The 60,948-nt window shown below is 39.1% G+C and overlaps 1 protein-coding gene across 2 annotated transcripts; it reads right to left on the bottom strand.

The window, feature by feature from the left end:
- Positions 1-11,749: 11,749 nt before the first annotated feature.
- Positions 11,750-60,114, bottom strand: LOC126481245 (OCIA domain-containing protein 1). 2 transcript variants are annotated; one of them, XR_007587536.1, is made up of 7 exons: positions 59,956-60,114; positions 59,739-59,862; positions 51,359-51,539; positions 43,215-43,366; positions 37,620-37,737; positions 34,823-35,040; positions 11,750-12,221 (listed from the first exon to the last, which is right to left on the bottom strand). XR_007587536.1 is itself a non-coding variant. In XM_050104859.1 (7 exons), exons 1-6 carry the CDS (start codon positions 60,055-60,057, stop codon positions 34,902-34,904), a joined length of 816 nt encoding a protein of 271 aa, XP_049960816.1. In that variant the 5' UTR covers positions 60,058-60,114; the 3' UTR covers positions 11,750-12,221; positions 34,899-34,901. The 2 variants fall into 2 exon arrangements, 1 of the variants encoding a protein (XP_049960816.1); XM_050104859.1 differs by having other exon boundaries at positions 34,899-35,040.
- Positions 60,115-60,948: the final 834 nt, after the last annotated feature.

Consider the following 60,948-nt stretch of genomic DNA (forward strand, 5'->3'; position numbering starts at 1 on the left):
CTCAATGTTTTTCAGTGTCAAATTACTTTTTTTAAAAAAAATAGTATAGTGTACACTCCTGGAAATTGAAATAAGAACACCGTGAATTCATTGTCCCAGGAAGGGGAAACTTTATTGACACATTCCTGGGGTCAGATACATCACATGATCACACTGACAGAACCACAGGCACATAGACACAGGCAACAGAGCATGCACAATGTCGGCACTAGTACAGTGTATATCCACCTTTCGCAGCAATGCAGGCTGCTATTCTCCCATGGAGACGATCGTAGAGATGCTGGATGTAGTCCTGTGGAACGGCTTGCCATGCCATTTCCACCTGGCGCCTCAGTTGGACCAGCGTTCGTGCTGGACGTGCAGACCGCGTGAGACGACGCTTCATCCAGTCCCAAACATGCTCAATGGGGGACAGATCCCGAGATCTTGCTGGCCAGGGTAGTTGACTTACACCTTCTAGAGCACGTTGGGTGGTACGGGATACATGCGGACGTGCATTGTCCTGTTGGAACAGCAAGTTCCCTTGCCGGTCTAGGAATGGTAGAACGATGGGTTCGATGACGATTTGGATGTACCGTGCACTATTCAGTGTCCCCTCAACGATCACCAGTGGTGTACGGCCAGTGTAGGAGATCGCTCCCCACACCATGATGCCGGGTGTTGGCCCTGTGTGCCTCGGTCGTACGCAGTCCTGATTGTGGCGCTCACCTGCACGGCGCCAAACACGCATACGACCATCATTGGCACCAAGGCAGAAGCGACTCTCATCGCTGAAGACGACACGTCTCCATTCGTCCCTCCATTCACGCCTGTCGCGACACCGCTGGAGGCGGGCTGCACGATGTTGGGGCGTGAGCAGAAGACGGCCTAACGGTGTGCGGGACCGTAGCCCAGCTTCATGGAGACGGTTGCGAATGGTCCTCGCCGATACCCCAGGAGCAACAGTGTCCCTAATTTGCTGGGAAGTGGCGGTGCGGTCCCCTACGGCACTGCGTAGGATCCTACGGTCTTGGCGTGCATCCGTGCGTCGCTGCGGTCCGGTCCCAGGTCGACGGGCACGTGCACCTTCCGCCGACCACTGGCGACAACATCGATGTACTGTGGAGACCTCACACCCCACATGTTGAGCAATTCGGCGGTACGTCCACCCGGCCTCCCGCATGCCCACTATACGCCCTCGCTCAAAGTCCGTCAACTGCACATACGGTTCACGTCCACGCTGTCGCGGCATGCTACCAGTGTTAAAGACTGCGATGGAGCTCCGTATGCCACGGCAAACTGGCCGACACTGACGGCGGCGGTACACAAATGCTGCGCAGCTAGCGCCATTCGACGGCCAACACCGCGGTTCCTGGTGTGTCCGCTGTGCCGTGCGTGTGATCATTGCTTGTACAGCCCTCTCGCAGTGTCCGGAGCAAGTATGGTGGGTCTGACACACCGGTGTCAATGTGTTCTTTTTTCCATTTCCAGGAGTATATTTCCTTCTATGGAAATGGAAAGGGCACTCAATTTTGAGTATAAATGTTGTCGTATGTTTATCTGCTAGTGGTGTGATATTGGATAAATAAGACAGCAAATGTTTTTCACAAACTGTGACTTCTCTCTTCCTACTTTTATTTTGTTATTGATATTCAATGAGCAAAATTAATTTGTTTAAGTAAGCTGGTTTGTTGATCTTTTAGTTGTATTCTCATTACAATACTCATTTGTTTACATATTTGTTCACATCGGTAGGAGTGTATCCAAAGCCAGTTTAAACCTCATAAGAACTTTGTTTTGTAATCATGGATGCTCAATACATGATTAATGAGAGAATCGATACGATTTACATTTATGGTTAAGTTCGTAAGAACGTTAGATCGGCTGGCAAGTTACAAGGAGAACGGTACCCTGAAAGAATACAGCCACCTGTAAGAAATGTTCAACGACTTGTGAACTTATCCTCTGAATCTGGAGGTGTTGCAACAAGAGAACATTATCAAAGAACTGCTACTGGGGAAAATTTGGAAGTCACTGTATTTGCTGCATTTACTGTTAATCCACACATAAGTTCCCGTCAACTGGAACGTGATTCATGAATTTCGCAAAGGAGTGTTGTTCTAATAATTAAACATAATAAATTCAATCCATACCACATTAGTCTACACCTAGCCCTTCATGGGGATGATTTCCAGAAGCCTGTTGAATTTTAACAAGTGGCTCTAGTACAAATTGAAACTGAAACATTATCAAACATTTTATTTTCTGATGAGTCAACATTCACCAATCATGTTCAAGTGAACCAACATAATATGCATTATTGGTCAATGGAAAATCCAAGGTGGTCACAGGAAGTTGAGCATCAGAGGCAGTGGAACATGAATGGTTGGTGTGGAATTCTGGGATTACGCATCACTAGACCATACTTCATTGAAGGTAAACAGAAGGACCTGTCCATTTGCCTGCTTGCTCTCCAGATCTCATGCCCCCAGAGTTTTTCTTATGGGGATACATGAAGCACAAAGTTTATCAAGAAATGCCAACACAAAAATCTATGTCAACAAGTTAGGAACGTCTGTGCAGAAATCAGCAAAAAAATATTCAGGCGTGTTCCACTGTCTTTTGAAATGTGTTTTCAGAAATGCGTCAAAGTTAATAGTCAAAACTTGGAGCATTTACTAAACTGAAATTCTTTGTAATGTGATCATGAATTACGGGCATGCAGTGTACGAGTTCTGCTCAAAAAATTCCAGAACTTCGTCCACAATATTTTTCTAGGCACACCTTGTATTTACTGATTATGGTGTCCTTCGAATTACTCTCCTCCACAATTGATACACCTTTCCCAACACCGTTTCCATTTGCAGAAGCAGTCTCGGTACACTTCTTGCTGGATAGCGTGAAGTGTCATCTGTAAATTTTCTTTCGCCTGGTCTGTCATAAATCATCTTCCTTTCAATGGGGTTTTCAACTTTGGAAACAAAAGAAGTCCACAGCAGCCGAGTCTGGAGAGTCCGGAGGATGAGGCAGCACAGGGATTTCGTTTTTTGTGCTACAGATATGCACCAACAGGGATGAATGTCTGGGTGCATTATTGTGATGCAAGAGTCATGAATTGTCTCACCACATTTCAGGTGTTTCTTTCTTACAATTAACACATCCCATTTGTACCACTGATTAACAGTTTGTCCCCGTGGCACGAATTCATGATGAACTAATCGTTCTAGTCAAAGAGAACTATCAGCATGGTTCTCACATTTGACCTGACCTGACGAGCTTCTTATGGTCTTGGGGAATCTTTCCAAACTCATTGTGAATACTGAAAAAGCTATTCGCAAACTGCAAGGCAACTGGTCTTGACCCATTAGCTATGGGGCGAACTTGGCGGCAACACAAATGTATTTCAAGATATCATGTCAGGATTTCATGACATGATTCAACTGCAAGTTACATTCTCCTGCAGTCTCTCTAACAGACAGTTGCCGACTGGAATGCACAATTTCATTGATATTCCTGACATGAGCATCGTCAGTAGACGTCGAAGGGCATTCTTCAACTTCTATCCGGCCATATTTAAACCGTGTGAAGCATTCATTGCATTGAGTATGGCTGAAGCACTCATCACCATAGGCTTCCTGCATCATTTGAAGCAGCTTTCTTAAAGGCATCAATAGATGTCTCTGTTGTCAAGGTATCACCGTGACTGCTAAGTTATTCTAGCAGACGAATTAAAGAAGTTCTACATGTTCACCTGATTCACTCATTGCAAATCTGGAAGCCATTGCTGTCTTTTCTTTCCTTGAAAGTGAGGAACTGTCAACTAAATATTTGTTATTTACCCAGTTGTATGCATTACAAAAAGTACCACAGCAGTTCCTCACCCACTGGTAGATGAATGTGCTAGTTGTTCGAAATATGTTGTAATTTGCATGAAAAATTATAATTCACTGACAGGAAAGTAAACTTCTTTCTTTCTCTTGAAAGTAACTGAAATAATGAGAAAAATTCAGCAGGAATATGTGTGTACCACTCCTACAATATATATCGTCTGCATATGTGCAGTATTTTTCAGACAATGAAAGGTATTTTGTTTTTACTAAATAGTTCACATTTCCATGTATCATTCGTTTTTCGGAAATTATTGACAATGACAAGTCCCAGAAAGTGGAGATGAACAATAAAATTTTTGCTGGTAGCACAAAGCAAACCAGAATAGTTGTATTCGTTATTCCATCTGTTCATCCACCACTGCAAACATTACTCACACACCACAGTGCTGATGTAAAAATGATAACTACGTCCTGTGTCATATGCTTTGTGAAACTTTTAACACCAGTAACTCATAACCTGACATTTAATATCAATAAATTGTACCTTTTCAAGAGATCCTCAATGTGCTAGTGTTTCAGAGCAACATTTATTTAAAGCACATTAGTTAAAATGTGTTTATAATTTAGAAAAAAACACCAAATACAAGCACCCAGGTGCTTTAGACCATTTATGCCTTTGAAAGGAGCACAGCTACAGTACCTCTCGTAATGTATACGCAAATAAAGGCACATCCATCATTGAAAGAAACACCGCGATATCATTTCTTCCTCGAGTGCTGGTTCTACAAGTTTTGCAGGAGAGCTTCTGTTAAGTTTGGAAGGTAGGAGAGGATGTACTGGCAGAAGAAAGCTGTGAGGACGGGTCGTGAGTCACGCTTGGGTAGCTCTGTTGGTAGAGCACTTGCTCCCGAAAGGCAAAGGTCCCGAGTTCGAGTCTCAGTCCGGCACACAGTTTTAAACTGCCAGGAAGTTTCAGTTGGAGTATAGTCTCACAATTGAGGAAGTAACAACAATAAAGTTTAACAATGGCCAAAGCAAACTTCATAACATATGTTCTTCAATTTTGTGTGGTACAGTGCTGAGAAGCAAAACCTCTCAAAACATTGAAATTTATTTGCCAGTGAAACAAACAAACACCTCAAACAATATTTACAAGGGAATAAATAGAACCTGTTTACCATATCCATTATGTTTCTTTTGCTTACATGTCTAATGTAATTAACCACTGTATTTTTCTCATTCATTCGAGCTGGCTTTTTTACTTAAAATGATGTTTAATGAAAACTGCTTCAACTAATAATGTTCTTTATGCGCAATGTGGACATCAGTTATATTCTGTTTTTGTAAATCCTAAAAAAGTTTTTCGCTTTCAGATGTCTGTAAGGACACTTAAAAGTCGCCATGTAACATTTGAAATCTGTAATGAAAACAAAGCACAATAATATGATAGAAATTAACAAGACACAAAATTCACAACTATAACATAGTATATGCAATGATAGCAGGTTAACTACCAATTTTAGCAGACCATGACACCATCACAACTTTCTTCCCGAGAAACACTGACGTGACACGATAGTCACTTGAAGGAAAGAGTGAATGCCACCATTTGAAATGCACTCTGAAATTTTTTTGATGTGATGTGACCGCCAGTATGAATTTGCCTTAATGTGTTTGATTTGGTGTCTAAACAGCACGAATTTTTACTTCCAAAAACTTATTGCAATTTAATTATGTCAGCAATGTATGCTCTTTGTAGCTCATGAAAATAATAATTTTTGAGTACGTGCCTGACGACAACAATGTATCAGAATTGTGTGTGGTATTTCTTTCTTTTCCATCCTTTAAATTCAGTTCTCTATGATTACTTACTCTTGATGTTTTCAGTCTCATGTGATCTCGCCTTTATGCATCTCACACTGAATTACTTGTATAATAAAGTAGTAAAATAATGTGGTTATTTAGCTCACAACTGAAACTTACATACATAATAAACAATGGAATCTGCTTTCAGTAATTGTAAAGCCTTCTGACAGTGCTAAGACACACATGCGAGGTTGTGAAAACAACATCCACACCTCTCCAATGCATCCAGAAACTATCATTAAAATTCTCATGAAATATTACTTTATCCTCCAATTCCCAATCTAATTATCTGAAGACTGTTCATTAATCCTTTCTCCCTATTTAAACATTTTTGTCCGTAAGTGTAAGCATTCAGATCCCCTCTTCACTTTTGAGTTAATATTTAATACTTTTAGCAGCAAGATGCTTTGAGAGCTTGTGATTTTTTTAGAATACTGATACCAAGTGTTAGCATTCTCTTTTTGTTAGTGTATGGTTCCCCATTATTGTTACTGTGGTGTGCATACTGTAAGACCTTCGGTACACACACCATCAGATTATTTGACTTATCGCTCTAACGAAGTAGGTGAGTGTCAGCAATACGTCTCATAGTCTTATCGTGGCATGTTTATCTTCTGCCGTTAGGTCAGACGATAGAAATGCCACTTGAATGCTTAGAGTAGCAGATTGACAGTGACCAACTTTAAACAGAACTTTATTATTTTCACACACATTTATTAAAATAATAACAATCATAAATCTTACTTAACTTGATTCTGGATGCTATTTACAATTGGCAATCTGAAGTTCCTTTGGTCTTGGTACGTTAATCTTATTCTCACATATCTCTGATACTTGACAAAGGGTCTATACATTTCTCTTCATGGCTATGTACAGAAATATGATAATCTTATTAGGTGCAGACTGAAACTTGACTATAGACTGGTTCAGACTAATGCAGACTGGTACAGACTAATGCACACTGACTAATCGGAGGTCTGTACACTCCTTATAATACCTCACGCATTCATGTATCACTGCGTGAGTGTGATCCGCGAGGAGAAAAGGTTCTACGTTAGCAGCAATCTCATTGGCTCGTTACATATTAATACGCAGATCGGCGGAAGCAGAATTTGGTCTGTCTCTATAACAGTGCCATCTCTTAGTGCGGAGACAGACGAGCGCTGCGCCTGCGCTGTTGTGCTTAGCGGGGCGCGCTCTAGTGGGAAAGATGTGTATGCGCTGACTATGCGGAACTATGTACACAACAGTTATGCATTGTCCTTGATTCATATACATAGGTTTATGTGTCAATCTCACCATGGTTTGAGTTATGAATTATTCTTGTCTTGTACTGATTTCTTATTGTATTATAGGAACTGTATTCTTATTTAGTGCCAGCATCACAAATTATGACGTGTATAGAACCTTTTGATTAGTATTTTGATTAGCATTCTGTACCTTACTTTTGTACTTTAAATACAAAGTCACACCTAATGTTTCAACTTATGTTTTTCTAATTCTTTAGTTTTCTTCCAGTTACATCTTTCCATAACATGTAGCATAGAGACGGCATGATTTATTACTGAGTAAATTCTGTTTACATCAAGATTAGCGATTATTGGTGACAAAAGTTACGGGACACCACCTAATATCGTGTCAGACTTCCTTCTGCCTGGCACAATGCCCAGTGACATGGCTCATTGTCATCCACAAAAATTCCATCGTTGTTTGGGAACATGCAGTCCATGAATGGCTACAAGTACCCAAACATCTAGAGAATCCAGTTCATTCCATATAAATACAGCCCACAACATTATGGAGCCACTGTTAGGGGTCTGCACAACACTATAACCCCGCCATCAGCTCTTCCCAACAAACTAGGTCTCACCTGACAAAGTTAAGGTTTTCCTATAATCTAGGGACAAACAGATGCAGTCAAGTCCAGGAGAGGCCCTGGAGGAATGTAATGCTGTTAGCAAAGGCACTTGTGTCAGTCATCTGTTGCCATAGCCCATTAACACCAAATTTTGCCACACTGTCCTAAGGGATATGTTTTTTGTACGCCCCACAATGATTTCTGCAGTTATTTCGTGTAGTGTTGCGTGTCTGTTAGCAGTGACAACACTACGTAAACACAGCTGCTCTTGGCCGTTAAGTGAAGGCTGTTGGCCACTGTGTTATCTGTGGTGAGAGGTAATGCCTGAAATGTTGTATTATTGGCACACTCGTCACTGTGGATTGCAGGTTATTCGATTCCCTAATGATTTCCAAAATGGAATGTTCCATGCATATAATACCAACTACCATTCTGTGTTCAAAGTCAGTTAATCCTGTCACGTGGCCATAATCACAACAGAAACCTTTTCACATTAATCACCTCAGAACAAGTGACAGCTCCAACAGTGCACTGCCATTTTATAACTTGTGAAAGCAGGACTGCTGCCATCTGTATATTTGCACATCACTACCTCATGACTTGTCACCTCATTGTAATACACCAGTACAAATGTCAACAATATTTGTGTACCTTGTCAGCATCTTTGTATTATGTATTTTCCATTTACCAATTTCAAGCATTCATCATCAACTAGCATCCACCTCTTCTCCATTCAGTTCTTTATTATGTGAAGATTTGATCCTGATAATCATAGTCATCTGTAATGCCTACACTGATGGTCCAAAATGTCCGTACATGATTCCTTAATAGGGGCAGCGGCATTTACAGTAGTTGTAGGAGCAACAGTCTGGATGATTTTACTGACCTGACCTTGTAACAATAATCAACATGGCATGACTATGTCGGTACTGCCAACGGCTGAAAGGGGGAAACTACAGCCACTATATTTCCGAGGATATGCAACTCTACTGAATGCGTAAAATTTTCCTCCTTTAGAATATCTGGAATGGATTTATTGAAAACAATATAGTCATAAAAAATACTCCTCTAACATTCCATGAATCATGTGGAATGTCAGATCACACAATAGCATAATTGGGTAGGTAGATTACAGAATTTGGAAAGATAAGTAGATAAGAAGAAATACAGTGAGAATTGGTAAGATACAGTGACAGAATGGATTTCTGGCCAATTGAGAACAAGACTGTCAACACAAAATTAAATAGTCTTAATTTAAAAAAAAATTACGAATGTGATATTCAACTGTGATCAGTACAGTGAACGTATTTTTTGTAGCTCAGACAGATGCAAGGACAAGACCCATTGTATTTGTACAAGTATACTTAGTATACTTTACACGCCTACTAGTTCTGCAGAGGATCATGATGATGATGATATTACGAAACTCTGATGTAAAATATCTACTAAGCGAGATGAAAATTTAATTGTGATGGGGTCCTGCAATTCAGTATTAGGAAATTGAGGACAGCTAAGAAAACTGTACATTTCAACAGACATAAAAAGATGTTATGATATAACACTTAAATTATTATCTCTGAAATGTACTATTTTTGAGAAGACCACAGACAGTCTGACTTGTGAATGTATTTTCACGCCAACAGTCTTAGTGCACATGTAAAAAGCGTGTTAGAATATTGGTTTGTAGCGATTTATGTGCAAGATGTTCACAATGGTAACAGTTAACATAATTTACATCATTTCATGATGTACAGAGCGTCATATTTGTTTGATGTTACACACATTGTGCTTCATTTTTGTATTCTTTTAGCTTTTGCAGTGCCAGTTGACAATGGCCCAAAAGGACTGAAATTGCAATTGTAAAATAAATAATCATCATAAAATTGGAGCTTTATCTTTCATTTTTAACAACATCTTGGATGCCATTGGGAACACAACTAAAAACACTGGATTCATCATGCATATTAACATGATTTTTTTTTTCTTGCACAGACAGATGTTTGCAGTGTTCACTGCCTCACTGTGTGCAGTTTCCTGCTCTAAACTAGAACTTGAAATTAATATAAAACCTCCTGTATGGTCTCACTTGATGTTACTGCCTTCCATACTACACCAACACCCAGCAACACTAGAGCTATTTGAAGTCACTCTTGGGGCAAGCGAGCTTATAGGAAATTGCTTCCTACAGTTCACATGAAACTTGTCACAAGGAAATCAATTTCCAATTTCTGAAAAAAGTTTTGTACATCATCAATATATATGGGCACTTTCTACACCGGTAGCTGAGTGGATGACGCATTGCTGTTCCCAAGCAGGTCACCAATAGCTTTTGTACACTGCCTGATAAGGAAGGTGAAGTACCCAGGAGGGGGCGAGGAAACAAAATGAAACTTCACTTGTTGAAGGTTCTGTGATGATATTTCACTGATTACATAATCAAATCAAATTTACAAAGAAATTAGCAGTGTTAGTCCACTTATCAGTATGACACTGCACACCCTCTGGCCTGTATTCATGCACTGATTTGGTTGGGAAGGGTGCCATAAAGTAATTGTATCCCATCGTGAGGCAAGATGGCCCACAAATGTTGTAACTATCCTAGATACTGGCACTGGATAGATTGATGTCTGCATTGGTACACTTGTTCAGTCAGGGAACTTGCTGGCCATAGGAGTACCTTAACATCATGCAGACAGTTCATAGTAACATGTGCCACATGTACATGAGTGTTGTCCTGTGGAAAAATGGTACCACAATCCTGTCACATGAAAGGTGACCACGAGGATGCAGGGTATCAGTTACGTACCATTGCACCATCACAGTTCTCTCAATCACTAGCAGCCATGACAGAAGACATACCTGATGGCCACCCATAACAGGATGGATGAGTAATACTTCTGTGCCTTTCCAACATTGGATGAAAGCGATCTTTTTCTAGGCTGTCTCCATACTTGGCAATTTTGTTCACTGGGGTAGTGTACAAGCACAATTAATTACTGAACACAATATGACACCGTCCATCAACAGTTGCACTTCACTGTCACAGTACCAATCCAAATGCAGTCATTTGTGTTGTGGTGTAAACAGCAGCCTAAGCATGGGATGGTAATCTAGTCTGACTGCTCCTAGTCTCTGTCCAATGGTGCAGAAAGAACAGAATGTTGCAGAGTCCATTGATTTTTCTCATATGACAAACACAGATGTGAAGAGGTTAAGATGCACTTGGTGAAATGATTTACCCTTGTGCTGGTCAGACATGCTTGACTGGAGTCCGCCTGCTTAGCTGGGTGGTAACATGCTCGCCTCCCATACAAATGGGCCCAGGTTCAATTCCCAGCTGGGTTGGAGATTTTCTCCACTCGGGGACTGGGTGTTGTGTTTTGTCATCATCATTTCATCCTCATCACCAGTGCGCAAGTCACCCAACGTGGCGTCAACTGAAATAAGACTTGCACTTGGGGATGAACTTCCCCAGATGGGACCTCCTGGTCAACGATGCCATACGCTCATTCCATTTCATGCTTGACTGGATTCTTGTTGACAAATATGCCTGCCCTCATGTTCCCCTGTAGTCCAACACCAGGCCACTATCATAACCGATTGCTCTACAAATCTGGATATTGCACTATTCAATCAGCCAGCCAAATGGAGACCCATGAAGATGCTCTTTTCAAACACTGTCAGGTACTTTACAAAACTTTCACACATGATTATGCATCATCATCATCATGATCACTCAAGATCTGATGATGTTCCCACACTTTACATATCCTATGGGGCCAGGTAATAACACTAAACAAGAACAATACTAATGCAGTCTGATGTGCATTCTACCTGTCACTGAGAACTGCAATGTTAATCAGTTACATAATCGCCAATGGTGTGTACATGTACATTTACGAAGTTACATTGACATCTGACCATGTTTTCCAGGTGCTTCACCTTATGCCAGGCCTTGTATTAAGCAGTCTTTCTTGTACATCAATGAAAAATGAGTAATGTCACCATACTACGGCATCAAACCCAAAACTTGACAGTTTTTAAGAAAATGAAATCTCTGCAGCATGAAAACAATTTGAAAGGCATACAATAAGTTCACCACAATCTGAAGATTGCACTTTGGATAAAGCACAAAACAATATATTATATACAGCTTCCTGTAACTTCAGCTATTCTCTTCATCCAATCATGGAAGACAGATAAAAACAGCAATGTGTTAAATTTCACAAGATTTAATTATAGTTAACACACATTGGGAGGCAGGGTTTCCTGCTCTCAACTTCATTTTGAAACTTGCTTAACTGGTGTTAGTATTTGTTTTGACAGCAATAAGGATTCAAGTATAAAAATAAAAGTTTACAGCCAATAGACAATGGGAATTAAATCTGAAAACATCAAACAAAAAACTTCGTGTTTCAAAGGGTAAACCTTCTTGCTGAAACCATTCTTTTCTGTATCCTGGACAATAAACAAATACTGGAGTAAACAGAAGATAAAATTGTATCAATGTATTTGAAATAACTTTTTGGAAAATTAGCATATATGTTGGTCAATTGCAAATATTTATCATAATAACATAATCACTCAAAAATAATTTCTGCTAAAATAATAGCCAAACAATTTATTGCCGAATACCTCATAAAAGACAATCTAAAAAATCTGCACATGAAGACCGCAACGGAGCAAATCTGAAAATAAGGAAAACAAACATCTGAAATAAGCCAGATTACCTCATTTCTCACACTGTTTTGTAAACACTTGCACTCCCACAAGAACAATTAGATCTTAATACAGAAAATACTGCAATAAACATTTGTACATTTTGTCAAATAAGACAAGTACAGTTCACTTTAATACATAACAATGTATTATTGGAAATGAGATTTAATATCTTAAAATCAGTTACATGAATAAAAATGCTCTTAACACTGACTATGGAAAAATACTACTTTTTCTTTCTGCAATCACAAAGTGGTCTTCATAGTTATTCCCATTTCTTGAAACAGCAGAGAGGTTAGTGCATAAATTCCAGGAATGGGAAGGTGACCCACATACGGACCAATTTTGCCATTCTAAGTGTATAGAATGAAAGCACACTGGCTGATCTGGTTAGTAGGATGAATTTTTACATATATCTTATCTACGGTACTTCGATTCTAACTCTAGTTTGTGTACTTATTTAAAGCAATCTCAAAAAGTAACATCTGCGATAAATTAGTGCTTCAAAATAACCTAATACACGGTCCAGTTAGATTAATGTGACGACTGCCTATGTTCAATGTCAACATGCAAGAAGCACTTGTAGACTGCAGGGGACAACACCAGCAGTAGAGGGGATATAAAGTATGCCAGGAGGGCGTGGAAAACATTGCAGTCATTGTCAAAGCAGAAACGAAGCAATTTATCTGGCATCCAAGGGCATGATCACAGGTTTCCAGGCCAAAGGTGGAAGCATTTCTGAAATGGCTAAGTTTGTAAACTGTTCTTGTGTCACTTTGGTTAAAGTATACCATTCATGGCAAAACAGCACTGCCCAAAACCAGAGTTGAAGCAACTGTGGTGCAGCACAGGTACTGGTAAATACACATGTAAGTGGTGGGCAACTGATCACCCATATGGACAATGAGACTACTGACAATGCCTCCTAAACGACCATTCAGTGGACACTGTTGCAGTACACGGGCCTCCACAGCAGGCACCTGGTTCAAGCACCCATGCAGACTACTGTTTATCAGCAATGAAGACAGAAATCGGCATACCAATACTGCCACCTGTACATCTACATCTACATCTACATCCATACTCCGCAAGCCACCTGACGGTGTGTGGCGGAGGGTACCTTGAATACCTCTATCGGTTCTCCCTTCTATTCCCTCTCGTATTGTTCGTGGAAAGAAGGATTGTCGGTATGTTTCTGTGTGGGCTCTAATCTCTCTGATTTTATCCTCATGGTCTCTTCGCGAGATATACGTAGGAGGGAGAAATATACTGCTTGACTCTTCGGTGAAGTTATGTTCTCGAAACTTCAACAAAAGCCCGTACAGAGCTACTGAGCGTCTCTCCTGCTGAGTCTTCCACTGGAGTTTATCTATCATCTCCGTAATGCTTTCGCGATTACTAAATGATCCTGTAACGAAGCGCACTGCTCTCCATTGGATCTTCTCTATCTCTTCTATCAAAATCTGGTACGGATCCCACACTGCTGAGCAGTATTCAAGCAGTGGGCGAACAAGCGTACTGTAACCTACTTCCTTTGTTTTCGGATTGCATTTCCTTAGGGTTCTTCCAATGAATCTCTGTCTGTCATCTGCTTTACCAACGATCAACTTTATATGATCATTTCATTTTAAAAATCTGAGGGTGCAAGGTCACAAGAATAAGGTTGGTGCAAAATGACTTCTCAATCCAACTCCTGTATAATGTTTTTTGTCCGTCTAGCAGAATGAGGGTGGGTATTATTGTGAGCATCACTTCACGCAATCTTCCTGGTCATTTTTTTGGACCGTGTCCACAAGATGCCTCAACCATTGACAATAAATGTCAGCACCGATGGTTACACCTCAGGGAAGCAATTTGCAATATACCACACTGTCACTGTGCCGCCTGATGCATAACAATCTTCTGTGACTGTGCAAAGGTCTTTCTACGGAGAGTTGCCATTTTGTTTGGGCTCAACCACTCCTTTCTTTTCCTTACATTTGCATAACACCTGCAATGATATAGCATAGAAATGGTCGGTGTTGTTCACAAGCCAATTGATGATGAGCAAACAGAGATGCACACATGACCACATGCTGATTTTTGTGATTTTGGGTAAGAGCACTTGGCATCCACACACCCATTTTTGATCCTTCCACACTGCATGCAAATGTCACATGGTGATGGAATCATCACAGTTCATCATCTTTGCCAGTTCTCGAGTCCACTGACCAAGATCATTGCGGATTAATTCATTTAAACAACATTCATCAAACCCCGAAGGTGTTTCTGACCCTAGAGAATCAGTGTCAAAACGATCCTCCTCAAAACAAGAAAACCATTTTCCTGGCATGCTCTGTCCAATGGCACTAACTCCATACAGGGCACAATATTTCTGGCTGCTTCTGCTGCTGTTACCCCTCTACTGAAATCAAACAGAAGTGCATGTCGGACACGCATTGATTTCTCCACTTGGCATTCCATTTTATAGCATCCACAGCTCCAGTCACTATCTACAACAGTGAACTACATGTGAAACATAACAACCAATAGACAAACCCATAGCAACCACAATATTAACATGCAAAACAAAAATACTATAAACTTATGCACCAATCCCTAACACTAAACTGCTAGAAGCTAATCCAGTTACATTTGCAGATTGCCTATTTAATGACTTCCAAGGGCAACAAAATTTTGATTTTTAAGTATTTCATGAAATTACAGACTGAATTTAAAAATCTTAAGTTAAACCTTTAACACGATAAGACAAGTATTCAAGTTAGAAACTGTGTGTATGTATTGCAGCAGTATAATTTGCATTGCTTAAATTACCCAAACTATATTATTCCAGTACTCAAGAATGAGAGCACTTAGAAATGTCCAACAAATTTTACACTTAATTTCAAACCTTTCTGAAACTTTTTCTCATTGACAATCCCCGCAAAATAATGAAAGAAAAAAAGATTATTAAAATTATCCCTAGCTATATTTCCGCTATCATGCAGTAAAACTTCAGCATCAGGCAAAGACATTTTAATTTATTATTTCTTTCCTACCAGCTCTAGTCACAACAAATTTTGCAAACACTATCCACTGAAGGCACCTGCAAAATTATATCACTGTATGACCGCTTTCAGCTGAAGTTTGATTGTTAAGAATCACAGGTTTGGTGGAAGGGGGGGGGGGGGGGGGGGGAGGGGTGTAGTTACTGGTTTTATCACATCTGGCACATACCTATTCAGAAAGAGAAAGTGTTTAAGAATGCACTTGCAGCTATAAGTGATGCTATGGTGTTATGCCAACTGTCAGCTGGGTGAAGGGACTGTACAAGATATATTCCACAAATGGCAGTGAACCTCTCTGAAATGGGGGACCTACCATCATTGAATGAAGTAATGTGGATAGTTAAGTTTGGTTCTACAACCTCTGATAATAAAGTTCGGTGAATGAAGTCAGAACGTTTGATCGGGCAACAGTGGCGACCCACAATGCTGCACCTGCGCAGCAGCCGGTGTTGACAACCTGCCTCACCGTAGTTCCATTGAGCATAGTTTGTGTTCCGAGTTAGACCTGTTGGATGAATTGCTTGTTTAGTGTATTGGTTCTCAACTGAGAACAGGACAATGAACGAGCAAAGGATCAATTTAAAATTTTGTGCTAAGATTGGCAAGACACTGAAAGAAGTGCATGCAATGCTGGTACGTGTTTATGGCGATCAAGCACTGTCCATGATGTGTGTGAACGAGAGGTTTGGCCGTTTTCGACGAGGCCGGGAAAGGGTTTCCGACAATCCCCGTAGTGGATGACGGCAACCACCGTCAGCGACAAACACATTGAGAAAGTGAGGACATTAATCATGAACACCCATCGATTATCTGTGCACATGATAGTAGATGAACTGCAGATGAACCATGAATCCGTGTGACAAATCCTTATCCAGGAGTTAGGAAAGAGGAAAACATGTTGTCGTATTCTGCCCCATCGCTGGACTGATGACCAAAAGCAGGCACGTTCAGAGACTTCAGGGGATTTTGTCAAAGCAGTGGATGTGACAACCAATTTCTTGAACTGTATTGTCAATGAGGATGAAACCTGGTGTCTCCAGTACAACCCTGAAAAGAAACGGCAAAGCATGGAATGGTGTTCTCCAACATCACCTCATCGGAAAAAGGTCAGAGCCAAAACATCATGCATCAAAACGATGCTCATCACCTCTTTCAATAGTCACATCATTATCCAAAAGGAATTTTTACCTGAAGGAACAACAACGAATGCTGCACAGTATGTTGAAATTCTGAACCATTTCATGTAACATCTACACATGGTATGACCCCAGTACGCACAACAAGGTTCATGGTTTTTTGTTCATGACAACGTTCACCCACACACAGCCAATATCGTCAAACAGTTCCTGTAAAAAAGGGGGTGGTGCAACTTGAGCATCCACCATACTCACCAGATCTCAATCCTCCAGGCTTCCTAATATTCCCTCGACTCGAACTCGCTTTGAAAGGGAAGAGATTGACGATATTCCTGACACACAACAACACATGAGGCAGCTTTTGAACACTATCCCAAAGAAAGACTTCATGAAAAGTTTCCAGAACATGTATCACAGAGCTCAGTGGTGCATAGTTCTGGGAGGTGACTTTCAAAGGACAGTAAGGTAACTGTAGTTCATAGTTCATCTACGTTCATGTTACAGGACTATTCATTGAACTTTGTCAGAGGTTGTATTTATAGCATTACCTAGTGTGGTATCACATCGCTATTAATGCACATAAAAGAGCTGAGCAATTTCCTAGCTATGGTTTATATGCTATAGAAATAAGAATTGTGTTCTGCAGGTTTTGCCTTGGTCAAACTGGATAAGACAAGAAGATAATGTTGAAAAACACTGTGTTCGCATCTAAATATTGCTTCTTGCTTCCCAACAGCAGCCATCTTCAATCGTTGAAAACTTAAAAACTGTTAATAGAAAAAAGGAAAGATCATTTTGGAAAAAGGCCGACTGAGGTTCTTGAAAAAGCAAATATTCTATTTGTAAAGCTGAAAACGGTACATTATGGTTGTGCTCTGCTGAATTCCTGAATGAATATCTAATGTGTATAAGAACTTTGCATGAGAAAATTCGCCAGGTAAGTAACTGTTTTTTGAGACTGGAAATTGGACTGTGTGTTAGAAATAACTGAAAACAGCACCAAGACCTGGTATACCAATTCTTATACTGACCGAAGGACACAGCAATCACGTGCAAAAAATATAACTGATAGGTATGATTTAAATTTTCAACATTACACGGAAAACTATGGCATGAGGAAAAAATAGAGAACAAACTTGGAAAAATAAATCATTAAAAAATTACACCAAAACTGCCAAAAAAAAAAAGAAAAAACCACATCAAAAATGGCCATCAGATGGTATTGTTGTGTCCTGTCACTACTTTATAGTAAGTATTTCCAAGGAAAGTGTCGAGCAAGATACAAATTAAACAAAAATCATGATTAGTAGCAGCAAATATATTATTATATTTGAACTTCGATTTTATATTCTCCGATTTTATGTTCTTCACAATTCTGCACCATAAATTCATAGCCCCTGTGAATAATCTATAAGACCAATGCTAAAAATTTCGCAATTTCACATTTCTTCCTCGTAAGGTTTACATCAATTCTATGTTGCTTAACATCCCATGAGACTTCATTCCGTTGTCTTCCTACTGACTTTTGATGTGACTGAACAAGTTATATGTGTCACAAAAGAAAGGCAGTTTGCACCGCGGGTGCCAAAATTAAGGGAATGTTTTACGCCATTGCAGATTTAGGAGATGTCAGGGAGTAAATACTAACCTAATCCATGATCGGCATTGCCAACACAATTTGCAACATTTAGCTTCATCATCATGCAAATATAATAGAACTACTGCTAGGTTGCAGCAGCAGTGGAAAAACAGGCCAGTCGATGTTCTGGATCGATCCAATATGTGATGAATGGGCCCAGCCCCCCCCCCCCCCCCTTTTCTTGTGTCACTTACAATTCAGCCAAATCTTTTTGTGCCTATTTCTAATGTACTGTATTCAGCATAATATCAATCGTCAACCTTTTAAATTCAAACCCTGAGTCTTGAAGAAAATGTGCCGTCAGAATCAAGGAAACATTGGCCATTTCCAGACTGATATTGCTCTTATTAGCTGGCGACCTGTTACATCAGCCAACGCAGCCACCACGCCACACAACACACATAAAATGAGTGCTTAAAGTCTATATCAGGGCTACTGGCAGTCACAGTGGTGCTTATCTGATTGCTCATAGATTGGCAGTGCAACAATTTTGTATAGCCAATGAGAGGTGAGGGGAGGGGCAATGTAGTACCAAAATTGAAACCATTGACTTCTTTGCCATTTTTCAGTATATTAGTGAGTTTCTAGAAAAATGTTTTGTGATTATGGCAGCGAGTGTATAAAGTGGACTGATGTTGGTGCATGTCTCATGGATTAATTGCAGAAACACAAAAATGTATCAAATGTGGAGGTGGCACACAATCAATTTGTGTGAGTATACTGTAAGTGGATCAGTGTTTTTTAACTGTGTCATGGGAGAAGGAAGGTGGCTCAATGTTTATTCATAATAGTCGCGCATTTGATACATTAATAAACACTGATCCACTGACCTCCTCCCATGATTTAATTAAAAAACATTGATCCACTTACTGTCTCCAATGATTTAATTAAAAACATTGATCCACCTGCCTCCACCCATGATTCACTCAAAAAACATTGATCTGTTAACTCAGTGTTCAGATTGACTGTGTAGCAACACATTGCAGAGAAATAGTTCACCGGTTTTCTTTGAGGCTTGCAGAGAAATAGTTCACCGTGTCTTTCTTTATTTTTTATTTTTATATATATCAAGGCTTGCGACACGGCCCTCAGTTTAAAATAATAGCACAGTTTAAACAAATGTGGCTCACACAAGGAACAATTAAATTAATAACCCTCATTTACAGCTATGTTTGCCCTTCCTTCCAAATGTATTACTTTGAAACATGTCATCTTCCTGCTGCTCTCTCATTGGCTGCCCTACACAAACAGCTGACACACCTTTTGCTTCCATCACATCTCACAGCAGTGCTGACAACATTCCTGCACGAAACAAGTAAGTATGCCACTGGTGCTATTCTAGACTTTTTTTTAAATGAGCTCGCCTGCTGAATGTGTGCAGAGAAGTGGCTCTTCAACAATGGGATTGCAGATACAGATTAAAGAAGCTTGTGAAGTACTGATAATACACTTATGTGCAGATCATGTGCTATGGCAGAGGTGTCACACAGAAATAGAACAAGGGTTTTGCGATAGCACATTTTAAAATCTTTTGTGTTCAAATCTGACATTGTACAGGTGCAGCAACTATGTACCGTAATCACATACACAGTTTTCAACACACACTGTAGATCACAAATATTGGTAGCATAGATAGAAGGCATGAAATAGAACTGTAGCACTTTAGCTTTCTTTTACATTTACATTTTACAAAGTATACAGAAATTCACTGTGCTGACCCCTAAGAAGCTTGTAAAGTCAATTGGGGGAGTAGGCTCATTTTTTCATGTCTCCGTTTCTCTCATCGAGCCTAAAGTAGCACTTTAATGGTGGTAAGCATATGAAGTGTGGCTTGTAAGAAACAAGTTAAACAATAATAGCAATGGTGACGAAGTTTGTAATTAAGCAGATGTCCGCATTTTTGGTTATTGTTTAACAACTTGACTGCTGTGACATTTTCGGTTTAATTCACCATGTTCATCATTTTTTTGCTTTTTTCTGCATGAGCACAAAGGAAAACTCTCTCAAAACAGCATGTTTTCACATATAACTTGTGACAGTAGCATGTTGGAAAATAGCTCAATTACCTTTCCCCCAAATATAAATTTCAATTTTTTGATGAACTTTTGCTTGTTGTTACACATCTGCGATGAAATTCACTACCACAAATGATTGTATAAGCATCGTATTGTACGTTTAATTTCCTTCCTTATACAGATTTTTTACAATGTATTGGAGAGGATTACTATTTTTAATCAAATGCACTAATTAAATATTTTTTCTCGTATTTTGAGGTTTTAACATTTTCCTAAATTGTTAATTCTTCTCTGTTTAGCATGTTTAAGGTCTGTACAACACAAAAATGTAAAACTGGTGTTTCACTGTAGATTTATAAAAAAAAAAAATAAAAAAAAAGAAGAAGAAGAAGAAGAAGAAGAAGAAGAAGAAATTGTGTGATGAAATGACAGACAGAATGGTATGGTGTCTCTTCATCGTTCCACGTACAGTGAAACCTCTTTATTATATCCCCCCCCCCCCCATAATTCCTCTACATTTTGCCCATATTTTCCAGTCCTGAACAACAATCCATTCACACAATGCTAAATTTTTCTCTGTACTACATTTTCTCTAGACAATGATTGTGTCCATGTAATACTCCTATATTTGTCTTATTTCTGAAACCCTAATCAATTATTTCCCTAGTCAAAATATCCACAGGTGTGCTGCCGGTCTATAGTGTCCAACGGGCACAATATTTCGGCGATCATACATGTCGCCATCATCAGGTGAACTGACGGACTGAGCTCCTGTGAACGTGCCGGCACAGAGATCCGTACGCTATGGCTGCTCAGAGGGAACTGGGTTCGGTCGCGGCGGCGGCGGATTTAAATACCCTCCGCCCGCGGCGCGCTCCCTCCGCCGTCCGCGCCCCGCGCCACGGTCGCGCGGTGGAACAGATTGCGACGGCGTCTGAGATGACGTCGGAGTGATGGCTCTGTCCGCCGTGGTCGTCACAACTATACGTTTGCTCGATTTACTCTTGATTAACCCGATCGCTGGTTCCCAAGCCTTGCTAAGATTATAGCCACAGTCACGGTTTATGAGGTCGTCATTGGTGCGAATTTCGATGGCCTCTCTAACAACGCTGTCCCAGTATCTCGACGTCTGTACCAGAATCCTCGTGCGGTCATATTCCATGGCGTGATTTTCCGACAAACAATGTTCAGCGACCGCCGACTTGCTCGGATACATCAGGCGAGTGTGCCTCTGGTGTTCACGGCATCGATCCTCGACGGTACGCATCGTCTGACCAATATACGACTTGCCACATTGACACGGAATCTGGTACACGCCGGCCTTCCTCAAACCGAGGTCATTTTTGACGCTCCCCACCAGTGCACGAGTTTTATTTGGAGGACAAAACACAGTTCCGACCCGGTGTTTCTTCAGAATGCGAGCGATTTTCCCCGAGAGTGCGCCTGTGTATGGAATAAATGCAGTGCCTACCTCCTCCCTCGTGGCTTCATCCATCTCAAGAGGTTGTGCTGCAGTGGTTGGGCGGAGAGCACGTTGAATCTGCCACTCTGAATACCCATTTTTTCGAAATACAGTTCTCAGATGTTCCAATTCCTGGGGTAGACTCTCTGCGTCAGAGATAGTGCGCGCCCTATGTACTAGAGTTTTAAGTACCCCATTCCTCTGCGAAGGGTGGTGGCAGCTGTCTGCGTGCAAATACAGATCAGTGTGCGTAGTCTTCCGATACACCCCATGACCTAGGGTGCCGTCAGCCCTTCTCTTGACCAAGACGTCAAGGAAAGGTAATTTACCCTCCGTTTCAGTCTCCAACCACTGCAGCACAACCTCTTGAGATGGATGAAGCCACGAGGGAGGAGGTAGGCACTGCATTTATTCCATACACAGGCGCACTCTCGGGGAAAATCGCTCGCATTCTGAAGAAACACCGGGTCGGAACTGTGTTTTGTCCTCCAAATAAAACTCGTGCACTGGTGGGGAGCGTCAAAGATGACCTCGGTTTGAGGAAGGCCGGCGTGTACCAGATTCCGTGTCAATGTGGCAAGTCGTATATTGGTCAGACGATGCGTACCGTCGAGGATCGATGCCGTGAACACCAGAGGCACACTCGCCTGATGTATCCAAGAAAGTCGGCGGTCGCTGAACATTGTTTGTCGGAAAATCACGCCATGGAATATGACCGCACGAGGATTCTGGTACAGACGTCGAGATACTGGGACAGCGTTGTTAGAGAGGCCATCGAAATTCGCACCAATGACGACCTCATAAACCGCGACTGTGGCTATAATCTTAGCAAGGCTTGGGAACCAGCGATCGGGTTAATCAAGAGTAAATCGAGCAAACGTATAGTTGTGACGACCACGGCGGACAGAGCCATCACTCCGATGTCATCTCAGACGCCGTCGCAATCTGTTCCACCGCGCGACCGTGGCGCGGGGCGCGGACGGCGGAGGGAGCACGCCGCGGGCGGAGGGTATTTAAATCCGCCGCCGCCGCGACCGAACCCAGTTCCCTCTGAGCAGCCATAGCGTACGGATCTCCGTGCCGGCACGTTCACAGGAGCTCAGTCCGTCAGTTCACCTGATGATGGCGACATGTATGATCGCCGAAATATTGTGCCCGTTGGACACTATAGACCGGCAGCACACCCGTGGATATTTTGACTATCAAATACGCCGGGAGAAACTCAAGAATCACAATTATTTCCCTCTTTATAACATTTAAGGAAATGCATGTAGACACTTCATTTTCCCTTCTGTGGGTTTGCATGTGCTCCGAAAGGTCATGCTGGCTTGAGTCACATCACGTCAGGGTCAGCATTCGAGTCACCTGAGATGCAATGCACATTGTGTTTGCTATTTGTCTTGTTGGTGCCATTTTATTGTTTTTACCATAAGCAAATGTTGATGAGCTGTAGCGAAAACAACAATGGATATAGCAGACGGCAGTGAAATGTAGAGAAGTGTATGTCACCAGTATCAAGGTTTTGAAGACTTTTCAGTGAATGGCACAGAAGTGGAAAAAGATTTCTACTGAAGAAAAAGTTTTGATTATTAGAGTCCAATCCTCATATGAGTTGGACAGAGCTAGCTGAGGAACTGGAACTGGCCCCTTCTACTCACCACTGTACTGAAAAACTAATTATCCATAATAGAAGCTGCTGAAGCATGTGAAAATTGCTGATGAAACCTATAACGAAACAGAGCAGTTTTAATAATTGGGCTTCAACAAGCTCATGTCACAAATATCCTCAAACTGAACAACTTTACAGGAAATGGTTCTACAAGTAGCTTTGTGGTTAGGGGTTGAAACTTTCAAGGCTTTCAAAGTTGGAATGTCTGCAGCTCGTGGTCTAGAAGCTAGTGTTGCTGCCTCTGAATCACGGGGTCACGGGTTTGATTCCAAGCTGGGTTGGGGATTTTCTCTGCCTAGGGACTGGGTGTTTGTGTGGTCCTCATTATTTCATGATCATCATCGTCGTCATCATCATCAAGCACTGATGGCTGTGCAGCTGAGCACCCCACAAACCAATCACAACCACCACTCAATGCTTGAAATGATAAATTTTGAGAGTGGCACGGTGTTGTGTATAAAGCAGAATAAGGGGAGAGAAAGTGTAGACCAGCACACACTGTACCTCATCAATAGATGCAGACTCTCCCCAATCTCACAACCAGCTATGAATAACACAACATTTTTAATGCTGATGAAACAGGCATACTCTTTAATTTCATGCCAGACAAGATTTCTACTTTCGATGGTGAAAATTGATGTGACAGTAAAAAAAAGCAAGGAGCACCTTATCGTTTTATTGTGCATGAATGCCGATAGCTGCAAGATGCTAAAACCTTTGGCGATCAAAATGCCTAAAAACCCAAGGTGTTTCAAACATATTTCTACCCCTCCATGTAAGTACAGCCTATTGCATTCATTGTTGGGAGACGCATGGAAAACTGAAGTAAAAACGAATGTAATAGTGACACAGAATATGACCCTGTGCCCACATATACAGGCATCTAAAGAATTCAAAACACTCAGATGCTTGCTGATGAGCCCTAACTTGAGGACACACACTCATAATGAGGCATTCAGAGAGCTGGTTTTCCTTTGTGTGATTCGCATGGAACAGAGGGGAGGAAATATGACTTTGGCACGAATAGTGCCTTCCACCATAGCACTTGGTGGATAGTGGAGTATGTATGTATAAGAACGATAACACAACCTTCTCATTTGAAGCTAGAAATAATTCCAATAATATACAGGAAAAACAGGAAGCAAACTGCTTGCTTGAATACTTAAAAGAAAATACTAGGATTGCGATGCTCGAATTGCATAAATTCAAAGATTTTCATGATAACTTGACTACAGTTGTATTTTGCTGTAAGATGTCTTCAGTAAAATGTGATTATTGTCAACTGGAAGTCCTCTTTAGACAGTGAGGTGACAAAAATCATGGGATAGTGATTACAAAAATACAGAAGGCAGTAGTATTGCATACACAAGTTGGTTGTCATTTGTACTCAAATGATTCATGTGAGAGGATTTCCGACATGATTATGGCTGCACAACAGAAATTAACAGAATCTGAATGTGCAATGTAGTTGGAGCTAGCAACATGGGACGCTTCGTTTTGGAAATCGTTAGGGAATTCAATATTCTGAGACTCACAGCGTCAAGATTGAGCTGAGAACACCAAATTTCAGGCATTCCCTCTCACCACGGACAACGCAGTGGTTGATGCCCTTCACTTAGTGTTTGTGTAGAGTTATCAGCGCAAACAGACAGACAACACTGGGTGAAATAACAGCAGAAATCAATGTGGGATGTACAACAAACACATCCACTAGGACAGTGCGGTAAACTTTGGCACTAATGAGCTGTGGCAGCAGACAACTGACGTGAGTGCCTTTGCTAATAGCATACCATCACCTGCAGCATTTCTCCTGGACTTGTAAACATATACATTGGCTCCTAGATTACTGGAAATCTGTGGTCCGCTAAGATGAGCCCCAATTTCAGTTGGTAAGAGCTTATGGTAGAGCCATGAACCCAAACTTTCAACAAGACACTGCGCATACTAGTGGTGGCTCGATAGTGGTGTGAGCTGTGTTTAAAAGAAATGGAATGGATCCCTGGTCCAATTGAACCAATGTCTGACTGGAAATGGTTATGTTCGGCTGCTTAGAGATCATTTGCAGCCATTCATGGACTTCAAGTTCCCAACCACAATGGAATTTTTATGGATGATAATCCACCGTGTCACCAGGACACGACTGCTCATGATTGGTTTGAAGAACATTCTGGTCAACGCCAGTGAATGATTTGGCTCTGATCGCTTGACATGAAGCCTATCAGTCATTTATGGGTCATAACCGAGGTCATTTCTTGCACAAAAACCTACACAGGCAACATTTTCACAATTATGAACGGCTACACCAGCAGCGTGACTCATTATTTTTGCAGGGGCTTCCAATGATGTTGAGTAAATGCCATGTCAAGCTGCTACACTACGGCAGGCAAATGGAGGGCTGACACGATATTAGGAGGTATCTCAAGCATTCTGTCACCTCAGTGTAGCAGTTTCCCCTATACAGAATCTGTCGTCCCTCAAAAGTTTTATACAGAATTTTCACTGTACCAAGCTCATAAGAATGCAAGTTATTCGCTGCCTCAGTAAGCTTCCTCGAACTACAAAATGCAAGACAAACTGCTTCTGTATAATTAAACAATGGAAATTCAAGATGGAACAATGACAATATTGTGGAAAGGATAGATTGCTACTCACCACATAGCAGAGATGTTAAGTTGCAGATGGGCCATCTGCTACTCAACTTCTTTATGTGAGCAATCTATCCTTCCCATAATATTGTTCCTATATAATACTAGATACAACACATGAACATAATGTGGTCTATGATCCTGTGAATATGTCTGCAAAAGTGCTTTAAACATAACTATTGTTACGAAACTTTAAAAGTCATCACGGGATACATTCTGATCATTTTGCACTGTTGAACACATAAACACAACTTACTGGGTAAATGCTGCACAAGAACTATGTCTTACTCAAATGATGTAATCATTGTAAAGTAAAGTCAGCATTACTGACCACAAAAAAATGTAAATAAAAGAATACTCAATTTTTGTAATCAAGAAACGGCAATATAAAGAAGGTAAAACTTTCTTTCCATTACCTATAATTGCTAATAATTACTAACTGTTCCATTTGGAAAGTTGCTACCAAATACTGTAAGCATCTGTTTTAAATGCCATAAATACAGACTATTAACTCTACTAAAAGTTTCATACAAAGTTTAAAACAATGATGTTGTCATGGCTATAAAATTTTATTAATGCAAACAGTCACATAGCATTGAGGAAAGGAGACAAATTTTACTAAGAACAACACACAAGGCATGATATCACGTGGAAATCAGAGTGTGGGCCAGCACTCCAAATGAAATCACACTTGCTCACACCCTACTGAGAAGCAGTGAGTCCTTAATGGCTATGAGAAGACAGCACCCTCGAGCACCAGCAGGAATGTTCGAGAATCTTCTGGAAGAATTTTTATGAAGACCTTTGGAACATTTGGGGAACAGTGAACAGTCCGTGAGGGTGGGGGGAGGGGTGACATCTCTATGGGAAAAAGTCTCACAAGAGTATCTGAAAATGGTCAGTGCGAGAGCCAAGACAGTCTGGAAAACATTTTTGTGACTTATAAAAGGACTTTTCAGAGTTGACAGCAATGTTCTTTTGGCAGTCTGCTTTCGCTTCATTAGTTGAAAACAGCAAACCTGCAGAGTACATTTGTATCGGTGTGGAGTTTTGATGGACATGTGCAACAGAACACCATGCCTATCTACACAAATGTACTCTATGTGTTTGCTACTTTCAACTAACAACGTGAAGGAGACTGTCACAAGAACATTGCAACAAACTCCGAAAAGTCCTTTTATAAGTTAGGAAAATGTTCTCCTATACAACAGTTTCATGCATTATCAGATAAAAAAAATCATCAGTGGGGATTGAATGTAGGACCCTTGGTATGACAACCATATGCTCTACAAACACACCCATTAGAAATCTACAAAACACTGACTCAGAGATATGCTTTCCCTGTGCTACTTAGTTCCGTTGTTACTTTTAATTACCGTTTATGCACCTTCTACTACACGACAGCATATAGCACGAACTAAATTGGTGTTTCGGTTGATACTCTACTGACATACAATATTTGATACCGATCTGAGAGTCTTATCATCTGGAGGTTTGGGTGTCCGAGGAGATCTTCTCCCTCCCACTCTGTTAAAGTTAACTCAGCAGATCTCAGACCACACTGTAGTGACATCGTGATTACACCATGAAGGCCACACTTTCATCCAAAACCGGTGAGAGAACCTGTGTTGGGATGTGACGATGAAAATGGAATTTACACCCACATGGTTTTTGTGAAAGACTATGGTAGTCAGCTGGTGGAAATTTAATTTTCCTCAAGGTCTTCAACTATAAGACATTACACTTAAACTATACGCAAAACTTGGTAAAACTAGAAAGTTGATCAAGAATGTAACTAACAAATATCAGCAATTTGTTTTCATTTGTATTTTATTACAGAAAAACCTACAGATCTTAAACTACTTTTCAACAGATTCACATTGCAAATTAAGGCATCATATCCTGGCACTAACTGCAACATACCCCCTTCACCGAATTTGGACACCTGTGACTGAAACCAGTTTTGGATGTTTACCTTGATCTCATCATCACTAGCAAAGGCTGGCCAGCAAAAAATTTCCTGAGATGAGAAAACAAATGGAACAGAGGTTGAAAATACCGCTTCAGTTGCAAGTTACTTTACTTTCACATGACTAGTTTCGGACTGTTGTAAGCACATCCTCAGGTGTCGTACCAGAAATAGCAAAAGATGGGAAATAATTTTCAAACACTGCAACACACACAAAAAACAAAAAACTGTGTTTTACCACAGTTCTGGACCAACCTGTTCAATATGCTCCTTTACTACGCATAATGCACTTTTAACTTGTATCGTATATCTTTTATATAATTTTTTTTTTGTTTTTCCTTCATTTTAAACGTAAACGAATAAATTCAAATTTTGAACGTCCGGGCTAGTGGTCCTGCGTTCTTCTCTCCGTCAACAGATTGCAGCACTTTTGCCACTCCGGTTTACCAATTTGCCTCCTCGTTCGCATCCGCAACTCCCTGTTCTGAGCTCATAGGCAGCACACCACACCTGGTACACGTGGTGCTCAGGGACCGCAGCACAGCTCAAGAGTCATCATATCATTTGTATATATTACCTAGTACTGTCTGGTGCCACTTGCTCATTGACATCCGTTTCACAAAACCTAGCCCAACTGGCAGTTTCAAAATGATTTTTACAAGTTTTTAGGAAAAAAATTGTTTTTGTTTTTCATGTGTGTTGCGGCATGTGAAAATTATCTCCCGTCTTTTGCTATTTCTAGTATGACACCTGAGGATGGGCTTATAACAGTCCAAAACCGGTTGTGTGAAAATAAAGTAACTTACAACTGAAGCGGTATTTTAAACCTCTGCTATAATGCTCATGCTCAGTTGCGGATGTTCTTCCAACACGATTGTTTCAAACAAATGCAAATGTAAGTCGGATGCAACTAGAGCCAGACTGTAAGGAGGGTGACAGAAATGTTCCCAGTAAAATTAATCCAGCACAGCCTGAGATTGCACTCGTGTGTGTTAAGTTGCGTTTCCATTTGCGTGCGCGTGCGTGCGTGTGTTGTTGACAAAGGCCTTAATGGCCAAAATTGTGAGAATCTTTTTGTTGTGCGTATCTGCAACTCGGCATCTCCGCTATATGGTGAGTGACAACCTTCCTTCTCATAATATTGTTACAAGTACAATAGTTGTTACACGTGCAGTATGTGGCCACACATTGTCATGCAGGAAAACACCACCACAAATCAGTAATCACACCTTTTGTTCTGTATCATTCAATGTAAATTCTTCTATGTATTGTAGTGTTTCGGGATATTTGTAAACATCCCAACACACCATTGGAAAGCTGTCGACAAGATATGCTTGTGAGTAAACTGAGTAAGGATAAATGTAGTGGGAATGGGAAACTGTGTATTTTCCTTTCTTCTATGCAGTCAATTTGATGTAGTGGTGGAGCTGGAAAGAAGGGGACCAGCAGAAATGGTATTGTAACCACTGGTCGTCTGGGTGTCATTTGTGCCATGATGCAGCAAGTGCCTGAATCTGAGAGCCATTGAGTAAACGACGCACCATCAAGGGCTTAATGAACAATTGGAGAGTGGCAGTTGTTTTTCTGGTTTTCTCTCTGAGTTCCTACAGTATGCATGTATGGACGTTTGAATGTACTCAAGGGAGTGATATTACCGTAGCAATTGTTAGTTGCATAGTGGAAAGTAATAATGAAAATGTTGGGCAAAATGTACCCCTGTTTGTGAGAAATGTGGCTATTTATTTAGCAGTGCAATAGAGAGAACTTGTGGAAGCATTCCAGTTATCTTCAGCGCAGTTGTATCGACAGGAAGGTGTTACAGAATGATCTGGACCACCAAAAATGAAGAGAGGATAAGAATAATACTACCTTCATCTGGCGGTGTATTGGGGTAGGCAAAATATTGCCCTGTTATATCAGCCACGGACGCAACTTCCCGCTAGGGCTGGTATAAGACCCACCAAAAATCTTACAAAATGAACACCAACAGGAAAAGAAGGGAAAATACACCCCAGTCTCACATTCCCAATACATGGTGCACTTTATTTTTCTTGAAGAAAGAGGTGGCATTGCTTTCTTGGTTCAGGGAGCCATTCCAGTGACTGTCATTTTCTTTCAGGTGTCTTGTAACAAATCCGTGTCTCTTTGCCTGTGGCAATCCTTTTCAAAATATCATTTCCTTCTGTCACATAACCCTGCAAAAAAAAACCTCAAATGGCTGGTCCCAGCATTTTCCTTTTTTACTGTCAGTTACTGTCTGCAGTGCCCACCATGTGCACTGTCTTTTTGTAGTGCACATGTTCAGTAACAATTGTATGTAATAAAGATCATGAAGTGTTTTGAAAGTAGATTGACACATCATAAATTGTTATTCGCCAATTCATAAATGCAGCACACCAATTCTTCAGTGATCAAAGACAGTAGATGCACTCCTCATTGTGGACATTTTTCCTTCCTTCATTAAACATCTTAGTCCACTTTCACACCACACCTTCACTCATCATTCTCTTGGTAAGTTTCACTTATCTCATAAATTTCACACTGGCGGGTCAATCAATTATTTTGTTCGTTATTATGGACAAATAATGATTTCCGATGTTAACATAATGAAACAAAATGGCTAGGCTACTTTGTTCTCGATGAAGTTTGTAACTGTGCATGAGCAACCATCGTGCACTCGGTAGTGTGGGAGGTATGAGCAAACAGTACTTGTTTTCTGGAACAGCTCTGAAGAACTAAATTTTGGGATCACATAAGAAAGAAAAGATTCTGCAGCCATACAAAAATCACTTCATGCAATAGCTACTTTACAACAAGCTGCTTTCAAAGACATGATGCCAAAGCAGCTAATTCTGCAAAAAGAAAATTTACTCAATTGAGAACCAAAGACTTAAGCAGTTTTCTAAATCCTCAGAAAACTGTTACTTCAGTATTCCACCTACGGAACAGACACTCTGACTATAAACCAAAAGTTAAACTCTGCGGACAAACCCTGGAGTACTGCAGCACACTGAAGTACCTCGGAATAACACTCTGAGTCTCTACCTTCCCGACAACATCTCTCCAACATGGCCACAAAAGTGAAGACCCGTAATAATATCATTCAGAAAATTGCTGGTACCTCCTCGGGTTGCAGCACTCAAACCTTAAGATCAATTGCTTTAGCACTATCATGCTCTGTTGCTGAATACTGTTGTCCAACTTGGATGTAGCGTGCTCCCTGTAGCAAGACAGATGTGCAAGTCAACTGACAATGTGACTTATCACAGGCTGCATACATAGCACTCAAACTGCAAGACTACCAGTTTTAAGTAACATCCAACCTCCAGCTCTACGAAGATCAGATGCTCTCCTGAGGATCTGGAGAAACATTCAGAAGAACCCCCAGCTACCCCTACACAGTGATATACGAGGGTTATTCCAAAAGTAAGGTCCGGTTATAAAAAAAAAATCAAAACGAAAATGTTTTTTCAAAACAATTGTTTTATTTACATTCCTTACATCTTTATCTATTTTTCTACATAACTTCCATACTTATTCAACAAGCTTTTGAATGCCCATGTTATAGAAATCGGCCGCCTGTGACGATAACCAGTCCTAAACTGCTTCTTTCACTTCATCATCTGTGTCGAAGCGCTTGCCGCCGAGAAACTCCTTTAAGTAACGGAACAGGTGGAAATCACTTGGCGCCAGGTCCGGACTGTAAGGAGGATGGTCCATCTGTTCCCATCCAAATTTCTTGATCAGAGCTTGCGTTTCATTTGCAGTGTGGGGTCTGGCATTGTCATGCAACAACAAGATTCCAGACGACAAAAGACCACGTCGCTTATTCTGGATTGCACGTCGAAGTTTAGTCAGGGTAGCGCAGTAGGCGGCTTTATTAATCGTTGTTCCTCTCTCCATAAAGTCGACTAACAATACTCCACGTCTATCCCAGAACACAGTCGCCATAACCTTACGTGTTGAGATTGTCTGCTTTGCCTTGACCTTGACTGGCGATGACGTGTGACGCCATTGCATTGACTGACGTTTAGACTCTGGAGTGATGTGAGAAACCCATGTCTCATCCCCTGTGACAACATTGTCTAAAAGACTGTCACCTTCCTTATGATATTGCTCCAAAAAATCAAGAGCAAAAGCCATTCTTTTCATTCGTTGGGGCTCAGTAAGCAGCCTGGGAACCCAACGGGCACACAATTTGTGAAACTTCAAATGTTCAGACACAATTCTGTACAAAGTTGTTCTACTCACATTCGGAAAATGCATGTCTACGTCTGTAATAGTGAATCGGCGATCTTCACGAATTTTTTTGTCAACCGCATTGACCAAATCGTCTGAAATCACTGATGGTCGGCCACACCGTGGTTCATCGTGCACATTATCCCGTCCTTCATTAAAAGCTCGCACCCACTTGCGCACTTTACTGTCGCTCATTATGTTAGGACCGTACACTTCAGTAATCTGCCGATGGATTGTTTCTTGCAGACAAAAACCGTATCACTGCCCTTACTTCACAATCGGCGGGCTGATCAATTGTCTTAAACATTGTAAAGTGACACTGTGAACTACACTCAGCAACAGTAACAAAGCGAATGGCGGCGTTTGACGCGCAAGGCTTGCCGGGAGTTGGCGCCAAATTTCAATAGTTACGGCGAATCGGACCTTACTTTTGGAATAACCCTCGTATTAATAGCACAACATCAGAATCTGAACTCAAAAAACCAACTTGGTGGACTGCACAACATCTTGAAGCCTACGACTTTAACATCAACAAAGTACGGAGAAGTCAATGAGAAGAATCGTGAGTGTTCAACGGTCATCTGGTTGGAAAGCCTTTCGTGCTAGTTTCACACTCCCCAGATGCCAGTGTAGAACCATCAACCACATCCGAACAGGACAAGGAAACTGCAGATATCTAAAGCACAAACGGGGCAATGCAACATCTCCAGACTGTGACTGTGGAGCTGCCTCGCAAACAATAAATCACACTGTTGGTGACTGCCTGAAACGAGTCTTCGGGAGATCAATAAATGACATCCACCACGCATCACCTGAAGGGCTCAACTCTATCAACAGATTGGACTTAGAAGGCTAAGAACGTGTGTAATGTGTACATAATTTAGCATAATACTTTGGACATTTGATTCTGTAGCTGTATTTTGCTTGTCATTTCTTACACAGTATACTCTTAAAATTATGTATTTGATCCAAGCTCCGTATCATCATATGATAAATAAATAAATAAATAAGTAAGACTCAAATCCAAACAAGGTTTGAGTCTTTATCTTTGATATCTGAGCCAGTGGATGTGATTTTAAGTAATAGTAGTAAGAGAAACAAAAGCTGAGATTTTTTCTATTTTTGGGTATAACATGACATGCAGTTCCAGTGGCTATTGTCTTTTCAAGACTTGTTGAAATGCAGCTTATACAGAACAATAAAAATCATCTGATAAGTATCTTAACTGCTATTTGAACTTAGAATGGTGTAACTGACACACTTGGTCCGAGTTTATCGTGGACACTATCAAATAATAATGATGATGAATGGATTTTACCTCATTATAACATTATTTTTCAGTTGTCAAGTGTCAATTTTGTTTCTTTCTTCAAAGTTACTGAAGGAACAATAGTAGTTAATGAATCAACTAACAACTATTGATTGTAATACACTTTGATAACAGAGATAAATTCTTTGAACTTTCTACGTCTGTTTCCAAAATCTAGATGCTAATTTGATCAAACATAGGTGTTACATTTTTAGGTAACTAGTTTCTAATTTTCTTAGCAATAGTTATGAAATAAGATCTGATAAAGTAAATGCTACGTTGAACCCTACTGAAGGATACATGCATGTGCCAGGCAGGCATTACACTTTGGCCCAAGTCAGAAATACACTGCACATCGTTATAAGTTTAAAGGTGCTAGCCAGAAATAGATGACCTACAGAAACATTTTCAGACCAGCTATCATTTCTCAAATAAAACAAAAAGTCAGCTGCTAAACAGTAGCTGCTACTTTACAGGAATGCTTCCTTACAACCACATTGATTGAAGAAATCAGCACTTTGAAATTCCTTTTATTCAGCCACTCACTTCATGCAACAATCATATATGCTCCCATAAGATGAAACACTAAACAGTAACAACATTTTAATGACAACTGTGCAAATGCAGTGGCCAGATGTGACTAAAATGTTCTCTAATGTGTCAAAAATAACTGAGCAACTGTACACAAGTAGTAACATCAATTTTATTATGATCTCCAAGCACCATAGCAGCATGGTAATAGTCTCTCTCTCTCAAAACACATCTGTTTTTCCATTGGGAAGCAGAGTGCATTACATAAGCTCTCCAATTTGTCACTTCACTTGGACTGAACAAGAGCCTGATCATACGTACTATTATCACTCAACATCTCTAAATGGACCAGCAGCACCTGTGAAGAACAGGTACGTGATATTAATCCCAGATGAATCTTCGAATGACTGCTTTGTAAGATGTATGAAATATCAATCCACATGCTAGTCGTTAAAGTAATAACTTGTTCTTTGATTATCCTCTACAAATCTCCCCCCCCCCCCCCCACACACACACACACACCCTGGATTTAACACATTTTTTAGGAAAGAGGGTCATCTTTTGTACAGTTCAGAAAATTGATTCGGGAGAAAGTAGTATGTGCATAAATGATGAAATGTTGTGAGATCAATATGTCATACAGCAGACCTGAAAATTGGGTGGCATATGCAACAAATCTGCTTGGAAAGCCTGAAGGCCACGTAACACTGTTAGTCTGCAGCAGCCCTGGAGTTAACTGGTTGTTTGACTACAGCACTATACAAATGCTGCCATAAAAATGAGAGAGAGAGAGAGAGAGAGAGAGAGAGAGAGAGAGTGTGTTCATAAACAGAGAATTAACATTCAGATTCAACTTAATCTAATACTGTGTATTCAAGGAGACTTGGTATATTCTCTACCGATACTTACAATGTAAAATGGTTCTGTGCAGAATAGCTCAGCAGTAACACACGTAATAACATTCTTCAAAAAATTAACAACCTACATGTTATTCTTCCCACACATCTCCATATTTGTTTTTTGGTTTGTTCCATGAAGGTGGTGGTGTAGGTCTTTTAGGTGCCTGTTCCTCCAATGGTGTTTGTTGACGAATTACAGTAGGCACTTCATCAGTACCCGTTATACCTCTGAAATAAAATCAACAAATTACAGTGTTTGTGTGGTAAGAAGTAACAAGGGACTGTTCTTTTTACGACAGTTTGTTAAATGGGGACTGAGGAACAAAACTACAAGGTCATCAGTCCCTCATTTACAAACAAGTCTATGGAGAATGGCATGCTAACTAGAATTAAGAGCCATCCAAGCATGTTATCATACACATGGCTTCCAAAAGGCATTTGACTCCATACCAGATCAAAGCTTATTAATGAAAGAATGATCATATAGGGTATCGAAAGACATTTATGACTGGGTCAAGGATTTCTAGGTAGAAAGGGCATGTTATCTTGGCTACAGATAAACAAAAGATATAGAAGAAACTTTAATTGTGACACAGGGAAGTGTTTTAGGACCCTTATTGCTCATTTATATCTAACAGATTTATATCTGACAGACAATATCAATAGTATCCTTAGATTATATTTTGTCTCCAGGTGAAGCAGTTGTCTATAAAGAATTGAAAGGGGGAAAAAAACACAAACTTTTGCTGAGATCTTGATAAGGTATCAAAATCTGCAAAAACAGCTAACTTGCTTCAAATGTACACAAATGAAAAACTATGTACTTCACAAAATACAAAACCATAGTATTCTATGACTATAGTACCAAAGAGTTGCAACTAAAACCAATTAATTTAACAGGTATAAATGGGAGTAACAGTTTGAACATATATGAAATGGAATGACCACATAGGCTCAATTGGGGGGTGGCATACTTTGTTTAATTGGTAGGATACAAGGAAAATATATTCAATCTATAAATGAAAATGCTTAAATGAAACTTGTGCAACTCATCACTGAAGTGTGTGGGACCCATCTTAAATAGGAATTAACAGTGAATACTGAACATGTGCAAAGAAAAGTAACACGAATGTTCAAAGATTTGTTTGACTCACAGAAGCATTTCACTGAAAAGCTGAAAGAAACTGAACTGGCAGATGCTTTAAGGCAGATCCTACCATCCTGTGAAAGTACTTTATTCATAACTGTAATTTTTCAGCAACTGTAGTATATATTTTAGAATAAAATTCAGTTATCAGTTGCAAATTAATTTTTATTTCACTTTACTGGTTTTGATAAATTAATTTGTTATCTTCAGAAGACTAAAAAGTTAGGGATATTATAAATCTTCAGACCTTCGCTATACATTTATGTAAAATATAAGAAGTGTATTACAGAAACTTACTTGGTATTGGTTTAGTAGATGTCAGTATCTTCTTCACAGAAGCACAATGCCGTGATACGTCCAAATATGTATGTATGTGATTTAAAAACAGATTGATAATTCACAGTAACTGAATCACTCACTCAATAAAGAAAGTGAGAATTCACGTAAGTCAACTTTTGCAGAGTATCTCAAAATCTAGAAACACCTTCTTCCTCCTCCATCCTTGCACAACATGGAAATTTTGCGTATAGTTCGCGTGGGCTACAAAATGAACTTTTTAGAAAAATTTGAAACATATACACATTTCCACCTCAATTCACAAGATCTGTTGAATGATCAACTTGTATTAAAAATAGACACTATTTTGAGTGCACAGCATCTCTCATAAAATGTGAAAATTAGCGCATTCACTTTATATATAATAACTATGTGCTATGTTTTTTCCACAAGTATTATATAAATTTCCTTGTATACCTTAATTATACTTTTTACAAGCTTTTATAAAATGTTCCTTGCTGCTGGCACAACAGACTGACATGTACATAGATGATTTAGTTCTGTAAATCATCTATTTGTCAATTTGTGTTTAATATAATCACATATAATATACACATTTTTGGACATATCATGGCATCACGCTTCTACAAAGAAGATATCGATATCTACTAAATCAATACTGAGTAAGTTTCTGTAATACACTTTTTTTTGTACTTAGCATAAATGTATAACCAAGGTCTGAAGTTTCAAAACATTCCTTATTTTGTAGGCTTCTGAAGGTGACAATTTAATTTTTCAAAAGCAGTAAAGTGAAATAAAAATGTATTTGCAACTGAAAACTGAATTATATTCTGAAACATCCTGTGAAAACCTACTAACAAATCTCCATGGACCAATGCTAAGTGAAAAATCTAAGAATACACTAGAGTTCCCTATGAACCGTTCCCATAATTAGACTATAAAAGTGTACAAAGAGGCATTTAAGTGGTCATTTTTGTCATGTTCCATTTACAAATATAAAATGAAAGAAACCTTAACATGACATATAATATCAAGTACCATCTGAAATGGATTCAACAGTGATTAGCGAGTATTGACGTAGATGTGCTTTCAATTATCAACTAAAACTGAAGAAAATGATGGGTTGCCAAGAGAGAGAGGTGGCGGCTAAAAGAGTGAATTTATTTCTTGAGAATATTATACTCTTTGTTACCTCTTATTGTTAGTAAGATAAAAGAAAAAGAACAGAACTGAAACCCAATCTTTATGAAATGAGGGTTAACACGTTGATGCTTCGTCATCCAATACATAGCACAAAACATTTTAATCCACATTCTTTAAGTGGTTTTTGCAGGCAAAACTCTTGAAACATCTCTTGCTATACCTGTATGGTTTTGTTTTCTTTTGCTCATATTCTTCTCTGTTCTTCCTACGTAGTTCTTCATATGTTGTTGAACGCTGCTGTGCCTCAGGCAGAGGCATCTCTTCTTCAAATGCTGGTGCTAAAACACAAATGAAAATAAACGATAGAGAGGCTGGCTTTAATTTTTGCACATTTAATATATGACATGGTCACAATCTGTGACAATGTTGAAGGATAAGCAGATTATTTATTTACCGCTTATTTAGCTTGATGAGATTAAGGCCTTAAGAGCCCTCTCTTACATCTGCCGAGGAATAACACACACAAAATTTACATAATGATCAGCAAATTACAAATACTGGAACAAAATAATGTGCAATCAGAAGAAGAAGAAGAAGAAAATACAGTAATGGATTCAAACATCCCAGAGCAAACAAACTAAGGACAACACGCATCAATTAAAAAATCAGAGGAAAATGAAATCTTAAGACAGCCACCAGAACAAGTAAAATAGAACACGAAGTGAAGCACATGTTAGATATAGAAGAAAAATTTCAGCTGACATATATGGAATACAAAGACACAAATACAGACATTAGACCATTCTTGCATAGACCGCCAAATAACCCACAAGTCGAAACAACAATAAAAACTATCAACACAATCATACACAACAAAATAAATGAAACACAACTATGGAAGAGTTACAACTACTGGTTTATATAGGAGCACTCACAACACTAAATATACACACTAGGCAGAGATCAGAACCAACCAACACACAGAAGAAACCCACAAAACCAGCATGGCAACACAGGCTACAGATCAGAATAGGAAAACTGAGAAAAGACATCGGACAGCTAACACAATTTATAAGAAATGAAATGTCAGAAAAAAAACGAACAAGGTTAGATAAAATCTCACAACAAGAAGCGATAGAGCAATTAGATGAAAAGAAGCAGAAATTACAAGCATTGGCCAAACGACTTAGAAGATACAAAAAAAGTGAAAATAGAAGGAAACAAAACCAAACATTCAACACAAACCAAAAGAAATTTTACCAGACAATAGATAACACACACATTAAAGTAGACAATCCACCAAGCATAACAGACATGGAACACTTCTGGAGCAACATATGGTCAAACCCGGTACAACATAACAGGCATGCACGATGGATACAAGCAGAAACAGACACGTACAAGATGATACCACAAATGCCTGACGTGATAATTTTGCAACATGAAGTCACCCAAGCAATTAATTCTACTCACAACTGGAAAGCCCCTGGAAAAGATAAAATAGCAAATTTCTGGCTAAAGAAGTTCACCTCAACACATTCACATCTAACTAAATTATTTAACAATTACATTGCAGACCCATACACATTCCCTGATACACTTACACATGGAATAACTTATCTGAAACCTAAAGATCAAGCAGACACAGCAAACCCAGCTAAATATCGCCCATAACATGCCTACCAACAATATACAAAATATTAACTTCAGTCATTACACAGAAATTAATGACACATACAACACAGAACAAAATTATAAATGAAGAACAAAAAGGCTGTTGCAAAGGACATCGAGGATGTAAAGAGAAACTGATAACAGATGCAGAGGTGACATATCAAGCTAAAACTAAACAAAGGTCGCTACACTACGCATACATTGATTACCAAAAAGCTTTTGATAGTGTACCCCACTCATGGTTACTACAAATATTGGAAATATACAAAGTAGATCCTAAATTGATACAGTTCCTAAACATAGTAATGAAAAATTGGAAAACCACACTTAATATCCAAACAAATTCAAATAATATCACATCACAGCCAATACAGATTAAGCGTGGAATATACCAAGGAGACTCATTAAGTCCTTTCTGGTTCTGCCTTGCTCTGAACCCACTATCCAACATGCTAAATAATACGAATTATGGATACAATATTACTGGAACATACCCACACAAAATCACACATTTGCTATACATGGATGATCTAAAACTACTGGCAGCAACAAATCAACAACTCAACCAATTACTAAAGATAACAGAAGTATTCAGCAATGATATAAATATGGCTTTTGGAACAGACAAATGTAAGAAAAATAGCATTGTCAAGGGAAAACACACTAAACAAGAAGATTACATATTGGAGAACCACAGCGACTGCATAGAAGCGATGGAAAAAACAGATGCCTATAAATATCTAGTATACAGACAAAAAATAGGAATAGATAATACAAATATTAAAGAAGAACTAAAAGAAAAATATAGACAAAGACTAACAAAAATACTGAAAACAGAATTGACAGCAAGAAACAAGACAAAAGCTATAAATACTTATGCTATACCAATATTGACCTACTCATTCGGAGTAGTGAAATGGAGTAACACAGACCTAGAAGCACTCAATACACTTACACGATCACAATGCCACAAATATAGAATACATCACATACATTCAGCAACAGAAAGATTCACATTAAGCAGAAAGGAAGGAGGAAGGGGATTTATCGATATAAAAAACCTACATTATAGACAGGTAGACAATTTAAGAAAATTCTTTCTAGAATGAGCAGAAACTAGCAAAATACACAAAGCAATCACTCATATAAATACATCTGCTACACCACTGCAATTTCATAACCACTTCTACAACCCTTTAGATCACATAACATCAACAGATACGAAGAAAGTAAATTGGAAAAAGAAAACACTACATGGCAAGCACCCGTATCATCTAACACAGCCACACATCAATGACGACGCATCCAACACATGGCTAAGAAAAGGCAATATATACAGTGAGACGGAAGGATTCATTATTGCAATACAGGATCAAACAATAAACACCAGATATTACAGTAGGCATATTATTAAAGATCCCAATACCACAACAGATAAATGCAGACTTTGCAAACAACAAATAGAAACAGTAGATCACATCACAAGCGGATGTACAATACTAGCAAATACAGAATACCCCAGAAGACATGACAATGTAGCAAAAATAATACATCAACAGCTTGCCTTACAACATAAACTTATAAAACAACACTTTCCCACGTACAAGTATGCACCACAAAATGTACTGGAGAATGATGAATACAAATTATACTGGAACAGAACCATTATAACAGATAAAACAACAACTACAGGAGTCATACCACACAATATCCAGCAGTACATCAACGCAATACAGCTACACCCAAACGTATATATACAACTACAGAAATCTGTAATTATTGGTACATGTTCAATTACCCGGAAGTTTCTAAATGCAATGTAACATATACCGTACAGTTAAAAGGAAGTCACGCTTGATCAAGGTCCACGTCACTTTCCATTTTTAACCAGACATATTGTCTGAGAAAGGAAAGAAATAATAATAATAATAATAATAATAATGACAACAATAATAATTAATGGAGCCATTAAGAATGATACTGATGAATTATGCACTTTGGAAGCCTTGTTTGGTACTGAAAGAAATGGAAGAGAGAATGAAATAGGAGAAGAGTGAAATGAAATTGACAATGGCTGTTTCGAAAGAAGAGACTTTCAATAGAAAACTCTGTAGACAAGGGGAGGGGGAAATGTGGGGGAGGGAAGGCTGAACAAGAGTGAGCTGCAGACCAGAATATGAAAGAGAGAGCTAATGTGATAGGTGGGCCATTATCTATCTTCTGAAGTTTGAAAGGATTTTAATGTCACTAATATTTTGAAGAAGACTGTTCCAGAGTCAGGTTCTTGATACAGAAAATGATTAAAAAACATGGCAGTGTCGTGTTTAAGTACAGGAAGATTTTAACTTGTTGAAAATGGGTATTTCTGCTGTGTTTGCAATGACTGAGATACGATACTGGATATGATAATCTCTACATTTATTGCACACAGGCATGATAACTATTCATAGGCAAGAGCAATATGGTCAAAACAGCATACTTAACAAATGAATCGTGCAAATGCATTCATTACCAGTTACGACATATTGAAAATATGTACCTAAATAGGACCAACAGGCTGAATTATATTTTGTTTCTTTATCAGTATTTTATACTGTCCCACAATGGAAAATTTGGGATGGAACAACAACAACATTACGGAAAGGGTACATTGCTACTGACCATACAGAGCTGTTGAGCTGCAGAAAAGCACAACAAGAAGACTGCTATACATTTCAGCTTCCTGCCAAAAGGCCTTCTTCTGAAGTCGAGAACACACACATTCACACAACCACAACTCAAACACAACAACCACTGTCTCCGGACACTGAGGCCAGACTAGAAATTTCCACTTATGTAAACCTGTCAGTGGAAGCAACATTGCGCTTTAATATCCCACTGACTTTGAGGCCATTGAAGATGGAGTTTAAGCTCAGACTAGAGAAAAATGGGGTAAGAAATTGGGCACATCTTCGTAAAAAACCATATGAGCATTCATCTGAAATGACTTAAGGATACAATGAAAAATCTAAATCTGGATAGTGCGACAGGAATTTGAACTGTCCTGCCCATGAATGTGAGACCAGTGTCTTACAAAATTGCACAACCTTGCTCATGGGCATTTGTCTCCTCTTTTTCAGCAAGCAGCCTTCAATTGTTATCTCGTGTACCTGACGTTTTCTCAGGAACAGTCTTCTTTAAAACACAACTGCAGAGTTATTTGTTATACTGTTTTGTTCACTTGTTCTCAGATGTAATTGTTCTCATATACTTACTCATTCCTATTTGTTACTCCCCCCTCCCTCCCTCCCTCTACTGTTTATGATCAGTTTTCAGATTCTTACTTCATTTTGCCTATTCTCAATAAATCTACAATATTATTCCAGATCACACTACTTTTGATGGCGGTCTCTGTTCTTCTGTTCACATCAAACCCACCAGTCTAACTTCACTTTGACAGCTGCCTCTGTCATTAAATTTAGTATCTTGTACTTCATGGTAGGTGAACCTGTGATGGTGCAGTCCTTAAGTAACTTCATTCTTATGAATGATTTTACATTACACTACACCGCCTTCACCTAGAGCTCATTAGTTGGCTCTTACACTGAAGGAATGACAAACTGAACTGGGAGTGACTCATTTTCTTACCATATTTGAATACAAAATATTTTTCATTGAAGGTCAAATATTCTTTCTTTTTATGAAGCCTTTACCAGAAGATCCATTTTGGACATAAAGTAACCTCTGCAATTTACTGCAAAGCAAAATTTAATCACAAAATCAATGTAAACCTATTCTCTAGAGATATGCTTCAATACTTCATATTGTTTTCTATACACAACTGCAACTGATTATTACCAGTGTATGTTTTCCCAACAAATAACCTTATCATTGGCTCCTAAATCAGGACCCTATCACCAGATTGTGGGAGACTTTTTATACAGGAAATAACATGGTTATCAGGATCCAGCTGAAAACGTTAAAGTGAAACTGGTATTTAATTGGAAAAGCCGTTAAGGTGAAATCCACATGCTTGTAGTACATTCCATACATTGTACCGATTAAAAATGTTCTACTCCATTAAGAAAATTGAAGAAATCACAAAGGTAATGAACAGGCTTTTATGTATTGATTAATCCATGAAAATACGGAAACTACTTACAGTCAAGAGTTGGCCTGTATGTATCATCTAACCCTTCACTTGCTGGATATCCAGAATCCAAGTCATGTTGTGGCCCTACATCTGAGAATGTATCCAAACTTCCAAACGTTGGTAATGACACTCCAGCACCAAAACTTGGATCCATTGTTAGTCTGCAACACCAAAAAATGGTATCTTCAATCTTTCAAAAGGTTTACATGAAAGATATTTACTCAACGAGAATGAACTACTCGCCTCCTGAATCACAGTATTTTCTGAACCTCATTTCCTCAAAGGGTTGAAGCAGTAGTTTAGACCATGTCTCTTCAATAGATATCTCTTACTTCTAGGCAAGGACTTTATCATAACTCATATAAAGCCTTGTACTATGGTAAATAGTTTCAACTCCAGCAACTGTGACAAGTTGGTCACAGTGTTACATATGACATTGTTGACATTAAATAACTTATGTGAGGCATAATAACAATAATAATAATAATAATAATAATAATAATAATACTGATGATGATAAAGCCATCACCAGAGATAGCACAAAATGTTTAAAGATTTATTGTTTGCAATATTTTATTACTTCCTCCCATCAAGGAAGACACTTGTAGAGTAGAGAAGGCTATGAGCCCATTGACCACGTGATTGATTATGATTTACTATAGAAATGCATACATGATGGAACACGAAACCTCATTTGAAACAGACACCCTAAGAAAACATTTTGCTCAGCTACTGTTGCTAAAATTCCTCATATGATGCCTGTTTGGTGTTTGGTGATGGTGACACTGGAAGAATCGGGACTCTTGTAAGACTAGGATTTGATGCAGTTTGCTCCACTGAAAAAGACTGATGATGTGTGAAATGTCAGTGGAGGATACTGGCAAAAGGGCATGCCAGAAGGATCATACTAGAAGAAAAGAGCTGCACTGAAGACCAAAAAGATCAAATGTATGGTAACGGCCAACATTAAGGAACTTATTTCTGTCAGAAATGCTAATAAAATCTTTTTTCTGCGTTTCCCACAACTTTCAGTTTTACGTGTATAAGGATCATTTTCTGCAAAACCACTGCAGATAAAAAAGTGGGATTTGCTACAGACTTTGTACATACACAACTTCTTATTTATTATTATAAATATCTGAGAGCTGTGGAGCACCAAGCTGTCGAGATTTTTACAACTTCCCATGGCACAAAATGCCTATCGAGCAGAAAGCTAGAACTGAGACTTTAGGAAGTCATAGCATGTTGCACTGATTTGTATCACACAGCTTATTTGTTCTCCCTATAGAAGTAAATAACCATACCAAATTTTATCATTTTATTTCTATTTAAATTTTTTACAGCACTTCAACTTTTGGAAGTTTTGTCTTTTTTAACACTGTGGCTGTACAAAACAACACTTGCTACCACTTAGAAAGTAAGTTACCATTTCTTTATCATTTGAATTGTAAAATTTGGTGGTTATACTCTATAGTATAGAAAGAAAAAAAGCCTCATATCTGTGAATATAACCATCAATACAGGAAAGAAACGGTATATTTTCATCTATGCAGTTCACTTTTTGAAAAAACATGGTTTTTCAGTTACACTGAGTATCACATAAATGGACAGGGACAACCTCTAATCTCCTTTTCTGCAACAAAATCCTCAAAGCATGGTCTTTCTCTTAGGAAAATAATACTGATACGCTGTATGTTCCCTTTATTTTATTTTCCCAACAGATAAAATGGCTCTGAGCACTATGGGACTTAACATCTGAGGTCGTCAGTCCCCTAGAACTTAAGAACTACTTAAACCTAACTAACCTAAGGACATCACACACATCCACACCCGAGGCAGGATTCGAACCTGTGACCGTAGCGGTCAGTTCCAGACTGAAGCGCCTACAACCGCTCAGCCACAATGGCCGCCTCCAAAAGAAACTTTTTTAATTTCTTCTTGAGAACCTAAAATAAACCTTGAAATTTCAAAAGACATGAACAATACATTGGTGGTAAAACTGCAATTGTAAGTGACTGAACTTATAGAAACAGGCTCACAACCAACAATATTTAAAAGTAAGTCAGTCTTCCAGCTGATGTTTTAGATGGTTCAATGACCATGAACACATGAAGAGTTGGAACCAGAAAATATCACCTCACTTGGGCCAATAAAATGATGGTGAGAGATCTGAATGACATACAAACTGTACAGTAACATCACCTTCTGTTGTATTCAGTTTAATTATTATCCCAAATTACCAGAAAATTATATATTTAGAAGCTATGTACATTTTGTTATGGGATCAGTTTTATTCTCTACAAAGGATGCCAAATTATCTTTCAAGGTGAGTTCCCTGTCACTATTGATCTTCCTTGTTTCCAAGTTTCCTAAACAATGTTTCTGTTCAAAATTATGGATACCTCTGATTCCAGGCAGTGCATGAATTTTGTCAAGGGAGGAATGTATCGGACTTATGGACTCCTCAGACATAAAATAAAACTTAATTTGGTGATGTTAACACTAAAGTACTGAAAGAAATTTATCTAATGCAGACAATATTTGACTTCCTACAGGTTTTGTAAACTTTCCTCTATCCTAATATTAGTAGAGATTGAAGCCAGAAACATTACAGGAACAAAGGATATGTTGCAAAGATAATTCCCATGTATGCAGTTCAGGAAAGCTGGTGTTCGGCAAAGAGCAGAGTTGACCACCCAGAGGTGGAACATACTGCTGAGCACAACAGTTTGATTTCACTGGCTGCTTCACTACCCATGCTATCTGGACTACATAGATGGGAGTTATCCTTGCAACGCATCCTTTGTCCTTACAAATCCTCCTGGCTAAAAATGCCCAGCCCCTCACCCATCTCCAACTTGCTACAGGACCCTACCTTCACTCATCTTACATCCACACCTTCTCCCCCACAGCCTCCCCTTCCACCATTCTGTCATCCACTCCCAATGCACTTCCCCATGGTACTGGTAACTTTAAATAATTAGATTCTTTAGGAAACTTGGAAGAAAGGAGATCAGCAGTGATGTGGAGCCCATCTTCAAAGGTGATTTAAGGAATAAATTGTCAACCTTGGAAAAAATTGTAAGGTAAGGTCTTATGGGACCAAACTGCTGGGGTTATCGGCCCCTAAGCTTATGCATTACTTATTCTAACTTATGCTAAGGACAACATACACCAATTCACAAGGGAGCACTCAAACCTCTGAGGGAGGGGGAGGGGGGGGAAATAGCCATGTGGACCACGACAAGGTGCCTCAGACTGCGCGGCTGTCAACCGTCTGCATGAGAAGGAAACTTCATCGCATAAAGATATGTACATAGCTTGTAAATACTGTAATATGTGGTAATTTGGGATAAACATTCAACTAAATATGACAGAACATGATGCTGCTGTACAATTCACACATTCTTCAGATCTTTTATCGTCATTCCGTTGGCAGAAGTGAGGTAATATTTTCTAGTTCCAGTGCACGTGCTTATTGTTGTTGAACCACTTAAAACATCACTGGAAGAACTTATGAATTTTCAGAGGAGTATGTGTTCTCTATTGAGAAAACATTAAAAAGTTACTGAAACAAATTATGTTTACCACAAGCATTGCTATTTTAAAAAACTGAATCAACTTTAACTTTTTTTCAATATTGTTGGTTGAGCCTGTTCCTTTTATCAGTTCAGTCACTTACATTTTAAACCCCAGATCGTTTCGCACCTTTGAAATGTCAATAGTTTATGTTAAGTTCTCAAGCAAAAACTAAAAATATTTATCTGGTGCTAAAACAAAAAACAACAAATGAACAATCACTCCATTAATTTTATTTTTCTAAGTGAAAGACAATAGTTTGAGGGTTATTTTGCAAAAAAAGAATATTAGAGATTACCCTTTCCCATTCAAGTCATATTTAGTGTAATGTAAAAACCATGTCTTTTGCAATATAAATTACTTCGATAAAAATACATTTCTTTTCCTGTCTTAATTGTTCCATTTAAAGGTATGAGTATTTTTCCCCTTTTCTTTTACAATCCTTATACTACAGTGAATATTACCATCAAATTTTACAATCTGAATGGTAAATGAGGTAATATAATTTCCAAATGTTTGCAAGTGTCAATCTGTGTCACGGTAATGTTAAAACCAACGAAACTTATGCACTTTGTAGTGCTATAAAATGGAAATGGACAGACGAAAATAGCTAACAGGAGAACAAGTAAGTCCAGTCTCATCCAAATCTGAGATGGTAGGTGAGAATTTTTCTGTCTGAATTGACATGGAATGATCTGGCTTTGAGAGAGAGGGGGGGGGGGGGGGGGGGGGGGGGGGGAAAGAAAAGTGCTAAGACTAAAGAGATGGGCCCATTTTCAGAGCATATATCAATATGAGATCCAGTATGAACCAACAGGGCAACACCCTACCAAAACTTCCTAAGGACCCATATCTGGCTTTCTACTCCATAGATATAGTATCCTTTCATAACAGATTTATAGATGCACGAAAGTTTAGAGAATTTCTCAACTACATCAGAAGGTGTGGCTCTGGCACCATGGACGATAACGTTCTTTGACAGTTGACTTGAGAGTCTGGCAACCACATGGTTCCCAATAGGATATTATTTCTTGTTCTGCCACCTGCACATTATGGTAGACAGAAAATTCCTCCTTAGTACCAAAAGAGAGAAACTTTGATTTGTAATAGCTGATGTGCTGATACTCATTGTGAGTGGTCACTGGGGAATGACTTAGCATGAATTGTCCACCCAGTGATATATGTACCAATCAGGCATTAACAGACACACAAAATTTCTTATCTGCACATACGAGGAGTGATTAGAAATTATGGTAAATAATGTTATTAGAAACGAAGTACATGGAATTTGATTTAATCTCCTTTAAAGTACTGTCCTTGGCTGGTAATGCACTTATCCCAAACATTGACTGGAAACATTTCTGGAAGGATTCATTTGGAAGTGCATTCAGCTGCTCTGTCGTGGGCCCCTCAGTGTCAGGAATGGAGTCAAAACGTTATCCTGTAAGAACAGTTTTAATTTTTGGAAAGAGCCAGGTGCTAAACCTGGTCAGTAAGGCACATTTGTGGTAATCACTAAGGCAGTGGGTGAGTGCTAACACAAACAAATGCACGTTTCCTTCTTCGTTCCAACTATGCCCAATGGCGAAAATAAAACGTGCAAGCAATACCCTTTCGTGAAAATACAATAAAAAGATATTCATGTAAAGTACTGCTTCTTACTGATAATCATTATAAAACTACATTATACAGCATGTAAAGCAATACTGGTTAAAACACTAAAGTTAGCAGTCTCCGTGTTTTTCTGTATTTTACACTTTTTTGAGTCAGTCTGTTGAAAAGCGTAAAAAGGAGATTTTATTGTATCTCTAATTGCATAATACGAGCTCAGCAAGATTAACGGTTCACCGCTTTCTGTAAACAAATCATAAACCTGTTCCATTATTCCCCTGGCTGTGTCTGGTGCAGCTGCATGTTGGCCTCTTATCAATGTACTAATGTCATTACTGTTCCTGAAGAGCCTTTTTTTATTGTTATGATTCCATCCATGCAAAGATGCCACACCGGTCTTATTTCCCCATCAGAATTGTATGATCTACACAAGCAAAGGCCATGGAAAATCACAAATTCCAACAAGATAAATTTTGTTGCTTAGTTCTTCTATAATTGTGTTTTTAACATCATACACTGCATTCCTACGTCAAACTGAGCTGCTGTAAAGAAGTTATTCTCAGAAAGATGGTTTAGTAGTTTGCTGTGAGCTACTTTCTCAAAAACTTTTTAGAACATGGAATGAGGGAAATTGGTTTATAATTAGATGATGATGATGATGATTATTGGGTTGTGGGGCACTCAACTGTGCGCTTATCAGTGCCTGTACAAATTCCCAACCTTTGCTCAGTCCAATCTCGCCACTTTCATGAATGATAAAGAAATGATGTGGACAACACAAACACCCAGTTATCTTGAGGCAGGTGAAAATTATAATTAGAGGTCAGATGCTCAGCTTATTATTAGAGATCTGCTGCTTATCTCCACATTTGTATACTGCTGTAGCACATACTTCACTCTTCCAGCATGTGCACCTTGACTCAGACTCATTACAAAGTTAACCCAAGGATTACACAAAAAAAGCCAGTCAAAGATTTTAGTACTTTGGTTGTGATACCAGTATACACAGAAAAGTAACTACTTTTTTGAGACCGATGATTGTCACGATCTCTCAAAGCGATGAGTTGGCAATACCAATGTTTGATGTGGAGTATGGATTGCCTACATAAACAAGTCTATGGGATTTGCTTTTGATGGACATATTTTTGTTATTCCTGTGTTTTCAGCTACAGATATGAAGAGTTTAGGAGCCAATGATTTTAATTTTATACCATTTGTTTCACTGCTATACTTATCTGGCACTTGAATATCATTTGCCCTGCCAAGTTCATTTGTTTCATGCCCAATTATGTCCAAATTGTCTTTGCCTTGGTCTTAATTTCGAATTTTTTGATAGTGTATGGCTTTTTCAGAACACACTGAAGAATTCTACAATACTGCTGCTTGTAATGTAATTTTAAGCCTTACTTAGAGCTAGCCCTTTGCACTGAATAAAGCTCACTCACTCTTGTACATGGTATTTTCATCCCCTAAATCAGCCAAGCTTTCTCTTTGCTTCCACTGCAATGCCCCTCACATGTTGCAGACGAAAAACTGGATTCATAAGGTTGTAATCATATTTTTGGAAAATAAATTTGTCTACTGTGTATCCTTAGTGAACTACTACTCATTTTTCATGGTGTTAAGTCACTCTTAATGGTGAAACTAAGTAACCATTTAGAAATCTGTGAAATTTTCCTTTTCCTTTCTTATTTGAACATGACTGATGAGGATGCTTTATAGTTGCCATTTGACCATCATCAACAAATAAACCACATATTATGGGGCTTACATCTATTTCAGTAACGACATACTGAGAAATAAATTATCAGTCACTGTAGCGCTATGTCCCATTCTTGTTGGGAATGTTATTGAGGTAGTCACACGAAAGTAACTCCAGGTATCCTTGATCAGAACTATCTAAGATGAACTCTTTATTGAAATCACCACATACCATCGTTTCTCAGTTATTTCAACTAAGTATTATTAGCAACTCCTTTAAGTGTTTTATTTGTTACTACAGATTGTCAGAACTGTTGTACTGTATATTTCCAAGTCTATTATTGAAGTGCAGCATTCAAATTAGGTTGTCAATGTGGTATTCACTGTGGTGTATGGCCTGTGACTTCACTCCACTTATTGTGTATATAGCTACTCTCCCTTTCCTTAGTTATGTTACATTAACTTGAATTCATCTACATGCAACTGTTCAATCTCTAACTTCTAATTATCTGCCTCACACAATAACATCACAGAAATGCTGAAGAATCTGAACTAATAGACACTCTAAGAGAGTAACAGAAACTAATCTGTGAAAGCCTACTGCTTAGAATGTTTCAAGAAGAAGCATGAAGCAATGAATATACATGTACTACAGCCCCATATACACTGTTCTTGTATGGCCTGCACTAAGACAAAATAAGACTAACTGCAGCATGCACAAAAGCTTTCAAGCAGTCATTCTTCCGGCACTCTATTATGTGAATGGAAAGGAAGAAATCCCAAGTTGTGGTCAATGGAAATCATCTTCTACCAAGCACCTCACAGTGGCCACTGGTTAGCAAAATATGGCTTTACATGTAGACAACTCAAAATACATATGTAATTTATCAAATTACATGGAATGGTGACCATAAACCCCCCCCCCCTTACCATTGCTTGTAGATTACACGTATCTGTCCGTCCATGGTACCGGACACTTTATTCACACATACAACCCATTATTTCCCCCTAGTTCTGTTTAATTCTGTCCTCATGTTAGGGAGCACTATTTAGAAGCAAGTATTACAGTTTGAAGTATAATTAAAGAGACTGGCATTGTACAACAGTACACAAAACATCAAACAAATGATGAGCTTATAACAACAAACTGGTGAGTCATCATTAGAAATAGTTTATCATTGTACGGCAAACTAATGCTCAAAATTACAGTATATTTTTTACCCAATTAAATTGTAAAAATTACAGTTAAAACCTGTCCTCACATTTCTTGATTTCCTTGTCTCTTCCTTTGCCTTAGAGCTTCTCCAATGCGACTGTTGGGAAGCTGCATCAATTTCTCAGCACATCTGCTCTGGTATGATACTTTCCCCACAAAATAACCCAAGAGGCCTGCCACAATGACTTTTGGGGTGGCACCGAAACGAGGGTGAGCCTTGAAGTAACCTACAAACATGGGAAGTAGTATGTATAGTTACAGGTATGTTTTGTTATGTAGTAGAAGCGAATGGAGGATATGATACAATTTTTTGTCCAATTTTAGCAACTATATGTACACAATAGAAAACATATTCTCACTTCAAATATTCTCACTTCAAATATTCTCACTTCAAATATTCTCACTTCAAATATTCTCACTTCAAATATTCTCACTTCAAATATTCTCACTTCAAATATTCTCACTTCAAATATTCTCACTTCAAATATTCTCACTTCAAATTCAGTCAGTTTCTATAAGCAACATTAGAGGAAAGCAGTAAATGTCTAGACCAGGGCTGTAGCATACTTACATAGTTAGTGCAGCAATGTTGTCAGTGCTAACTCTGAAGGTTGACAGAAGCGTCCGACCCACGCGTTGGCTTTGACCCGTGACGTAAGGCAGTTGTCGTGTGTGACGTCACGACGGCGCTTAATTTAGTTTGTGAGAGTGGCGTGTTTGTAGGTGTCATTTTGATGCGATCGGTGGTGCTCTCTGGTGGTGTGTTAAGTGATGTTTTTGGTCTAGTTTGCGAGTGTGGCGTCGTGTGAAATTTGGTAAATTGCTTTTTTTATGTCTTTGGTAGGTATGGATATGACTGACAGGGTCAACAGTTTTCAGTTGTCAGCTATGATGGGGGACAGTGCGTTGTCTCTAATAAAATTTCTTCAACTATTCAGATTTTTGGATGAAGTCGTGAAGAAATGAGGCTTACTTAAAGTTCCGGCAACTCATACCAGGGACGGCTGTATGTGGAGATGTCGTAAGGATAACAGGTTAAGGAAAGTGTTCAATCCCAATTTATGGCATCGGGAGCTGCTGTTGAGCTATACGGGTCTAGGAAAGTGTCCGATTCCAGATGATATTGTGTTTAGTGGTATTTGGGGAGTTTTGTGATGTCAGTTTTTTTCGTCATTTTGTGTGGTTTTGTATGGGGGTAGGTGTCTAAATTTGTTAATATTTAGTTTGCCCTGCCCAAAAACCCCTTATTTCCCACACTTGTCCCGTTGGTGTCATTAGGCTTTTTGTGCAACGTGTTTGTGTTTGCTTTTCAATGTATTTTCGTCCTCATAATGTGTATGTAACAACTTTATACGCGCCATATTGGAATCGTGGTTTATGGTCGTTTCCGCCATATTTGTGACGTCATGGGTCAAAGCAGACGGGCGGGATCGGACGCTTCCGTATTTCCCAATGGGAAGAAAGAGAGTGTGTTACCTGCTGGGTCTATACAGCCAACGAGAGAGCAGTGAGCAGACGGCGTGTTTCATGTAATATTGTCATATTCTCATGTGAATATGCAACAACCGCCAAAGTCTTAACACAAGAGGAATAAATAGACGAATATTTTGGTAACTAAGATTATAAATTTAATTTAAGCTGTGGTATTAGGTCCCAAATTAACTACAAACTCTTAATTTGTGTTATTTGGACAAAATACTCAAATTTATGTCACAACACAGATTTTAAATTTATTGTGTGTGAGTAAAACTGTTGCATTTTAACCTAATCTAGGCCTTGGGTTAAGCTACAGATCTGTGTCACCAGAAAGAGGTTATTCTAGCTTTCACATTTATTTGCTTGATAACTCACAACCAAACCCTCACATTCCATTTCAACCACAGCCTCAGTTTGTGACATACTCGGCAAAAAAGCGATCAAATATTTGTGAAAATGATGATGATAAATTTAATCTGTCTGTCCAAGCTTAACCACACCCTTGTAAATTGTGACATAGTAAAAAAAGGAGCTGAATATTTGTGGAAATATTTATTACAAATATTCTGCTGTACTCTTAGGTCCCAACATAGCCACAACCTTTTAATTCATGACATATTTGGAAAAAGTCAAACATTTTTGACAACAGCAAAGAAGAGAATGCTAGAAATATATTTTTTCATCTCTCATCTGTTACATGAAAGTATCGTCCCATTTGCTACCTGAAATTGACACAATGCCAACCTACTATCAGTAGATAAATAGCACTGTGAGTGCCACTGGCCCTGATCCACACTTTAGCTGAGGAAGGTAAAGCCAACATCCGATACTTGTAGGTTCAATAGATCCATAACATCTTTATGTACAGGGCTATTACAAATGATTGAAGCGATTTCATAAATTCACTGTAGCTCCATTCATTGACATATGGTCACGACACACTACAGATACATAGAAAAACTCAAAGTTTTGTTCGGCTGAAGCCGCACTTCAGGTTTCTGCCGCCAGAGCGCTCGAGAGCGCAGTGAAACAAAATGGCGACAGGAGCCGAGAAAGCGTATGTTGTGCTTGAAATACACTCATATCAGTCAGTCATAACAGTGCAACGATACTTCAGGACGAAGTTCAACAAAGATCCACCAACTGTTAACTCCATTTGGCGATGGTATGCGCAGTTTAAAGCTTCTGGATGCCTCTGTAAGGGGAAATCAATGGGTCGGCCTGCAGTGAGCGAAGAAACGGTTGAACGCGTGCGGGCAAGTTTCACGCGTAGCCCGCGGAAGTCGACGAATAAAGCAAGCAGGGAGCTAAACGTACCACAGCCAACAGTTTGGAAAATCTTACACAAAAGGCTAAAGCAGAAGCCTTACCATTTACAATTGCTACAAGCCCTGACACCCGATGACAAAGTCAAACGCTTTGAATTTTCGGCACGGCTGCAACAGCTCATGGAAGAGGATGCGTTCAGTGCGAAACTTGTTTTCAGTGACGAAGCAACAGTTTTTCTTAATGGTGAAGTGAACAGACACAATGTGCGAATCTGGACGGTAGAGAATCCTCACGCATTCGTGCAGCAAATTCGCAATTCACCAAAAGTTAATGAGTTTTGTGTAATCTCACAGTTTAAAGTTTACGGCCCCTTTTTCTCCTGCGAAAAAAAGTTACAGGACACGTGTATCTGGACATGCTCAAAAATTGGCTCATGCCACAATTGGAGACCAACAGCGCCGACTTCATCTTTCAACAGGATGGTGCTCCACCGCACTTCCATCATTATGTTCGGCATTTCTTAAACAGGAGATTGGAAAACTGATGGATCGGTCGTGGTGGAGATCATGATCAGCAATTCATGTCATGGCCTCCACGCTCTCCCAACTTAACCCCCTGCGATTTCTTTCTGTGGGGTTATGTGAAAGATTCAGTGTTTAAACCTCCTCTACCAAGAAACGTGCCAGAACTGCGAGCTCGCATCAACGATGCTTTCGAACTCATTGATCGGGACATGCTGCGCCGAGTGTGGGAGGAACTTGATTATCGGCTTGATGTCTGCCGAATCACTAAAGGGGCACATATCGAACATTTGTGAATGCCTAAAAAAACTTTTGAGTTTTTGTATGTGTGTGCAAAGCATTGTGAAAATATCTCAAATAATAAAGTTATTGTAGAGCTGTGAAATTGCTTCAATCATTTGTAATAACCCTGTACAGTAGATTTAATACGTGTATACTGGGTGCTTTTGCAAAATGAGGCCAAACTGCAGAAAATGACATCTGAGGGAATAAGGCCGGGAATGCATTCCAAAGGAGGTACACTCACTTTAAGGTAGAGATAAAAGATATTTAACAGTGATCATAGACAGGTGGCCTGCCAGTGTGGCGTCAGCCAGACACTTGTGTGGAACATTTCCCATGACAACTACCACTATCTATATTACTTACAATGAATGCCGGCCTTATTAAATACAGACCTGCCACCGTGGCAGAGGTTTTGTTGATAGTTCATTGCACAGGCCTCCATTATGCTGGGTTTTCTGTCAACCATCCCGTTCTTTGATGAGGTTATCTTTACAAAAGGCAATATCGTCAACCTTCATAAAACCCACATATTTACTACACAGAATCCCCCAGGCCTGTTGGCAGCGAACCATCAATACTGGTTCAGCATTGATGAGTGGGGAGGGATTATTGTTAACAGCATCACGTGACCGATCATTCTTCCGCAATACTCCACAACAAGGCATATCTGCACTTCCTGCAGGTGACTGTGCCTCCCTTCTGAAACCCATGCCTTTGGTGGTGCAAAGGTCTACCGGATAATGGTGCATCACACTCAACGCTCTCGAGTGCAGAGCTAGAACAATAGTACAGACAGAATGTTCCAACTTCCCTGGTGTGTTCTCATGTGCACTTTAAATCACTGAAATCTGCACAGTTAAAGATCTTTTAAGTCAGCCTTCTAGTGGGTATACCTCCATTGGAAAGACTTTCAGGCCATATGCATCTATGACTTTCTGTTGCTTCTTACCCTTTAGGTATTGTTTCCTGCAGTCTGTGCCCATTTAGTAAAATCACCACTACTTATGAATAATCATGTATCTCTAAATTCAAGACGAGGTTATTTCCTGAAATATCACACCCAGCTGTCAGGGGTCTTCTTGTAGTCACGGCACATTATGTCAAGTTTCTTTTCGTGACAAAATAAACATTGAGCTTCCATTAAGCCATAACTCTACTCTCTGCTACATCTACTACTTTAGCCTTGAACTTATACATGCACTTAGAGCATTGTGATACGATAGCATTAAGTGTTTGTAGAGACAAATATTTTACTTTGGACCACACACCTCTAAACCACATAGTAAAGTGTGCAATAGATCATAGTGTGGAACAACATAGTTCAAAATAAAGTTTTTCAACAGGTGTTGCTATGATCCAAATTTCAAAATCATGGTTTTCACCATGCAGAAAGAACAAACAATTGTGCGGCTTCAAGGAAGTGTGGAGTGACATAAGCCAATTTTAGGAAGTGGTGAAAAGAAGAATGTTGAGGGGACTTCTGTTTATTTCAAGATGCCGCCTAGTACAACAGTGAAGAGAAAGGTGCTGAAAGTGTATTGGTTTGCACTACATGCAGTGAGAAATTCCGAATCACCATGATTTTATGCATGCTTGCCGATGGAACAAAGATGCGACCATATGCCATCCTCAATCATGAAACTATGCCACAGGAAAAGCTGTTGCCTGGTGTCTTATTTCATTTCAAGGATACATTAACAAGTTCGTTACAGGTTGGCTCCATACAGTCTGGAACACTGGACCAGAAGGCTAGGATGTGGATCCCTGATGCTTTCAAGGGCATCTGACACCCACAGTAAAAGCAGAAATACTGAAACTGAACACAGATCTTGTCATCATTCCAGGAGGCATGACTTCATAACAAGAAGTGTTACTTGCAATGGTGAATGAGCCATTTAAAGATCTGAAGCAGCTGTACACCTATTAGTTACTTTAAGGTGGTCAAAGCCATGACACCTACTGGTAAACTGATGAAGCTTTCAGTAGGCCTATCGCTAATTACAGACTGGATTCAGGCCCCTTGCACATGCGTATCCAGTGCATCAATTGTAAATGACTTTAAGACATGCTGAGTAACAAATGCATTAGATGGGAGTGAAGATAATCTGCTAAGGGAAGAAATGCAAGTTAACCATGGCAGTGGCAGCATTTCAGTGGAGGAGGACTAAATGGCATCTGTATCTATCGGAGATCTTTATCTAATTTTATCAGAACTTTTATTGTCTTGTTCAGTTATCTGTAATAAGAAAATCATTTGTAAGTTTTCAAAATTAACCTAGTAGGCCCGTGCAGCACATTTTTCTGAAATCACTGGTTCAACAATGGGGATCATTTAGCATTCGAAATCATATTGGGTTTGGACATATACTGTAGGCCCTATATAAATCTTTCCATGAACATCATTACATGTAATTGAGGAAAAGAGCAATTTCTATTTTTGTAATGTATGACAGGTGCTCTGTAGGAATTACTAATTCACATCTATACTCAAATACTTCACATGCAAATGTAAAATGGCTTGCTCATTATTATTATTATTATTATTATTATTATTACTACTACTACTACTACCAATCATGCAAATGATCACATGAACATGAAAATAGCTAACAAATATACAATGTATGACATCAATATTGGAAAATGCAAGACAAACTGTGGATACCCCAACAGCGAGCAACCAAGTTATTCAATTCTACAGAAAGAATAGTAGGCCTATGCTACCTACTCCTTCATGTGCTATCAGTTCCTATGAGATTTAGGTTTTATTAGTAAGATCAAGCTGACATCTGTGATGATGTAGCCTATCAAACTATAGCTACTTCATTTTCTATCATCGGGTCGACAGAAGCGTCTGATCCAACGCGTCGGCTTTGACCCGTGACGTAAGGGTGTTGTGTGTGACGTCATGACGGCGCGTTATTTTATTTACTTTTCTGATCTGTTCGTTCTATCTCGTGAGATTTTTTTTTTTAATTTAAAAACACTTATTACTTATTTTAATTATCTGTTTGCTCGAATTTCTGTTTCAGTTTATTATATTTATCTTTCTGATCTGTTCGTTCTATCCCGTGAGATTTTTTTTTTTAAAAAAGACAAAAAACACTAATCAGCTACTGAAGAATCTTTATCTTCTATAGGTTGCAGGGGTTACGACCCCTGGGGAGGTGGGTGGGTATTCATGCATGGCTGTCTTCACTTACACGTTGTAGCTACGCAAGGCGTCTAAATTTGTTTATATTTAGTTTGCCCCCACCCAAAACACCCCATTTCCCGCGCTTGTCCCGTTAGTGTCATTAGGCTTCTTGTGGAAAGTGTGTGTGTTTGTTTTTGTTTCCGCCATATTTGTGACGTCATGGGTCAAAGCAGACGGGTGGGATCGGACACTTCCGTATTTCCCTATCATCTTATATATCCTCAAGGAATTCTTCACTACGAGTCTATTGAGTAAACAGTATCTAATCACTAATTGCTTTTCGGGTTCTATCGTTCTACCATTAGTCAATGTCTTGCACTCATATTGTGCCTACATACACCGTATTTTTAGCTATGTGATTCTTTTCTTAGGATCAAAAATAAAAAACATGGAAACATTTTTTAAACTGCAGGAAAAGGACATTAAGAATAATAACTATCTAGAAGTAGCAGTCAGGCTCACTGGACAAAACAGTTAAAAATGGCTATCCTTATTGTACCAAGTGAGTACATGAATCAATCTGTGTCCATATCAGAAAAAACATTGCCAAATATTTCACTAACAGTTCTCTACATAATCACTGAACAGGAATCAGTTCAGACTTACATTCACCAAAGGAAAACGAGTAAATATCAAAAGCTTTTTCCATCATGGAAAAAACTGTATTTTAAATAGCCCAAGGAGCTGAATCACATTATTAAAATATAATAAAAATCAGTTACAACAGTCTTCAAAAGTAATGCATACCACAGACTAAAGGACTACGTAGTGGACTCAGAGTACTGGTTAATGATGAAAGGTGATAGCTGCAACACTCTGCCACATTACAAAGTTTTTACAAGAAAATTATATAGGCCTATTGAGATCTCTAGTGGAGGGCAGTAATGTATTGTCATTCTCCTGAGTTACTCGTTATGGGATGGGGGAGAATGCTGAGTTAGTTTTTTCCAGCTGACTAACAGGAGGATATGAAGACAAGTACAAATACAAGCATGAGGCATACCAGTATGTTTATGAGCACAGAGTCAGTTTTCTGGACAAATTGGAGTTAGGCTATAGGAGCACGTTTAAGGCTCTGGAGTCGCCAGTAAGTGTACTTGATCTATGCGGTAATGAAGAGCAAAACTATGTTTATAAGTTATCAAGAGCAAATTGTGGGAATATCAAAGAATCCTGCACAATAGGAACCATACAAACTGAAGGAGTACAGCTGTTTTGAAACTGACCTCATAACCGAGAGTAGAGTTTCGCCCATCCTGACATAGGTTTCCCTAAATTACTTCTGGCAAATGCTGGGATGATTCTTTCAAGAAGAGCACGTCCTACCCTCATAAAAGCATACTTTTACATTTTGTGGGTAGACCCTATGTGTATTTCGCGCTTTTTATTTTCATTTCATTATTATTATGGCAAATCCTACAGCATTGTAAGATAATCCCTGTATGCGTAAATTAATAAAAATAATCTATGTTAGTTTCTAGAACACTCTGACAATTTTAGAATACGAAGTAAACTCACATTCACAATGATGTAACTTGACGGAACTGTTACGAAATTAATAAAAACTGCTTTATTTCACCAATGACGGTATTTTTCCTATGCGCTACAACAAATATTTTCTCTCTCGTGATGTGACGACACTATTGTTTACTTGACACACTCTTGACAATTACACTCACCTGACTTCACGGCTAAATAGGTTGTACCACCCAAAATTGTTGCGAAAGGTAACGATCTCTGATAGAAACTATCTCGGTTGCATTGTCTTAGTACTCTTACTTCTTCCATCGTAAGCCGGTAAGGCTAAAATAAAGCAAACAGTAACACTTAATTTCTAACAATAAAGTAACAATTCAAAATGTCACTTTCATTTATTACACATATGAGGTGGCTTGCCATCTGAGGTGAAAACTGGGGATCAAGCCTGCCATGAGAAGCTCCGTGAGTATCAGGATTCTGCGGTGGATCCAGCCCATCAATCCCCACAGGCGCTGCCATGTTTACAATCTACAATCCCCATTCACATAACATCAATGATACTTACTAAATAAGTTGATATTAGTGATCTCTGGCTGGTATGCACAATCCAAGGCAGCCAACATCAAGTGTTGTTTACAATTTTATTATATTCATTAACGTAGGCATTTCGAATACCTCTCATTTTTAGTTTCACAATTGTCACATCATACTATTGAGCTAGCTATTGCCCGCATATAACCCATATTCATGCAATGTTTGATCTCTCAAACCACAATGTTTATAGCGTTCTCTTTGTCAACACATAAAATTTATTTCTTTATTCGTCCAAAAATCTTTCACACACTAACAGCTACAGAAAATGTAACAGTAATTATGCCGATTCATACTGGCTGTCAGAGCACAGTCACGACAAGCCAATTCAAGTTAATGTGATATCAGCTCGCATAGCTGTCCGCAGCTGTTTTTTTCGCGGGAATTGCGTTCAACTGTTTTCACGCGCGAAGTGCAGAAAGTTCATATACAGAGTTCACATTTGTACAAAAATTACTTTTATTCGACTCAAATAGTTTGCAGCTTGCAGGGATAGGGTACATATTTGAGGTGAAAGACAGAAGTGCTAAAAACAAAAACAAACAAAAAATGTTTGGGTCTGAAAAATATGAGTTCGAGGAGGAGGAATCTGGATTTTATATTTTAGAAAGTCGAAGAATCAGTTTTCTTTTTTTTTAATTTGTTACGTCAAATTGCAACCAGACTCACTAAAAGGAACACAGCGTTACACGCTGCCATCACCGTGAAATATTGGTTTGTTTAAGGTTAAGTTTAGTTGTTAGGCCAATGCAAACTTTTGTGCAATAGTCGTATCTCCCTCAGTACCTTTCCCTTCAAGATTTATAGATTTTCTTTAAG

This window comes from Schistocerca serialis, chromosome 5 (assembly GCF_023864345.2).
Source record: "Schistocerca serialis cubense isolate TAMUIC-IGC-003099 chromosome 5, iqSchSeri2.2, whole genome shotgun sequence".
Lineage (NCBI taxonomy): Eukaryota > Metazoa > Arthropoda > Insecta > Orthoptera > Acrididae > Schistocerca > Schistocerca serialis.

What these genes read in the sequence shown, in the direction of transcription:
- LOC126481245 (XM_050104859.1), bottom strand. Translation starts at nt 60,057, where the DNA reads ATGGCAGCGCCTGTGGGGATTGATGGGCTGGATCCACCGCAGAATCCT. An exon ending in ATACAGGCCAACTCTTGACT is followed by an intron (nt 37,738 to 43,214) that starts GTAAGTAGTTTC and finishes TTTGTGTTTTAG; the next exon opens with CACCAGCATTTGAAGAAGAG. An exon ending in AAGAAAACAAAACCATACAG is followed by an intron (nt 35,041 to 37,619) that starts GTATAGCAAGAG and finishes ATTTTATTTCAG; the next exon opens with AGGTATAACGGGTACTGATG.